Genomic DNA, 72089 nt, shown 5'->3' on the forward strand with positions numbered 1-72089 from the left:
AAAAAACCTATTCTTCCCTATCATACTGTTCATCAATTTGCCAAAGTTGTCTATGTCCAAATGTTGAGATTACCTAATCTGGATTACTAGAACTCTTCCTGTATAAGTGATTTCTATGGTGGGAATAACAGAGAAGATTTTTAAGGGTTTTAAACCTAGAGGGTAATGCACTAGAATATGACAAAGAACTTCAATCAGAAGCTTCTTGAGAGTAAGGACTATGATTTGTTTTGGTTTTGCTGTCTTTTCATATTTCCAACCCCTAGCTTAGGTCCTGGTACATAATGAGTCATTTTAATATTGATATGTTGGGGGAAAGTAGAGGAGCTTCGTGGTAATTTGAACTTTCTAAATGTAGAATGAGCTAAATAATTATAATACTGAAAACAAATTAAATTCATTTTTAAAAAGTAATGAGGTTGAGGAGGAAATATCCTTACTAACTGGGGGCTTGTAGATGTCTAACACATTATCCTGTGATATTTACATTTTGGGAAATTATATGTCTAAAACATACACATTTTATACTGTTATATTTCTATAATATCATCTTCTAATGAGCACTATTTCTGTCCTTTTTCATCTGTGAAATTAACATAAGTTGTTAATATGCTTGCAAGCTTTTGACATCTTACATGACACTTTCAGATGATTTTTATCCTAGTATATTTGCAATAAAATATCCCATACAATTGCCTTCTCACCACTAGGCTGACAACATATTATCTATACAACTAAAGTCATATATGAGCCATATATATAACATCAATGATAAGTCAAGACTTGCAGCAACATAATAGGTCTTAATAGGAGAAACCAAGAAGAGGACTCAGGTAAACATGACTGGACAAATTGAATGAGGCAGAAAAAAGTGGGATGGAAGAAAGTTCAGAAGGAAGGAAGGAAGGAAGGAAAGAAGGAAGGAAGAAAGAAAGGAAGGAAGGAAGGAAGGAAAAAAGGAAGGAAAGGGAAGGGAAAGGAAGGAGGGAAAGGAAGGAAGGAAGGAAGGAAGGAAGAAAGGAAGGAAGGAAGGAGAAGGAAGGGAAGGGAAGGGAAGGAAGGAAGGAAAGGGAGGGAAGGAAGGAAAGGGAAGGGAAGGAAGGAAGGAAAGGGAGGGAAGGAAGGAAAGGGAAGGGAAGGGAAGGAAGGAAGGAAAGGGAGGGAGGGAGGAGCATTTAGCAAGGATTTACTATGTATCCCACATTTTGCTTAGTCCTGGGAACAAATATAAAGGGGAGGTAGTTTTTGCTCTCGAGGAGTTCATATTTGTATGAGGGAGGACGACATTAATAGGAAAGTGGTAACCAGGGAGAGACAGAAAGGGATTGGAGTGGGAAATGAGTAGATATACATGTTGGAAGCAGAAAAGATGATCTGGAGTAGGGAGATGGACAGTTAGATGACTAGTCCATACTCATTATGTCAAAACAAAGAGAGAAAAAAATTACAATTTTTTGAGCTTAGGCTAAGAATGAAAATTTTCTGAATCAAAATTGCACTCAATTATCAAACATTGAATTGTTTTGAAAATTAACTCCTGTGCAGACTTGATATTTTTTAATCACCTCAAGAGACCCATGTTCCCTGAATTCAAATATCATCTCAGACATTCAATTTCTAGCTATGTTACCTTGGGAAAATCATTTAACCTTATTTGCCTCAGTTTCTTCATCTGTCAGATAAGGTAGAGAAGGAAATTACAAACTGCTCCAGTATGTTTGCCAAAACAACCCCAAATGGGTCATGAAGAGTCGATCACAGCTGAAATGACTGAACAACAATGAATTAAACATAAAACTACAAGGAAAAACAGCAATTATTTGTGAAATTTATACTGTAAAAATTTATACTGTGTAATTTATATTGCAGTAAAGTCTGTTTGGTGACAAGTAACGCTGTGTGAATCACAATCAATGTCTAGCTGCTTTATACATTTCCATTGCTGTCAAAAGTTAAAACAAGTAAGATTAAACTTTAAAGTATGTGTGCATACATTTTTTCCCCTGGAGAATCTAATTGTGACTATTTACTGGCAAACTCCTTTAAACATTGCTTGAGCTCAGAGATATTCCAATAGAAGAAGGCTCAGGGAATAAAATCAAACTTAAACCTGGTAATTTTAGGCAAATTAGGCAAATAATAATGATGATGATGTTTACTAATATATAAGTATACACACATCACATAGACACACAGACACATAAACATGCAGAGAGAGGTAGCGTGGTAGAGCACTTCAAGTTTTACAAAGTATTTTATATATCCATTATCTCATTTAGGCCTTGCCCTTTTTCTTTATGTGTGCATGTTTGTTTGTGTGTATATATACACTGTATGTAAAAACTATATATATAACATATATTTTATTTGTGTATTCATGTTCCAATGCATGACACAGTACAATTCAAAAAAAGGTAAAATTATTAAAGGGGAAATAATAAATGAAAATTTCTTATAATAAATGACCCCAAAGGATATTATTTAAGCTAAAATATAGGCTGGGATGCTGGAGTAGAAAGATAAAATTTCAATAACACATTTATCTGGTTGAAAAAAGGTTAAAGATCTGGAGAAGTATTGAAAAAGAAAGAGAAATCAACAATTTAAATAAATTTAAACAACTTTGAGGAGATGATGATCAGAATAAGGAAAGCTTGTAGAAATTCACAAATATCAAAATTACCATAAGCAAAATTAATCTCAGGAACAAAATATTAACTAGAAAGGAGATAAAAATCAGGAAAAATAAATAAATAGATAGAAATTCAATAATTATGACCATAAACAAATATGAATTTTTAAATCCATTAAAAAGAAGATGGGAGAATGGATAAAAAAACAAGACCCAGCAATTTGTTGCATATAAATAACATCTAAAAAATAAAGCCATACACAGAATGTAAATAAGAGAATGGAACTAAATTTACTTTGAATCAGTTGATTCTAAAACACATTAGTTCTCATCAAAAAAGCCATAAAAAAAATTGACAATGTCAAGAGGAATGACCAAAAAAATTATGCTTAAAAGATTCATAAACTAATGTTATCATTAATGGTATTTACACAAAATAGTATACAGCATCTAAATCCACAAATGTGAAGAGAAATACAAACAAACTATAAAAATTGTGCAATATTTTAATGTGTCTTAAGGAGAAGGAAAAATCTAACAGAAAGAAGAAAAATGCCATCTTCTGAATGGGAACACTAAAGAAAATACATATTCTGAATATTTTTGGTACTTTTACAAAAGTAAGAAGCAAGAAAAATTATTAATAAATATAAAAAGCAAAAATAGGAAACATATCCTTTTAGACCATAATGCAATAAAAAGCAATAAATAATACAGGAAACAAAAGTCAGACACTGAGATATAATAATGATGTATTGAATGAATGGGTGCTAGTTATTATTATCATTTTTGTGGTTAGGTCTGTTCCAAATGTCCTGACTCTTCATTGCTATTTAAAATTTGCTCTAGTTACTGATAACCTTTTCTTCTTAGACCTCAAATAGCACTTTGTTTTACTACACCTCTCTAATATAGATTAATACTACAGGAAATGGATTGTCCTGTGACAATCACAAGATCTCTCTCTTAGTCATTGCTGGCAAGATTCTTGCCAGAAAACTTAATAGGCAGATTGTTCCCTTACAAGATGATCATCTACCTGAGAGTCAGTATGGCTGCAGAAGGGATTAAGGACTTGTTGATATGGAGTTTGCTGCTTAACAATTTCAGGAAAAACGCCAGGAGCAGAACAAAGGTCTGTACACAATGTTTTTCAATCTGGCAAAAACCTTAGATACTATTGGTCATGAGAACTTATGGAAAATTATGTCAAAATTTGGTTCTCTGGAGTAGTTCATCAATATTATACATAACTTCCATGACAGCATGGCTGCCCAGATTTTGAGTAATGGACAATGCTTTTACATCATGCCAGTCCCTCTGGTTACCTGCGAGAGAGTCTTCTGTTGTTTGTTTGGGCAGAATCACTGGTCATTTATTCTGATGTGCTGTTGAATTATATAGTCTTTACTTTGAATTAATATTTCTTTTGATTATTTGGTAAAAGAAACATAATGAGAAAGGATCACAAACTCTGATTTTGAGTGAATGTTGACCCATATTCATGATATGCTTCCAACCTGAGAGCCTTGGGGGTTCACAGGCAAAGGAGAGCCCCAGGTGGTATATGTATTCATACTAACTAGATTATAAGCTCCATGAGGGCAGGGACCTCGATCAATATATAGTTTGATGCAGTAGAGACCCCAGCTTCTTAAACTGCAAGTCACTACCTGATATGGCATTTTATAACTCAATGTGAGGTTTGAGAAATTATGATTTATTATTAGTAAATGCTTGGTATATATATATATATATATATATATGTATATATATATATATGCACACACACCCATATATATGTAATATTTATATACTCAGGATCACATAAAAATTCTTGGGGGGAAAAGAGTCATGAGTGGAAAATATTTTAAAATATTTTGGTAGACACTTAATAAATCTTTTGTAAAAGGCCTCATTTCTAAAATATATAGAGAATTGACTCTAATTTATAAGAAATCAAGCCATTCTCCGATTGATAAATGGTCAAAGGATATGAACAGACAATTTTCAGATGAAGAAATTGAAAGCATTTCTAGTCATATGAAAGGGTGTTCCAAATCACTATTGATCAGAGAAATGCAAATTAAGACAACTCTGAGATATCATTACACACCTGTCAGATTGGCTAGGATGACAGGAAAAGATAATGGTGAATGTTGGAGGGGATGTGGGAAAACTGGGACACTGATACATTGTTGGTGGAGTTGTGAACGGATCCAGGCATTCTGGAGAGCAATTTGGAACTATGCTCAAAAGTTATTAAACTGTGCATACCCTTTGACCCAGCAGTGTTACTACTGGGATTATATCCCAAAGAGATCATAAAGAAAGGAAAGGGACCTGTATGTGCAGAAATGTTTGTGGCAGCCCTATTTGTAGTGTCCAGAAACTGGAAATTGAATGAATGGATGCCCATCAATTGGAGAATGGCTGAATAAATTGTGGTATATGAATGTTATGGAATATTATTGTTCTGTAAGAAACAACCAGCAGAATGGTTTCAGAAAGGCCTGGAGAGACTTACATGAACTGATGCTGAATGAAATGAGCAGGACCAGGAGATCATTATACACTTCAACAACAATACTATATGATGATTAATTCTGATGGATGTGGCCCTCTTCAACAATGAGATGAACTAAATCAGTTCCATTCGTTCAATAATGAATAGAACCTATATCCAGCGAAAGAACTCTGGGAAATGAGTGTGACCCACTACATAGCATTTCCAATCCCTCTGTTTTTGTTCGCTTGCATTTTTGATTTCCTTCTCAGGTTAACTGTACATTATTTCAAAGTCCTATTCTTCTTGTGCAACAAAATAACTGTATGGATATGTATACATATGTTGTATTTAACATATACTTTAACATATATTGGTCTACCTGTCATCTGGGGGAGGGGGTGAGGGGAAGGAAGGGAAAAGTTGGAACAGAAGGTTTTGCAAGGGTTATTGCTGAAAAATTACCTATGCATATATCTTGTAAGTAAAAAGCTATAATAAAAATAAATAAATAAATGAATTGAAGTTTAAAATGTAAGAATTATATAGCGAAGGAATATCAGAAATGCTCACAAGAAAGCAAGTTCAAAAAGGCTTCAAAGAGATAATTTTCTGGTTTTCTTTGCAATTAAAAATCCTACCATGACCCTCAGGGAAAAGTAAAGCCTCTTTGTTTGAGGCACTGGAGAGGAGCTAGTCCAGACCCTCAATAAAAGAACCTCAGGGATTAAAGCCTACACAGGCCTCTAGGGATTGACCAGTTTAATAGGAAATAACCTGGTTTATAACTTGGAACTCTTCAAACTCATATCCCTATGTCACACCCATTCAAGCCCTGAGGTAAAGTTAGAGCAGCTAGCAGAGGACCTCAAAGTCCAAATCACCTTATTGTAGTCACTGGTGCAGGGCTTATTGCTAGGTGCTGATTCTACCTCTCTTCTCAAGACTAAGGCAGGAGCTTTTTAGTGTTATGCTCATGAAATTAATTTTCTTCCCATTCAAGAAATCACATCTCCTTTATATTTGTTTTATACCTAGTTTCATTCACCTATTTTTTTTTTAAAGGATAAAATTCCAGAGCAAAAGAGGTCATATTTCTTTCATGGAAATGAAACTTGTTAATTTTTTCCTGAGTTTTCTAAAAATTTAATTCTTTATCTTAGGGAATCTGATCAAAAAAGAATATTCCCACCACAAGTGAAACCCAAGAGTAATGAGGCCATCGAATTTATTTTCAGCCGGACTTAGGTAAGATAAAAACATTTGGTCAATTTAATTGAAAAAAAAATCAGTAAATTCAGCAAAATATTGTTGAATTGCCATTGTAGATGGATGAGTACAAAGATGGTATCAATAGAGAGATTGGGATGGAAGCCCGACATTAGGCATTGAGGAAAAGTATGGTTTGTGAAAAAATGGAAGCATTTGGCGATAACCTTCATAAGAAGCTTAACAATAAGAAGAGAGTAAATTAAGCTTGAAATTAAGCAAACTTGTTCTTTTTTATTTTTTAATTTGTTTTTAAGTTTAGAATTGGGAATCCCTGAGCATGTCTACACACAGAGGGAAAAAGAAAGATTGATGGTGCATGAAAGAAAATTGTTGCTGTAGGAAGATCCTGAATGAAGACATAAAGAATGGGTTCAAAGGTACAGGGAGAAGAATTAGACTTTGGAGAAGGTATATTTTTTATTCTGAGAGGAGGGAAGTAGGAAATGAGTGGGTACTTAGAAGTGTTAAGGAAAGAAAAAATATAGCTGTCTGAAGGGTAAGTTGATGTCTGATGTCCTCAATATGTCCTCAATATTCTTAGTGAAGAAGGACATAGAATTGAAGAATTGAGAGAAGAGATCTCAATAGCGATTTTGGACATACCTTAGATTAAAAAAGTCCTACTAGAACATACCCTAGAAGTGACAAAATCAACTCTAGATTGTAATAAGGGCAAAGAATAGATTCAATGTGAGTGTCAGAGGAAATAAAAAGATAAAGGAAGGTTGTTACGGTGGAATTTTAAAATTCCAGATGTTACATGAAGAACAGTTCCAGAGTTGTTGAGGTCTTACATGTGAATCTACAGGTCTAATGTTTTTTTTTTTTTTAAATAACTTTTTATTGACAGAACCCATGCCAGGGTAATTTTTTACAACATTATCTCTTGGACTCACTTCTGTTCTGATTTTTCCCCTACTTCCTTCCACCCCCTCCCCCAGATGGCAACAGTCTTATACATGTTAAATAGGTTACAGTATATCCTAGATACAATATATGTGTGCAGAACTGAACAGTTCTCTTGTTGCACAGGGAGAATTGAATCAGAAGGTATAAATAACCCGGGAAGAAAAACAAAAATGCAAGCAGTTTACATTCATTTCTCAGTGTTCTTTCTTTGGGTGTAGCTGCTTCTGTCCATCCTTGATCAATTGAAACTGAGTTAGATCTCTTTGTCGAAGAAATCCACTTCCATCAGAATACGTCCTCATACAGTATCGTTGAGATATATAATGATCTCCTGGTTCTGTTCATTTCACTTAGCATCAGTTCATGTAAGTCTCACCAATCCTCTCTGTATTCATCCTGCTGGTCATTTCTTACAGAACAATAATATTCCATAACATTCATATACCACAGTTTATTCAACCATTCTCCAGTTGATGGGCACCCATTCATTTTTCAGCTTCTAGCCACTACAAACAGGGCTGCCACAAACATTTTGGCACATACAGGTTCTTTTCCCTTCTTTAGTATCTCTTTGGGGTAAAAGTCCAGCAGAAACACTGCTGGATCAAAGGATATACACTGTTTGATAACTTTTTGAACATAGTTCCAAATTGCTTTCCAGAATGGCTGGATGTGTTCACAATTCCACCAACAATGTATCAGTGTCCCTCTACAGGTCTAATGTTAAAGAAAGGGTGAGTTTCTTAGAGAAGTCATGAATAAATCTCTGAGATTGATGGAAGGTAAGAGGAAGGAGAGAAAGATTCTGATAAAATCACTGAGGAACTTGAGATTGTGCCTTGAAAGTGGCAGATGCCAGCAAAAAGAATAGGGAGAATGTGAGAATCTAAAAGTTTTGTGATTCAATAGATTTGAGAGTTTCTCCCAGAGTACAGATTGCAATGGATTCTTGCCTGTTCATCTTGGGCTACTCTTATACTGGTCATCCTGAAAGTCTGAGTTCATCCAATGTGCTAGAAGCATCCTTTTCTCCTGACATCTGAGTAGTACAATTACCTTTGGGGCACTCTGACTGTCTACCTCTCATCTCTCACTCTTCCCATGTACCCAGTCCATCTTTTCTTTCTGTTAAACAGTTCTTTGATGATGCTGTTCACACCTATTCTTTTTCAGAGTCCTGCATTAGTGTCATGTTTTAGTCAACTTACCAATCACTTCTCCATTGTCCCTAGGAAATGCTTATCTTGAGTTTTATTCTTTCTCAATTCATCTCAAGATCCATCTGCATTCAGGACCAGGAGATCATTATATACTTCAACAACAGTACTAGATGATGACCAGTTCTGATGGATCAGGCCATCCTCAGCAACGAGATCAACCAAATCATTTCTAATGGAGCAGTAATGAACTGAACTAGCTATACCCAGAAAAAGAACTCTGGAAGATGACTAAAAACCATTACATTGAATTCCCAATCCCTATATTTATGCACACCTGCATTTTTGATTTCCTTCACAAGCTAATTGTACAATAATTCAGAGTCTGATTCTTTTTGTACAGCAAAATAATGTTTTGGTCATGTATACTTATTGTGTATCTAAGTTATATTTTAATATATTTAACATCTACTGGTCATCCTGCCATTTAGGGGAGGGGGTGGGGGGGGTAAGAGGTGAAAAATTGGAACAAGAGGTTTGGCAATTGTTAATGCTGTAAAGTTACCCATGTATATATCCTGTAAATAAAAGGCTATTAAATAAAAAAAAAAAAAAAAGATCCATCTGCATTCCTGCCCTAGATTTATGTATTACTGAAAAATTCTATATCCAGTCATATTTATATTGTATCTTGGGCAATAGATAGTCTTCAGCCTTTTGGTCTTTTCTGTGCAAATAACAATAGATGACATTGATATATAGGACTTTGTATGTATTGATCCTGGAGGATCCTCACAGTAACCCTGTGAGGTCCATGTTACCAACATTATTATCCCAATTTTGTAAATGAGAAAGTTGAGACTCAGAGAAGTTGAATGACTTTTCCAGGTCAGACCAGGTCAAATAGGTTACATCACTTTTCAGCCCAAGGGGGAGATTCAGGATTTGAACTCAGGTCTTCTGTTTACAATTCACAAACTCAGGCTAGCTCTAGTTCTTTCCATGTTTCTTACTTTCTAACTTCTACTTCCATCAAGACATGAGTAACCACTTATAATCCATTTCCTTCACTAACCTCTTTTCCATTCTAGCTCTTTGCTTCAATTCTCCAGAAATATTGGGATCTATGGCCAAATTTCATCATGTCACTTCCTTGCCCTCTCGGCCATGACACTGAACATAATATTGTCTCCTTATTCTCTTTCCACTAAACAAGGTGACTGTGTGGTTACAAACCATAATTACAAGGATCAGAATTTGGATAACCACATGCCCTATTGTTGCCAGCTCAATGGGATTGAGGGAAAAGATCCAGCAATAGAAATACTGCTTCTCAAAAAATCCTTCAGAGCGGGTGGTGGAAATGAAGATCTCTGTCCCTGAAGAAGAGGCATGTGGTAAAGAGCACATACAAAATTAGTGATGGAATATACAGGATGAGAAGCAGAATAAGGACTATTCTATCCTATCCTAAGGATTGTCAACATTTTCTTTCCTTTATATTTGTATGTATATCTCTTGATGGCTTGCAAGATTTGTTGCTTATTATTGGATTGTGAAATTTAATCACTACATGACTTGGAGTTTGAAGCCTAGAATTGCTGTTGTTGTTCCAGAGATGATCTATGACTTTTTTCAATTGGCGCTTTTGTGTTCAAAAGTTCTGGGAATATTGATTGTTTCATAGTGATGGTCAGGTTTTTTAATTGTCTTGTTTTTTAGAATGGCCTATGCTCTTTAAGTTGTCTCTTCAAATCTTGTTTTCAAGATCAATGTGTTTTACTTATGTGCAATTCTTGTACCATATCTAAAGATCTCTTAATGTTATTAGTTTTTGCTTCTTTTTCCAAATTGTCTTTTCCCTCAGGTATATTTGCTTTCCTAATCTATTGTTTCCTATTTTGCTTTTTTGGAGAGACTCATCTCTGTAGATTCAGGATCCAGATAAAGGTTTCAGAGTCACTAGTATAAAAATAATTGAAGTTGAAGAATTGAAGGAGATTTTCAAAGGATAGAGAGTACAGAAAGAAGAGAAATGGAACAAAGCCAGACCTTTGAGAGCATCAGAAGTCTGTAAAGGATACAGAAGGAGTGGTTAGAAAAGGAGAACTAAGAGAATGTGATAGCTCTGAATCCAACTCTTGCAGAAGCAGCATGGAATTTTGGAAAAAGGGAAAGGTCCCAACTTCCTCCTCCATAAAATGAAGGAATTACACTAGCAGATTTCCAGCTCTCCTCAGTTTGAAATATAGCTAAATTGGTATATAAAAATTGCTAAAAGGAAATGTCCTGTACCCAATGCAATCAGGACTATTAATTCTCTTTCCAGGAGAACTAGATGAATCTGGCCCATATTTAACTACCAACCCTTAAATGGAAATCAAAGTGGATAAAATACTCTCCTATAGTACTTTCATTTAGAGTGTCTGTTGGCAACACTAGTTGGGCTGAATACGCCATTAGTTGGACCTAGTGTGGTTCATTCATATGTTCTTAGATTCTCTTGAAGTACAAAAAAGTCAGTGGCTTAAAAAGCATTAGAACCAACTTTATAATCACAGCACAGTTTCTGTCCTGCCTCATCTATGAGCTAACCTGCCCTCCTAAGCATCTTTGCTTGATCTTTGTCTGTCATTTCAGATCCAGATGGGATGAAGACAAATTTGTTTCCAGCAGTAGATGATTCACTCTGAACAATGGACAAAGGTCAGCCCTCTCTAACAGTTTTGATAGATCTGTCTAAAATCTGGTTGCTCTCAAATGGTGTCAATGAGATAAGCAGTGAGCTAGCATTTGCATTTTATTTTCTATATCCTCCAGGATATCATCTAATTACATTCTTTTTTTAATAAAAAAAGTACAAGTACAATCTCCTGACATTCAATTATTCACTCCAGTGAAGGGAGATCATGGGGATAGAACACTGGACCAGTAGAAGGACACAGAAATGTATCCACATCCATAGTCAGGGAGATCTGAGGGATAGTTGGCCCTTTGGTTCAAAAGGATATTTGTTGTCTTTTTTCTTCAAGACCAGCTCATGAGCTACACAAGAAAATCAATCTTATTCTTTGATGACCAACAAAATCACCTACAAGTTATGAATGATTTTTGGTTGTTCCCCCAAACTAAACTCACTGTCAAATAATAAAGATATGATAGCATCAAAGATGTTTCAAAGCAATCCTGGAGACTCAGGAGGAAATTCCTAAAGAGAAGTTTCCTAGAAATTTTAAATAATGGTTTCATCCTTGGAATAAGGAAGGAAGTGAGTTTTTATGTGCTTTTTTTGGAATGAGTTTTTATTGTCTACTTTGTGCCAGCCATGGGGCAAAGAGCTTTACAAATTTTATTGCATTGGATGTTCACAACAACCCTGCCAGATGAATTCCCATTTTGATAACTGAACAAACTTATTTAAAGAAAGTTTAAGTGACTTGCCCTGTGTCATATAGTTAGAAAATTTTTGAACCCCAGTTGGAATTCAGGTCTGCCTGATGCCAGCCCCAGCATTCTACCCATTGTACCACCTAGATGCCTTGAAATATGAATAATATAAAAAGTATAATTCTATTATTCTCAATGTGAATACTTTGAAGGGATGAACTTCATTTTATATGCTTGTTGAAAAACTAGCCCCACTGAAATATGACCTTATACATGGTGAAAGAGCCAATTCTGGGCAAAACTTGACAAGGAGGCAAAGTTTGTAATTCACTCTTTGCTCTCTACTTCAATTTTCTGCTCTGGTGACTCTTCCACCCTAGATTACCTTTCCTCAGACTTTTGCCTCCCCTTTCCCCATCCCCTAGAGTGTTTATCACACTTCATACTATGAAAACGAGTTTTCAAGAGATTGCAATTGTTTTGCCTTGAGAAGAGATTTTTTGGGGGACATGATAATGTAATGACAAATATATCACATACTCTCATAATATCTACCCAAGTATCCATGTCACATTGGAGCCCTATCCAGTGATGCTTGGGAGTTTGTGATCTGTCTAAGGTGGTCTAGTGCTGGCCTGGAGTCAGGCTGATTTAGTCTACCTGGACTCTGAGCTCAGATACTTACAAGGTATGTGACCTTGGGTTCTCTAAGAGGGATCAGCAAAGAAAGGAGCATGACTGAACTGTCTTTTTCAGTATTTATGTCCTCAGTGCTTAGCACAGCGCTTGGCACATAGTAGGCATTTAATAAATGTTTATTGACTGAATGACTGGATGTCCCACTACAAAGCCTTTGTATAAAATAATAGCCCATCCCTGAAGAGAAGCTGGTGAATATCAAAGAAGTAATTGAGGAAGAAAGAACTCCAAATCTATGAGTTGAGTGAAGGTTTTAGTTGAAATCAAGGTTCCTCCTTTTTGTGGCTGTCCTTCAATATTCACCTGAGTTTGTTCACTCTTAAGGTCTCTCTGAAGAACTTTGCAATCCATTGCTTGACATAGTAGATGCTGGTAAAGACTGCCTATAGTTATGCTCTCTAAGCAAAGCAGAATGGCAGCAGCTCAAAATAAATATGAGATGCAAACACTTAGAGAATCCAAATTTTCACACCAATTTTTGGTGCTTGATCTGTGGAAGAGCATTCCAAGCTCATCTTGGTCTGACTGGGCAGAGTCAGATACACTGTAACTTGGATCTAACATGGTAGGGTCATTTCGATCTTATGGACAAAAACCATTCATATGAGTATGTGTTTATCTATTTTTGTCCTTTCTGTGATGTGTTTTGGACTAAGTACTTCCCATTGATTCCTGTAGCCAATAATGTAGTGAGGATGGATGAGATAGAGGAAGAGGTTAATTCTTTCCTAAAAACAGTGATATTTTCTATTTTCATTTCAGCTCTGCAGGACATTAAAGAAAGGGGAAACCAAACAGTTGTCACTGAATTCATCTTCCTGGGGTTTTCCAACCACCCAGAATTGCAAGGATTGTTCTTCCTGATATTTTTAGTTGTGTATCTGGTAACTCTTCTGGGTAACTTTCTCATATTAACAGCAATCAGAATCAATCCTGTTCTTCATACCCCTATGTACTATTTCCTCAGCAACTTGTCCTTCCTGGACATCTGCTACACCTCCACTACTGTCCCCATCATGCTGGTGAATTTTTTCCGAGAGAAGAAGACCATTACCTATGAAGGTTGTCTGTCTCAACTCTTCTTCCTTGTTGCTTTTGCAGGCTCTGAGTGTGTCTTGTTGGCTGCTATGGCTTATGACAGGTTTGTAGCCATTTGCCATCCATTACGCTACCCGGTTCTCATGAGCAAGAGGGTCTGTGGCTACTTAGCAACTGGGTCCTGGTTGTGTGGGTTAGTGAACTCTCTGACCCACACAGGGCTGACAGCAACTCTCACTTTGTGTGGTCCCAACCAGATCAACCATTTTCTCTGTGATATCCCCCTACTCCTGAAGCTCTCCTGCTCAGACACTTCAATCAATGAGGTGGCTATCTATGTGGCCAGTGCCACCATTGGTCTGAGCCCCTGCCTCTTCACTGCTGTCTCCTATATCCTCATTATCTCTGCCATTTTGAAAATCCACTCTGCTCAAGGGCGTCAAAAAGCCTTCTCCACCTGTGCCTCTCACCTCACTGTGGTGGTCATATACTATGGAACTGCCAATATCAATTATGATCAGCCCAGCTCAGGTTACTCCCTGGATGTGGACATCTTGGTCTCTGTGCTCTTCTGTATTGTTACCCCCATGTTAAATCCTATCATCTACAGCCTAAGAAACAAAGAAGTTAAATTTGCCTTGCGGAAACTATGTGAAAGGCATATTTTACCCAGTGATTCCAGTGTTTAAATCAGATATTAAGGTGGGATTCATGAATTTTATTTAAAAATATTTATTTGTTAATTACATTTTCAGTAGAATTGATTTCTTCTGTAATCATTGTATCTTATGCCTCCAAAAACACTATTCTCCCCTATCACACTGTCCATTCTATTCTCTCCATTCTCTCATTTTTACCTTTAAACTTTAACTATCTAGTGGTTGCTTCTTTGCTTGCCTTTATTCCCCATCTCTGCTCATCTGCAAAAAAACCCTTTATCACCCAATAGCTATATCTCATGTTTCCTCCTTTGTTGCTAAACTACTTTAGAAGCCATTTTATTTCCTTTCACTCTCTCTAAATTCTCTAGAATCTGCTTTGTGATCTCATCATTCACCTGAAACTGCTCTCTCCACAGCTATCCATTATCCCCTAATTGCTGAATCTAATGGTCTTTTCTCAGCCTTCATCTGCAGCCCTTGCCACTGTTGATTACCCTCTTCTTAAGACTTCTTTCCAGCTTTTCTGACACTATCTTTTCCCAATACTATGCTCTCTTAGTATTTCTCCCGTCTATGTAATCATTCTTTCTCAATCTCCTTACCTGGATAGTTATTTAGCTCATACATGGGGTGCCCCATAGAACCACAGGGTCTGGATCCTGTTCCCTTTCCTCTTTACACTATTTCACTTAGTGATTTCATCAGCTTCCATGAATTCAATTATTCTCTCTCTGCTGATAATGCTCAAATCTATTTTTCTCATACTACACCTCTCTGCTGACCTCCAGTCTCATATCTCCAAATACTTGTAGGACATCATGAACTGGATGTCTCGTAGACATCTTAAACTCAACTTGTCTAAAGCTGAACTAGCTATATAAGTCTTCTATCCTCTCTTCTCCCTAATTTCTCTTTACTATTGAGGGTACCCCCCATCTTCCTCATTACCAGGGATCATAGCATGTTATCTATGACTCCTCACCCTTACTCCCTATACTCTGTTGCCAAATCTGGAGATGTTCTCATCATAACACCTTTTCTATATGTTCATTTTCTCCTCTGACACTGCCACCATATTGACACCAGACCATTACAGTTTTTTGTCTGGACATAGTCTGCTGATTGGTCTCTCCCTACTCCAGTTTAACCTTCACTCAAATGTCAAGTGATCTTCCTAAAGTCCAAGTCCTGACCATTTCATCCTGCTGTTCAATATACTATGGCCCGTGGGCCAGATGCGGCAGCTGAGGACGTTTTTCCCCCACACCCAGGGCTGTGAAGTTTCTTTATTTAAAGGCCCACAAAACAAAGTTTTTGTTTTTACTATAGTCTGGCCCTCCAACAGTCTGAGAGACAGTGAACTGGCCCCCTATTTAAAAAGTTTGAGGACCCCTGCTTTAGTGGCTCTATATCATCTTAAGGATCACATATTGCTCTGTTATTCAAAGCCCTTTATAATCTGCTTCTGCTCCCCTGTAGTTTTCAAAGTTAGATTATTAAAATAGACTTCTTATACTATATTATTTACTCTGTGATCCAGTGACATGGAATTTATTATTGTTCCTTGAGAAAGACTATCTTGGAACATGAGAAATTTTCATTTGTCATAAATATCTCATACCTGGAATCCTTTCCCACTTTGTTTCCACTCCCTGGTTTCCCTACATCTTTTCATGGGTCACCTTAAATCTAACATTCTGCCAGAATCATTTCCCAATTTTCCTTAACTCTAGTGCTTTTCCTGTTATTTTTTTTATTAGCAAATTATCCTGTTTTATAGCTTCTTACTGAATAGTTGTTTTCATGTTGCATCCCTCATTAGATTAGAAGGTTCCTGAGAGCAGATAATGTCCTTCTTTGTATCCTTGATAAAACTTTCTTTATATTCTCAGCACCTAGCAGAGGGCACATTCTAAGTACTTAATCAAATGTTTATTGAGAAAGAAATGGGATACTTACTTCAGCAGCACATATAATAAAATTGGAGAAAGAAGAGGATCTATGAGCTTTGCCAAAGCAGTCCATGTCACATAAAAAGGTTAAGAACACCTAGACTATATAACTATATAGACTCTTCCTTTATCAATTGATTGGGAAAAATAGGTAGGAATTGGTGGGAAAAATAGAAAAGCTTTTAAAGAATTCAAACCTAAAAGGTAATGCAACAGTATATGACTATGGGCTTCAATTAGAAGCTTCTTGAGAGCAAGGGTTTTGATTTGTTTTGCTTTGCCTGTCTTGATATTTCCAGCCCCTAGCTTAGTTCCTGGTATATAGAAATATTGATGTACTGGGAGGAAAGTAGAGGAGCCTTTTGATAATTTGAACTTTCTAAAAGTGGAATGGGCTAAATAATTATAACACAGAAAACACAAGATAAATGCAATTTTTAAAAGTACAGGTTGAGGGGGAAAATTCTTACTAATTGGGGGCTTATAGATGCCTAACACATTGTCCTGTAATATTTACATTTGGGGGGATTATATGTTTAAAACATTACACATTTTACTCTGTTATATTTCTACAATGTTTATATTGATGTCTTCTAATAAGTACCATTTCTGTCCTCTTTCATCTGTGAAATTAACATAAGTTGTTAATATGCTTGCAAGCTTTTGACTTCTTACCTGACACTTTCAGATGATTTTTATCCTAGTATATTTGCAAGAAAATAAGTCATACGATCGCCTTCCTACCACTTGGCTGACAATACGTCATCTATCCAACTAAGATCTCTCCATCAACCATATACTGGCACCCGTGATAGATCAAGACTCGTAACAATGTAAAAGATCTAAATAGGAGAAGCCAGCAATAGGTCCCAGGTAAACATGATTGGACAAATTAAATGAGGCAGAAAAAGTGGAAAGGAAGAAAGGAGGGAAGGAACAAAAGAAGAAAAGACAGAAAGAAGGAATAGAAGAATGAAAAAGCATTTAGCAAGGATTTACTATGTGTCCCATATTTTACTTAGTCCTGGGAACAAATATAAAAGAGAAACAGTTCCTGCACTCAAGAAGTTGACATTGTTACAAGGGAAGACAACATTTATGGGCAAGTGATAGCCAGGAAGAGGAGAAAAGAGATTGAGGTGGGAAATCAGTAGATATGCATACAGCAGGCAGATAAGATGATCTGGAGTAGGTAATTGAATGACTAAATAACTAGTCCATACCCATCATGACAAAACAAAAACAGAAGGGAAAAAATTATGATTTTTTTGAGCTAAGAGCTAAGAATGAAAATTTTCTGAATCAGAACCTCCCTCAACCATTATTATCAAACAATGAATTGTTTGAAAATTAGTTGCTATGCAGTTGATGTTTCTTAATGCATTCATGTGCAGCTAGGTGGCTCAGTGTTCAAATATGGTCTTAGACACTTAATTTCTATTTATGTAACCTTGGGAAAGGCACTTAACCTTGTTTGCCTCAGTTTCCTCATCTGTCAAATGAACTAGAGAAGAAAATTGCAACCTGCTCCAGTATCTTTGCTAGAACAACCCCAAATGGGTCATGAAGAGTCAATCACAACTGCAATGACTGAATAACAATGAATTAAACATAAAACTACAAGAAAAAACAGCAATCATTTATGAAATTTATACTGTAGTAAAGTGTGTTTGGTGACAAGAAGCACTGTTTGAATCACAAGCAATATCTAATTGCTTTATACATTTCTATTGCTGTCAAAAGTTAAAACAAGCAAGATTAAACTTTAAAGTGTGTGTACACACATTTTCCCCCCTGGAGAATCCAATTGTGACTATTTACTGGCAAACTCCTTTAAACATTGCTTGAGCTCAGGGGGATTCCAATAGAAGAAGGCTCAAAGAATAAAATCATCACCAGACATAACCCTGGCAATAATAATGATAATAATAATAGGCTAATAAAAATAATGATAGCCTTTACTAGTATATAAGCACACACGCACACACACACATACACACATACACATAAATGGGCAGAGACCTAGTGCGAGCACTTTAAAATTCACAAAGTGTTTTGTATCCATTAAACCTTGTATCCTTAAGCTCACTTAAGCCTTGCCCTTGTGTATATTCATGTCCCATATTTGACATAATACAATTCAGAAAAGGATAGGAATATTGAAGAGGATATAATAATGAAAACTTCTTAGAACAAAGCACCACCAAGAATATCACTTAAGTTAAAATGTTGGCTGGGTTCTGATGAATGGGAAGGCAAGGTTTCAAGGTCAAAGATATGGGACGTTATAGACTAAGAACAATTTAAGTAAATTCAAGGAACTTTGAGGAGATGGTAATCAGGAGTGAGAGGAAAAGTTTATGAAAATTGATAAGGACCAAATTGCTATAAGCAAAATTAATCTCAGGGCAAATATTAATATGAAAGGATATAAAAATCAAGACAAAATAAATAAATAGAAGGAGATATAAATACAACAGTTATAATCACAAATGTACCTGGACTTTAAAATCCAATAAAAAGAAAGGAATAGGAGAATGGATAAGAAATAAGAGCCAGCAATTTGTTGCATATAAATAACACACCTAAAAAATAAAGCCATTCACCGAATGAAAATGGAAGACTAGAACAAAATTTAATATGCTCCTGATGAAACTATTGTAACCCATCATTGTTTTGCACAAAATGGTAGATGGCAAAATGGTATGATGCCATAAAAGTGAACAGAATAGAAAACAAATAAAAAAGTAATTTAATAGTTACAGAAGATGAATATGTCTCACAGAGCAAGAAAAATCTAGCAGAAAAAGAAATTAAAAGGAAAATGTAAAACTGATAAATTTGAAAGATTAATGCTGATTATAGTAATTTTATATTTGATAAATGTAAAAATTTAAGCTTTTGAAATAAGAATTTACTATTTGGTTAGACTTGATGGGAAACCTGGAAAGCAATCTGGCAGAAACAAGATATAGATCAATACCTTAAAATACAAGGTCAAAATGTATACATAGCTTAGAGATAAAAAGAGATATCATAAATAAATTTTAAAGAATATAAAATAAATTTTTTGCTGTTCAGTCATTTCAGTTATGCCTGACTCTTTGAGACCACATTTAAGGATTTTCTTGGCAAATACTGGAGTGATCTATCATTTCTTTCTCCAGCTCATTTTTACAGATGAGGGAACTGAAGCAAACAGTGACTTGCCTAAGGTCACACAGTTGGTGAAAATTCGAACTCACAAAGATGAATCTTCCCAATTCCAAGGCCAGGACTCTATTCACTTTGCCACTTAACTGCCCATGGAACATATTGCCTATCTGATTTATGGATAGAACAATTTATGGATAAACAATGGAGAGCTTTGTGAGATGTAAAATGATTAATTTTCATTACATTAAATTAAAATGGTAACCAAGATTTAGAAAGAAAGCAGAAAAGTAGAAAAAATTTATAGATAGTTTCTCAGATAAAGGCCTCATATCAAATATGTGGAGAACATTGTCAAATTTATAAGAATATGAGTCATTCCCCAATAAATGGTCAAAGATTATGAACAGGCAGTTTTTGAAAGAAGAAGTGAAAACTATACGAAAAAATGCTCTAAATCACTATTGATTAGAGAAATGCAAATTTAAACAACTTTGAGATATTATTTCAAACATAACAGATTAGCTAAAATGAAATGGAAAATGACAAATATTGGAAGGGGTGTGAATAAACTGTGAAAAATACTGTTGGTATATTGCTCTCCATTTTGCAAAGCATTCTGGAATTATGCCCAAAGAATTATAAAACTGTGTATACCCTTTGATCCTATAATACCACTATTAGATCTGTTTCCTAAGGTGACTGGGGGGGAGGGGAGAAAAGAACTTATATATTAAGTTGAAATTCACAGAAGGTCCATCATTTGCTAAATGGCTAAATAAATTTTAGCATAAGATCATGATGAAATACTACTGTACTGTAAAAAAATGATAAACTGATTTTTGGAAAAACATTGAATGACTGATAAAATAATAAAGAGTAAAACAAAACCAAGAGACTGTTGTATTTTAAAATAGCAATACTTTTTCAAAGAATAACTGTGAATGACTAAGCTATTCTGAGTTATATGAATGTTCATATCAACATAAAGGAAGATGCTATCCACCTCAAGAAAAAGAATGAATATATGAAAGTATATATTGTGTTACTACATATATATATATATATGTATATATGTGTGTGTGTGTGTGTCAAATGATGGCTTTACAGACTGCAGGGCTGAAAACAAGGGAGGAAGACAGCTCTAAATTCAAAATGTAATAAGTTAAAATTTTTAAAAGAAGAAAGATGAATGACACTTTTTGAATGGAAGACTAAAAAAAATAAATATTCTCTTTTTTTGTTAGAATTAATATAAATCTGTTTTTTTTTGTTTGTTTTTAATAGCCTTTTATTTACAGGTTATATGTATGGGTAACTTTATAGCATTGACAATTGCCAAACCTCTTGTTCCAATTTTTCACCTCTTACCCCCCACCCCCTCCCCCAGATGGCAGGATGACCAGTAGATGTTAAATATATTAAAATATAAATTAGATACACAATAAGTATTCATGACCAAACCATTATTTTGCTGTACAAATAGAATCAGACTCTGAAATATTGTACAATTAGCTTGTGAGGGAAATCAAAAATGCAGGTAGGCAAAAATATAGGGATTGGGAATTCAATGTAATGGTTTTTAGTCATCTCCCAGAGTTCTTTCTCTGGGCGTAGCTGGTTCAGTTCATTACTGCTCCATTGGAAATGATTTGGTTGATCTCATTGCTGAGGATGGCCTGGTCCATCAGAACTGGTCATCATATAGTATTGTTGTTGAAGTATATAATGATCTCTTGGCCCTGCTCGTTTCACTCAGCATCAGTTCATGTAAGTCTCTCCAGGCCTTTCTGAAATCATCCTGTTGGTCATTTCTAACAGAACAATAATATTCCATAATATTCATATACCACAATTTATTCAGCCATTCTCCAACTGATGGGCATCCACTCAGTTTCCAGTTTCTAGCCACTACAAAAAGGGCTGCCACAAACATTCGTGCACATACAGGTCCCTTTCCCTTCTTCATGATCTCTTTGGGATATAAGCCCAGTAGTAACACTGCTGGATCAAAGGGTATGCACAGTTTGATAACTTTTTGAGCATAGTTCCAAATTGCTCTCTAGAATGGTTGGATGTATTCACAATTCCACCAACAATGTATTAGTGCCCCTGTTTTCCCACATCCCCTCCAACATTCCGCATTATCTTTCCCTGTCATTCTAGCCAATCTGACAGGTGTGTAGTGGTAGAGTTGTCTTAATTTGCATTTCTCTAATTAATAATGACTTGGAGCATCTTTTCATAAGGTTAGAAATAGTTTCAATTTCTTCATCTGAGAATTATCTGTTCATATCCTTTGACCATTTATCAATTGGAGAATGGCTTGAAAAAATAGATATTCTCAATATTTCTTGGTATCTTTGCAAAAGTAGACAACGGACACAGAAAAATTATAAATAACCATTAAAAAGCAGAAATATCAAGCACATCCTTTTAGACCATAATGCAATAAAAAGTGATACTTAATAGGGAGAACAAAAACTAAACACAGATTTAATATGATATCCTAAACAAATAAAACAAAGCACAAATCATAGAAACAATTAACAATTGTGTTAAAGAGAACAATAATAATTATACAATATAAGATTAAGTTTTAGGATGCACTAAAAATACATCAAGAAACTTTAAAAGGATAGAATTAATAAATGGAGCATGTCAACATATATGTATATACATACATACATATATATATGTATATATATATATATATATATACATATATATATATATATATATACCACCTAGGGCATCAACAAACTCAAACTAAATACAAAAGAAGTCACAGAGAAAAAAAGGGATAAAATGGAAAATAAAATGCTATAAAAATGACCAAAAAAGCTGAGAACTGATTCTTTGAGAAGTCCGATAAAATTAACAAACTTTTAGCCGAGCTGATATTTTTTTAAAAATCAATTTACCAAAATTAAAGATAATAATGAATCTGTAAAAGGAAATGAAGTTATCTAACAAGCTATTTGCTTTTCTTTCTCTCTCTCTTTCTATGTTTATGATAACAAAAGACTTTTTCTCGCAAGAAGCAGAGAAACTATTTATAGAATAACATATTGTAGCTCACTTGAGAAGAGTTTTTTTTCTTTTATCTTCATTTACAAGGTGGCCAAGAGATCTTGCTAAGCCCCATAGTCAAGTGGACCTAGGTCCACCCTAATTGGATGGTTCCCATTCCAGGAGTGCCAGTTTCTCACGTGGTCTGTGGTTTCTGTTTAAGGTACTGATGTAGTGCAGACTTTAGGAATGATATAGTAAAAACCCCAAGGTTACCTAGCCTTGAGAATGAAGTAGTTAGGGATGTTCTATTTCTTCCCTAAGGCTATGGGAATTTGACTTAATTTACCTTATATAACCAGGATAGAGTCCAAAAGATTGCTAGCTGGCTGATACCAGCTTGCTGGTCAATGTTAAAGGGGCTTCTGAAACTAGTGAGCATCAATAATGAGGTGCCTAAAGGTAAGTAGTGCAAAATTGGATGTTCTCCACTTGACCTAGTGATATTTTAGGGCCAAAAACACACTTCTAGAGCTCTGCCAAGAGTTCTCCACTTGACCTAGTGATATTTTAGTGCCAAAAACACACTTCTAGAGCTCTACCTAACTATGGTTAGGGTGCCTGCCAACCAAGTAAACTGACCACTCCTCAGCTCTATCTCAAAGTCAAAAAATTAGCCTATCATGACATGAAACATCTGGTTTCTCTCACTTTTCCCTATAAATTTACCGGCTTCTTTGCTCCTTGCTAATTTCTTTTCAAATTTAGCCACTTTAGCTGACTTTATAATTGGAGATGGGTCTGATCCTGCAAATTCTCTTTCCATTAAAAAAAATCCATAGTGCTTTAACTTTTTTATTTTTTTATTTTTTAATAATAGCTTTTAATTTTCAAAAAGCATGCAAAGATAGCTTTCAACATTCTCTTACAAAACCCTGTATTTCAAGTTTTCTTCATCCTTTCTCTCATCCCCTTCCCCTAGACAGTAAGCATATATGTTAAACATGTGCAGTTCTTCTATACATATTTCCACATTTATCACCTGTAAATTCTTTTGAGACACTTCAAAGGTTGGAAGCCCAACATTTTAGGGATTCCTTTCAAACCCCAACAGTACCTCTGCTTCTACTACCAACCTGTTCTCCCTTCAAATGAGTTTCTGAGCTTACATTTCTCTCCAGATCATTCTCTTCTCCTTGTTCCTTCCTGCTGCTGCTGCTGCTCGACCTCTGACCAATGGCCAGCTTCTTGGTCCCTCTTTGGACACCTCTGGGCAGAATTGCCTTGACCTAGCAGGGACAAAGATGACCCAGGAAGGATGGGGCCTCCTTCCAGCACTGAACCAGATAGCCCGTCTCCAGGCCCACCCAGGTGTACTTCCCAATTGCCAATAGCCAATGGTTTGGGGTCTCAGCCATTTTGGGGGAAGGAGGAGAAAGGAAGAGGGAAGAGGAAGAGGAGGGAAAGGAGGAAGAAAGGAGGAAGAGGAGAAGGAGGAAGGTACCTTCTGCTTTTCCATCCCCATCCTAACATCCTAGCCATCCTTTATCCTTCTTCCTCTTCTCTCCTTTCCCCTCCTTCTAATGTTTTGATCTGGCCCTTTCAATTGGCCATGTGTTCTAGGACTTTGGGATAGGGATTCTGGACTCCAGCCAGCTGTGGGGTAATGTGGTCCAGAACCTTTTCCCTCCTTGAGGTGATGTACATTCAAAGGGTCTCCCTTAGGTCTGGATACCTAGCCTTACCCCCAGCCTCAATGTTCTCTGTGATTTGTGGAAGCCAAAGTGAGAGTCCCAAGTCCTGCTGTAATCTTATCTATATTCAGTCCCTATATTCCTCTTTCTGGATGCAGATGGTTCTCTCTATCACAAAGACATGGGAATTGGCATTTGCTTACAAAATTGGTTATTGCAATGCAATATCCTTTTAGGGAAGTGGACAGAACTGAGATGTTGCAAACCGATGTTCCAAACCGAAGTTCCCCATGTTATCTTCTACTTCTACAGCATTTCCATAGATTTTATAACATCTCAGTAATCAATAAATGTAGAAGTATGTATAGAAGAATTGTACGTGTTTAACATATATTGGATTACTTGCACTCTATGGGAAGGGGTGGGGAAGGGGTGGGAGGATTTGGAACACAAGGTTTTGCAAGGGTGAATGTTGAAAATTATCTTTGTACATGTTTTGAAAATAAAAGACTATTATTTTTTTTAATCCCATCAGATATCTTAATCTCTAAATATCCATTTCTGCCTAAGAATCTAACACCCCTCTAGAGCCAAGTGGAAGATAGAATTTTAAGTGAATCTTGAAGGAAGCCAGGGAAGCCAGGAGGTGGAGATGAAAGCATGAAGTAGTCATTGAAAAGTCAAGGAGATAGGAAAGGGAGTATGTTTCTGGATCCTAAAGTGTGTTGAAGTATGTAAAATTGTAAAAAGATTGAAAAGAGAGAAAAAACGGGATTTTAACATGTAGGGGAAATAGCATAAAATTTGTTACAATGATGTTATAGTCCATAGAGTCTCTATGCAGAAAAGAAAAATTGGGTTAACACTTGCACAACAAATGAGATAACTCAAAGGGTTATCATAAGTTTGGGGAGTAAATTTTAAAATTAAATAGAAAATGAGAAAAGAAAAAAATGTCATATACACAGCAGAATATAAGGGAAGATTCAATATAAATCAATAAATATCTAATTCAAGAAAACATATAACAAATATTACATTGTTTTCAAAGCTACCCAGATTTTCTTTGCTTCCTTTGTTTTCTTTTGTTCTCTGCTGTGCACTTTTTACTTTATTTTACTCTCTTCTTCCCCCCAACCAAAAGAAGGCTACAATTAAACATGGAGATAGATAAACAGACAAATAGACAGACATAGATATTTATAAACATATATACATATATATGTTTATACACACAGATGCACTCAAACATATATATGTAAGCGTGGCCTATCCTTATTTCCTCCTATTACCTGTTTCTCTGAAGATGGATAGCATAAATCCAAGTCTTTCCATGTTTTTCTAAATCAACCAGTTTATCATTTCTAGCACAATACAGTAATATTCCATCCTAATCACATCCTAACTGAGAGACTGTTTATGAAATTTCCCCCCCACACACACACACACACATACACTTTTTTTCCTGTATTCCTTCTATTCTTGGCTACATAGGTTATATTTACACAAGAAAATTTTCATTTAAAATAATTAAAATTATCTTTCTACAATTCAATAATGCTCTCACCTCATAATATAGCTTAAGGTATGATACTGCTAAATCTACTTTACATCTTTTTGCCCTGGTTTCTTTGAAGTTCATAACTTTTTGTTGTTCTAAATTAACTTTGTGGTTATTTTCTTTAACTCAGTTAAATAATTTCTTAGTAATTTAATCATGATGACTTTGAATTAATAGATTAATTAGGTAAAATTGTCATTTAAAAATTATATTAATTTTACCTACCCATGAACAATAAGTATTACTTCAGTCATTTAGATCTGAGTTTATTTTGTAAAAAGTGGCTTATGCTTATGCTCATATAATGCCTGTGTCTGTTTTGGCAGGTATACAGGTATTTTATACTATCTAGTTATTTCAAATTGCCTAAAAACAATATTGAATAATGTTGCTGACACATAGTATAGTTTCTCTATTTTTCATTTTTGATTAAATTTATTTTAACTTTAACTTTGTCTGAGATCACTAGTATCCCTGCTTTTTATATAATAAATTCTATCTCTGACTTTTATTTTATATTTGTGTATCTCTCATTTCTATGTTTCCTGAAAGCAACATATTGTTTAATTCAAATTTTTAATCCACTATCCATTTCTGCTTTGTAGTTTTATTCATCCCATTCACATTCTAAGCTACAATTACTTGTGTTTTCCCCCTTTCTATTTTTCCTCACAATCCTACTAGTTAGCCTATCCCTCCTCACTCCTCTTTTTACTTCTACTTCTTTATCCTCCTATTCCTCATCCAACCCATTCCTCAAAAATTCCTCTCTTATCTTCTTCCCCTGTTCTACCTGTTTGTCCTCTTGTTTCTTTCTGAATTTAGAAGACTTTTATATCCTTCTAGATAGAGATATATAGATACACATATATGTATAGACACACACACACACACACACAGACACACACACATATATATAATATATTTTTCCTCTTTAACCCATTCCTGATAATAGTAAGGTTCTAGCATTACCTACCTTCTACCCACTAGTTTCTTCTGTATCAAATTTTCCTTATATGCCTCATTCATGAGATAATTACTTCTTTTTATACAGTTTTATATTTTTAGAAAATAACTCCATCACACTCACAGCTCAGCCCAAACCTTTCTTTAAAACTATCAAAATAATGCTGATTATCATAAAAGTACAACTAATATTTTCACATATAAGAAGTAAATAATTTGACTTTATTGAGCCTCTTATAATTAATCATTAATGTTTACTTTAAATTTTCCCTGGTTGTCACATGTCAAATTTTCCCTTAAGTTGTCACAAAATCCTGAAAGTCTTTTAGTTTGTCAAATTTTTATTTTTTTTTTCCATTCAGGATTATATTTAACTTTGCTGGGGTAAATTACACTTGGTTATAACTCCAGCTCTTTTGCTCTATGGAATATGTTAAAGACATAGAATTAATATATTCTTTGTTATGTTAACAGTCCTTCAATTAAGTAGCTAAATCATATGTAATTCTTATTGTAGCTCTGTGATATTTATAATTGATATTTTTTGTTGCTTCTAATATTTCCTCCTTAACTTAGGAGCTTTGAACCTTGGCTATAATACTCCTATAAGTTTTCCTTCTGAGATCTCTTTCAGGTAGTGTTAGGTGGATTTTCTCTGTTTCTGCTTGGCCTTCTTGTTCTAGAACTTCAAGGCAATTAATTTTGATAATTTCTTGTATTATTATATAAAAATTCTTTTTATCATAATTTTCAGATAGTCCAAGCTATTCATATGTTATATCTGTTCAATTTGTTCTCCAAAAAAAGATGTTTTCGAGATGCTTTAACTTTCTCTTCTATTTTTTCATTCTTTTGACTTTGTTTTATGATTTCTTGAAGATTTAGAGTGCTATTAACTTCCCCTTTCCCAGTTCTAATTTTCAAGAATGATTTCAAGATGATTCTCCCCAAAAAAAGCTTTTGAAAAATTCATTAATGAACCCCATAGAGAATTTTTTTTAGATCTGTGTGGTATTATATAGGGCTACATTTTGTCTTATATCATATTTGATCAGGATGCCTCAAAACTAGAATATAGCTTAAAGAATAAGAGAACAAAAAATAAATACATACAAACACAAAGAAGAGAGATAAAGCAATTGCAACTTATATAGCTTCCCAAAAGTAGGAAGGAAAGAAAGTAAAATTCACAAATGGGGAATGACAGTGTTAAAAGCTATCCTGACCTTGATTTCACAAATGAGACTAAACAATGAAGTTAAAAGACCAACAATCTCAGCCTGAGGGTGTCTGCTGGCTCCTTGTTGACTCTAGCCTATGGAGCTATGAACTTTCTCCCAGCAAGAAGGGGCAGCATAGTCCCTCCAAAAGGCCACAAAATTAACAGAGAGCAGCAGAGGCCTCCTAAAACCAAGCAGATGAGTCCCCCAGCTCAGGGAATAAAGCAGCCTTTCCAGAGACATCATCACAGGGTATCAGGGACATTTCATAGCAGCGTCAGATGCTCCATTTGTCCTTGCCATGTCTTTTTCACCCATGAATACTCCCTTTGTGTCTTCTCTAAATGCATGTGCTTTACCTATCTGCCCTTCCAGTCACGCCTTCTTTCCCACTTATGAGAGAGATTTTGCTGTGCTGTTGAGTTTGCTTTGAACTAGTATTTCCTCTGATTAGCTCATAAAACAAACATATCAGTAAAAGATCATGAACTCTGATTTTGAGTGAATGTTGTTTCACATTCATGCTACGGCTCCAACCTCAAAGTTTTGGGTGTTCATAGGCAAAGGAGAGCCCAAGGTGCTATGTGTACATATACTGACTAGACTATAAGCTCCATGAAGGCTTATAGGCCCCTCTGTCAGTGTCTAATACAGTATAATGTAGATAGTAGACAATAAATATTTAGTGAATTGAAGTTTAATATGCTGGATAACAAAGTAAAGAAAGATCAGAAATGTTGATAAGAAGATAAGTCCAGAAATGCTTCAAAGACATAATTTTCAGGGTCCCATTGTGCTCAAACATTCTATGAGCCTACAACCCTCAGGGAAAAAGTAAAGCCTTGTTTCTTAAGGCACTCAGGAGGAGCTAGTTCAGAGCTTCAGGAAAATAACTTCAGGGACTAAAGCCTGTTCTGGTCTCTAGGGATTGACCAGGTTAATAGGAAATAACCTGGTTTATAACTTGGAATTCATCAAACTCATGTCCCTCATCTCACACACATACAATCCCGGAGATGAAGTTAGAACAGTTAACAGAGGACCTCAAAATCCAATCAAAGTTCACTGCCAGGTGCTGATTCCATTTCTGTTCTCAAGATTAAAACAGAAGCCTTTCAGTGTTATGCTCATGAAATTAATTTTCTTCCCATTCAAGAAACCCCAGTCTCTCCTTTGTGTTTTACATCTAATTTCCTTCATTTATTTTCTTCCATTTTTTTAAAGGAGAAAATTCCAAAGCAAAAGAGGTAAGTCATCTTTTCATAAAACTTCTTAATTTTTTCTGAGTTTTCTAAAATAATTTAATTCTTTAGCCTAAAGAATCTGATTACAAAGAATATTCTCACACATAGTTGAAACTCAAGAGTAATGAGGTCATCAAATTTATTTTCAGCAGGGATTATGTAAGGTAAAAACATCTGGTTAATTTAATTGAAAAAAAAAATCAGTCAATTCAACAAAATACTCTTGTATTGCTATTATAGATGGCAGAGCAGAGTGATGGTATCACTAGATCGATGCATTAAAAAGATGAGACTGAACCAGCAGGAAGACTGCTTTGGAGAGATCCTGGAACAAGGGGAGACCTGCTTTAAGGCTTCTAGAATAACCAACGTACTTGGTGATGAGGGCCAGTAGGAGCAGTGGAAATAGGGGGAACAATAGGGAGAATGAAAAGGGGAAAATGTGAGAGATATTTTAGAGGAGGAATATACAGGATTTGGTTCCAAAAAAAAAAAAAGTAGGAAAGAATACAATTATTTTATATATGTTATCCAGAGACAGTTCAGTTGCCACCAGATAATGCTTTTTGGATGTGGGACTACCTTGGTCTCCTTCTCTAACCATGCTTGCACACTAATTTTAATATCCTAGATCTCATCAGGAGAACTTCCATAGTCTGGTGGCAACTGAACCATTTCTGGTGACAATTTGAGATACCGGAATATAGAAAAGAGAATGTGTCCCTTAACAAGAGAATGCCAAAGAACCAAAGAAATGTTTGGATTGGCATGAACCATCCAATCTCCCCTTTATTTTATATAAGGAAATCCAGACCCAAAGGGATGAAAATTATGTGCAAGGTCACTTGGTCCTTAAGTGGAAGACTGGAACCCAAATGTTCATTCTCAAGGTCAAGTGCTCCTCCCACTCCTGCCTGCATCCATCCTAAAACATCTTATCCACAGCATGTTGTTCTGATCAGGAATCAAACTACTGGGGCTTGAAATTGAGCTAGTCGATTACTACCTTTGTGATCTGGGGCAGAGCACTCAGTCAGCCTGTTTCCTCATCTGAAAAAGGTAGGGGTTGAGTTAGGTGATTTCTAAGGTCTCTTTCAGTTCTAAATCAGATCCTATAATTTATGAGGAACCTGACCATTCCTTTATAATCTGAAGAATGATCAATAGATACAAAAAGCTGAAAAGCCCTTCTGCAGAGTATCATTTCCTCCTCAACAGTTTAGAAGGTATCTCTTAAAAAAGTCAGTGGTACAGTGATAGTACCAGGTCCGGAGTCACCAAGACCTGAGTCCAAATTTGGACTCAGACATTTACTAGTTGTGTGACTCCTATTTTCTCAAAATTGTTGGGAGGATCAAATGAAATAATAACTTTAAGGTACTTAGCCCAATACCTAGCATGTAGTAAATGTTCTATAAATGTTAGCTATTATTACTAACAAGCGAATAGGAGCGCTGCAAATAGGAAAAAGTGTTTTTTTTAAATGGGGAGAGAAAGAGGGAAAAAACAAGAGAAATAGGGATGAGAAAAAGGGTGGGGGAGAGAGCGAAAGATAGAGGGGGGAGAGAGGGAAGGGGAAAAAGTGAGGGAAAGAGAGAGGGAAGAGAGAAGAGAGAAAGAGAGAGGGAGGAAAGAAGAGAGAGAAAGAGGGGGGGGGGAGAGAGAGATGGAGCATTTTCTTGGTTTGGGATGTGTTGTATTTGAAGTGTGAGGGTGACATACACTTATCTTAGAAAAATCTAGAAATGGAAGCATGGGCATAAGTAACTTTTCTAAGAAATTTAGGAGAGGAGACAGATGAGATGGTAGTCAGAGAGACTAGAATCATCAAAAGAAGATGTTTTTAGAATTATGTCTCAACGTTAGATAGGAGGTCAAGTCTACATATAAAAGGTTCAGAGAACAAATCCTTTAGGAATACTTTTCTTCAGAGATCTATAGAGGACACAATAGAAGTGGTTAGAAAGAAAAGAGAACTACAAGAATGTGAGAGCTATAGTAATAATAATAATAATAATAAATAGCTAATGTTTCTGTAGTTCCTGCTGTGTGCCAAGCACTGTGCTAAACATTTTACAAACATTATCTCATTTCATCCTTAAAGCCACTCTCCAAGGGTAAGTGCTATTATTATCCCCATATTACAGTTGAAAAACCTGAGGAAATAAAGAGAATCAACTTGACCAAGTTCATATAGCAAATAAGTGTCTGAGGTTGGATTTGAACTCCAATCTTCCTGACTCTCCTTTGTGACACCTAGTTGCCTTGTCTATAAAACCAAAGACAATATATCCAATAAACAAATATATATATATATATATATATATATATATATATATATATCCAATTAGAAAGATTGAATTAAAAGTGGTGGAAAATTCAGAGGACAAAGAGTGAAAAAAAAGGCCAGATTACCTGAAAACAAGACTCCTTGATAAGGGAAAGTATCAAGCAACAGAAGTTCTGTTAGAAAGGATAGCTTTTCTAAAATCCTTCAGAAGAGAACATGGGAATGGAGGTCTGTGTCCTCTAAGAAGGAACATGAAGTAAAGAGTACATACAACATCAGTGATGGGGTATACAGGATGAACCAGAGTAAGGTTCTACCCTAAGGTAGGTATTTTTCTTGGTAGATTTCAGAATTTGTTGCTTGTCATTGGAATTATGAATTTTTCCCATCATATATCTTAAGAGTTTGAAGCCTAGGATTTTTGTTATTGTTTTCTGCAGGTGATTTAGGGATTCCTGCAATTAGTGCTTTGTTTTCTGTATTCAAAAGTTATGGGGGCATTATTCGTTGCATAATAATGTTCCAGGTTTTTTGGGTAGTCATATTTTTCAGGGTGGCCTATGATCCTTAAGTTGTCTCTTCAATCTTGTCTTTTAGATCAGTGTGTTTTACTTACATGCAACTCGTATACCTTGCCAACATATCTCTTAATGTTATTGGTTTTTGCTTCTTTTTCAAGATTGTCATTCCCTCCAGCATATTTGCATCCTAGTCTATTGTTCCCTCTTTCACTTCTTTGGAGGAACTTATTCCTTTAGATTCAGGATTCCAGATATAGGTTTCAGGGTCACTTGCATAGACATAGTTGAAGTCAAAGGATTAAATGAGATTTTCAAGATAAAGAGAGTAAAGAGAGAAGAGAAGTGAATCAAAGCCAGATCTTTAAGGGATATCTTCCTTCAGAAGACTATAAAGGACACAGAAAGAGTGGTTTAAAAAGGAAAACTAAGACAATGTGATAGCTCTGAAGCCAAAGCTTGAAGAAGCAGCATGGAGTTTTGGAAAAGGGACTGATTTTGGAGTCAGAGGGTTCATGCTGCATTGCATGACATCTCTGAATCCCAATTTCCTCTTTCATAAAATGAGGGAATTAGACTTGAAGGTCTCCAGGTCTCTTCAGGTTCTAAATGTAGGCTTCTAGAAACCTCACTAAAAGGAAATGTCCTGAACCATTCTCCATATGTAGTGTGATTAGGACTATAACTTCCCTTTTTAGGAGAACCAGATGAAGCTAATGATCAATTCTTAAACTGAAATTAGAGTAGACAAAATGTTCTCCTATAATACTTTCATTTAGGGTGTCTATTGTCAACAGGATTTGGGCTAAATGGGTCATTAGTTGGACCCAGTGTAGACTATTCCTATGTTCTTAGATTCTCTAGAAGTACAAAGAGGTCACTAGTTTAAAAAGCTTTAGAACCACCTTTATAATCACAGCACAGCTTCTGTCCTGCCTCATCTGTGAGCTAACCTGGCTTTGGCTTCTTTCAGATCCAGGTGGGATGAAGATAAATTTGTTTCCAGCAGTGGATGATCCACTCTGAACAATGGACAAAGGTCAGTCCTCTCTAACAATTCTGATAGATCTAAAGTTTGAGTTCATTTCAGATGAGGTAAATGGAATATTGCACTGATCAGGGCTGCATTACCTTGACAATTGCATTTTATTTGTCATAAAACAATTTCCTTTCTACAGGATAAAATCTCGTGAAGTCCATTGAAGAAGCACAAGTATAAAACTCATGATATTCCATTACTCACTCTGGTGAAAGGAGATCATGAGCATAGAACACTAAAGTCACCTGGACTGGTGCAAGGACACAGGAATGTGTACACATCCCCAATCAGGGATGTCTGAGGATTCTTGGCACTGTGGTTCAAAGGGATACCTGGTTTCATTCCCTTCAAAGCCATTTATGAGCCATGCAAGAAAATCAATCTCATTCTTTTGTAATTCAACCTAATCACTTATGAATGATCTTTGCTTTTTCCCAGACTTATCCAGGGTCACATAGTTAGAAAGTTTCCAAATCCAAATTTGAATTCAGACCCTCCTGATTTTAGCCCCAGCATTTTATCCATTGCATCATAAAGATACCTCAAAATATAAAGAATATATAAATTATAATATATTATACTATACCATACCATACCATACCATACTATACTATAATATACCATTCTATACTACACCATACACTATGTAAACCTAAAGATTCTTAAGATGACTATTTTTTTAACTTGCTTTTTTTTAATTATAGCTTTTTATTTAGAAGATATATGCATGGGTAATTTTTCAGCATTGACCCTTGCAAAACCTTTTGTTCCAAATTTTCCCTTCCTTCCCCCCACCCCTTCCCCCAGATGGCAGGTTGACTAATACATGTTATATATGTTAAAGTATATATTAAATACAATATATGTATACATATCCATACAATTATTTTAATGCGCAAGAAGAATCGGACTTTAAAATAATGAATAATTAACCTGTGAAGGAAATCATAAATGCAAGTGGACAAAAACAGAGGGATTGGAAATGCTATGTAGTGGTTCACATTCATTTCCCAGAGTTCTTTTGCTGGGTATAGCTGGTTCTATTCATTATTGAACAAATGGAACTGGTTTGGCTCATTCATCTCATTGTTGAAGAGAGCCACATCCATTAGAATTGATTGTCATATAGTATTGTTGTTGAAGTATATAATAATCTCCTGGTCCTGCTCATTTTACTCAGCATCAGTTCATGTAAGTCTCTCCAAGCCTCTCTGTATTCACCCTGCTGGTCATTTTTTACAGAACAATAATATTCCATAACATTCATATACCACAATTTATTCAGCCATTCTCCAATTGATGGGCATCCATTCACTTTCCAGTTTCTAGCCACTACAAACAGGGCTGCCACAAACATTCTTGCACATACAGGTCCCTGTCCCTTCTTTAAGCTCTCTTTGGGATATAAGCCCAGTAATAACACTGCTGAATCAAAAGGTATGCACAGTTTGATAACTTTTTGAGCATAATTCCAGATTGCTCTCCAGTATGGTTGGATCTGTTCACAACTCCACCAACAATGCATCAGTGTCCCAGTTTTCCCACATCCCCTCCAACATTCACCATTATCTTTTCCTGTCATCCTAGCCCATCTGAGAGGTGTGTAATAATATCTCAGAGTTTTCTTCATTTGTATTTCTCTGATCAATAGTGATTTAGAGCACATTTTTATATGACTAGAAATAGTTTTAATTTCTTCATCTGAAAATTGTTCATATCCTTTGACCATTTATCAATTGGAGAATGGCTTGATTTCTTATAAATTAGAGTCAATTCTCTATATATTTTGGAAATGAGGCCTTTGTCAGAACTCAAGGTGATTATTTTGAAGGGTTTTATTTTGATTTCATTTGATATGCTGGTTAAAAAAATTAGCCCTGATGCAGTTTGACTTAATACATATAGACAGCCAATTCTGGGCAAAAGTTGCCAAGGAGGTAAAGTTTATAATTCACTTCCTTAATTTCTCACTTTGCTTCCCTCTCCTACTTTCTGTTCTAATGTCTCTTCCACCTCAGATCATCTTTTCTTAGTCTTATGACTAACCCTACCCCGTCCCTCAGAGCTGTGGTTCTCAAAATATGGTCCAGAGAATCCCGAGAGTCTCTGAAATCCTTTCAGAGGATATAAAAATTCACAGTTAGTTTTTATTTCTAACATGGTAAATATCTATAAATATATAACTATATAAACAAAAACTCTTTGGACAGATCTCAATAATTTTTAACAGTATAAAGATATTGAGGAGAACCACTGCCAAAGTGCTTCCCCAATGAAAATGAGTTTTGAAAAGACTGGCCTTGAGAAGAGATTTATGGGGAATGTGATAATGTAATGGGAAATGTGTGTGTTGGCTCTGATTTCTCATGCTCCCATAATGCAAACCACATATTCATGTGACATTGGGGCTTTACTCAGGCAGGCCTGGAAGGCTGTGACCTGCCTAAAACAGTTAGATAACCTACAGGTTAGAGTGGTAGCTTGGAGTCAGGTAGACCTGCCCTGAAATTTGACCTAGCTCTTTATCCTTGGGTCAAGAAAGAAAGCAGTATGATTTGACTTACTGTTTTTTTTTATATATATTTGTATCCTCAGTGCTTCGCACAGTATCTAGCACATAGTAGGCATTTAGTAAATATTTATTGACTAAATGAATGAATGTCAAACATACAGGGTTTTTGTAAAAAATAGCAGTTAATTTTAGCTTACTACAGAGAGGTAAAAGAATAGCAGTGAAGCAATCTAGTGAAAGAGAATGCTAAATTCATGAACTGAAAGTTCCAGTCAAGGTAAGGTTCCTCCCTTGGGTGGCAGTCCTTTGGTATTCATATGAATATGTGTTTGTCCATCTTTGTCCTTCCTATGCTCTCTCTGTCCTGGGTTAAGTACTTCCCATTGATTCCTGAGCCAATAATGTAAGAAAGGAGGATGAAATAGGGGAAGAGGTTAACTCTCTCCTCCTACAAACAGTGATAGCTTCTATTTTCATTGCAGCTCTGAAGGACATTGAAGAAAAGGGAAACCAAACAGTTGTCACTGAATTCATCTTCCTGGGGTTTTCCAACCACCCAGAACTGCATGGATTGTTCTTCCTGATATTTTTAGTTGTGTATCTGGTAACTCTTCTGGGTAACCTTCTCATATTAGCAGCAATCAGAATCAATCCTGTTCTTCACACCCCTATGTACTATTTCCTCAGCAACTTGTCCTTCCTGGATATCTGTTATACCTCTACCACTATCCCTAATATGCTGGTGAATTTTTTCCGAGAGAAGAAGACCATTTCCTATGAAGGTTGCCTGGCCCAAATCTTTTTCCTTATCATTTTTGCAGGCTCTGAGTGTGTCTTGTTGGCTGCTATGGCTTATGACAGGTTTATAGCCATTTGCCATCCATTACGCTACCCGGTTCTCATGAGCAAGAGGGTCTGTGGCTACTTAGTAGCTGGGTCCTGGTTGTGTGGGTTAGTGGACTCTCTGACCCACACAGTGCTGACAGCAACTCTCACTTTGTGTGGTCCCAACCAGATCAACCATTTTCTCTGTGATATCCCCCTACTCCTGAAGCTCTCCTGCTCAGACACTTCAATCAATGAAGTGGCTGTCTATGTGGCCAGTGCCATCATTGGTCTGAGCCCCTGCATCTTCACTGCTGTCTCCTATATCCTCATTATCTCTGCCATTTTGAAAATCCACTCTGCTCAAGGGCGTCAAAAAGCCTTCTCCACCTGTGCCTCTCACCTCACTGTGGTGGTCATATACTATGGAACTGCCAATATCAATTATGATCAGCCCAGCTCAGGTTACTCCCTGGATGTGGATATCTTGGTCTCTGTGCTCTTCTGTATTGTTACCCCCATGTTAAATCCTATCATCTACAGTCTGAGAAACAAGGAAGTCAAAGTTGCCTTAAAAAAATTATGTGAAGGGTTTATTTTACCCCGTGGTTCCAGTGTTCAAATCATTCCTTAACCTGGGGTCCATGAAATTGCTTTTTAAAAATTTATTAACTGTATTTTCAATATAATTGGTTTCCTTTGTAATCCTATGTATTTTATGCATTTAAAAATTTATTCTTTGCCATCACACTCTCCCTTTTGTTCCCTCATTTTAATTTTAATTTAATTTTATTTTGTCATTTTTATTTTCAAGCTTTACTTATCTAGTTGTTCTTAGAAACATATGCCATTTCTTTTTGTCTGCAAAAACCCTCTATAATCTATGTATCATATTTCTCCTTTTGGGGGGACTAAATTGCTTGAGAAAAGCCATTTAAAATCAATGCCTCCATTTCCTTTCCTTTCACTCTTTCTAAATTCTCTAGAATCTACCTTGTGACTTCATCATTCAACTGAAACTGAATGATCCCCTAATTGTGGAATCCTCTGCCCTCATCTACAGCTTTTGCCACTGTCAATCACCCTTTTCGCCCTTTAATGCTTTCATCTTTCCAGTATTTCCTGACATTATCTTCTCCTAGTACTCCCCCCACCTATGTGATCATTCCTTCTCCTTTAATAAATCATTTTTTAGTTCATGTCCTACCCTTGGATGCTCCCCCAGGGTTCTGCTCTGGATCCTCTTTTTCCTCTCTACACTATTTCACTTGGTAATTTTGTCAGCTTCTATAGATTCAACTATCCTCTCTCTGATCATGATATTCAAATCTATTTTTCTCACACTAAATTTCTCTGTTGACTTCCAGTCTAAAATCTCCAAGTATCCATTGGACAGCATGAACTGGATGTCCCATAGCCATCTTAAACTCAATATGTCTAAAACTGAATTCAGCTTCCCCCATATCATTCTTTCTCCCTAACTTCTCTTTATTATTGAGGATCCTCCTGGTTATGCAGGATCACAATTTGGATGTTACCTATGACTCCTTATGTCCAATCTGTTGCCATGGCTGGAGATGTTCTCATCATATTATCTTTTTAATACATTCATTCTCTCCTCTGATACCAGTTCTGGTGTTGGCACCAGATACCAACATACTGATACCAGACCTTTATCGTCTTATGTGTGGACTGCTATTGATCTCTTACTACTCGAGTTCATCTTTCATGCAGATGTCAAAGTGATTTTCCTAAAGACCATGTCATCCCCCTACTCAAAATGATACAGTGGCTCTGTGTTATCTCAAGGATCACATATAAAATATTCTATTATTCAGAGCCCTTCAAAAGCTGCTCCTGCTTACCTTTAACAGTTTTGTTTTGTTTTCTTTTTAATTTGTGGATTAAAACCAGTATTTCCATAACACATTATAATAGAAAAAGATGATTTCACATGAAACTGCAGATATACATAACTTTCTATTCCTTTTAAATGGTCATGTAAAATTTTCCCCTCCTCCACACCTGATGCCAGTGACCCAGTAATACTTCTTATTGTCCCTTGAGAAAGACACTCTATCTTCCAAGTCATTTTCAGTAGCCATAGATCACTCATGCCTGAATTCCTTTACCACCTTATTTCCACTTCCTAGCCTCTCTAGATCCTTTCATGAGCCACCTAAAATCCTACTTTCTAGAAGAACCCTGTCCCAATATTCCTTAATTTCTTTATTTTTTTTTTTACCATTTCCAATTTATCCTGTATATAGTTTGTGCATAACTGTTTTCATTAGACCATAAGGTTTCTGAGAACAGGGACTGTTTTGTTTTGCATCCTTGGTAAATCTTTATGTTCTCAGCATCTAGGAGAAGGCACATTCTTAGTGCTTAATGAAATGTTTATTAACTGACTAAGAAAGGGGTCCAAAGGCTTTACTGTGAGAGGGGTCCATGGCCCATAAAGAGGTTAAGAATATTTAGTCTAAATCAATATAACTTTTTCTATATAAATGATTCTTATGGTGGAAATAACAGAGAAAATTTCAAGATTGTGAGCTTCAATTAGAGCAAGGATTGAGATTTGTTTTGCCTTTCTTTTGATGTCTTCTGCCTTAGCATAGTTCATAGTAAGTCATTAATGAAGAAGCACTTTAATCTTGATGTGTTGGTAGAAAGAGAGAATCTTCATAATATTTAGAATTTTTGAAAAGTAGAATGGGTTAAATAATTATAATATAGAGCACCAGCCCTGAAGTCAGTTCAAATCTGGTCTCAGACACTTAACACTTCCTAACTATGTGACCTTGGGCAAGTCACTTAACCCCAATTACCTCAGCAAAAAGAAAAAAATAAATAAATAAAAGTACAAAGTTGAAGGTGAAAGACCCTTACTAGTTTGCAGATGCTTAACACAGTGTCCTGTGATATTTATATTTGGGAGGAATATATGTCTAAAACATCACACATTTCATACATCACACATTATATTTCTATAATATCAAGTTTTCTAATAAGCAGTGTATCTATACTTCTCTTTCATCTGTGAAATTAACATAAGTTCTTAATATGCTTGCAAACTTTTGACTTTTTGCATTACATTTTCAGACCATTTTTATCCTAGTATATTTGCAATAAAATATCATTTAAAATCTGCCATATGATTGCCTTCCTACCACTTGACAGACTTTATGATGTAAACAATTAAGGATTCTCCATGAGCCATATACTATCTTATGGCATCGATGATGAGTCAAGACTGGCAACAAGATAATAGGTCAAAACAGGAGAAGCCAGGAACAGGGCCCACGTGAATATAATTAAATAAGTTGAGTGGGAATAATAATAAGTTAAATAAGAAAAAGTGGGAAGGAAAGAAGGAAAAAGGAAGAGAAGGAGAGAAAAGAGGAGACAGGAGAGAAAATGGAGGAAGAAATGCATGAGGAAAGAAAGGAGAGAAAGAGGTCAGAAAGGAAATGAAATTAATAAAAAGTAAGAAAGTTTTTTTTTAATAATCCATTCTTAGAAAATGAAAATGAACAAACTTTCAAACAATGTGCAAAGGGACATGAAACTACTAAAAAAGAAATCCAGATGATTTATGGTTTCATTCTATCAAAGTTTTAAGATCATTTGATAATTAAAATAACAAATTATTTTCAAGAATGAAGAAAGAAAAAATGGAATGGGGAGGGTAACCCGGAGAATCTTGTATCAATGATGATTTTTCTTAATTCAACTTAATAGTCACACCTCTTCCCTCACAACAAAATTAATGAAGTAGCCCACAGCTACATTGCTGATAGAAAACTAGAATCTAATCAAGTCAACCAGGATCTTACCATTTGCCAGATTCCATTACAAGCTTTTTTGGGTGAATCAAAATTTATTTGAGAATCTAAATAAATGAAAATAGAAAATTTGAATGTTTTATATCAGTGGTTCTCAAAGTATGGTCTAGAGCAGTGGTTCTCAAACTTTTGTTTTCAGTATCTTTATCCTATGGTCTAGAGAATCCTGGGACTCTCTGAAACCTTTTTAGAGGGTCTACAAATTCAAAAATAGTTTTTATTTCCAATATGGTAAATGTCTATAAATATAATCCAGATAAACAAAAACGCTTCGGATGGATCCTCAATAATTTTTGATAGGATAAAGATAATGAAAACAAAAGTTTGAGAGCTACTGTTTTATATATTGTTGATGGGGGGTGGTTTGCTTTTTGTATTTTTTTTTTTTAGGTTCCAATAGGTCCTTTGCATCATTTACATTTAATATGGCATTAAATAAAGACCTGCCTATTTGATGTGTACTTAGTATTTTGAGGATTTGTATGAGAGCAAAAACATCAGCAAAAGTGATCCATATTTTAAAAAGTCTAAAAATGTATGCAATGCTCCATACTCTTGGACCTTCTACTTTGACCAAGAGAATGGCTGGGTACATTTCTTCATAGCTCTTCTTTGGGACCATGCTCATTCTTTGTAATTTTGCCACACTCATTTTTAATGGTTTCAGGGTTACTCTATACATTTACATTGTTGTACTAATTGTGTGTTGTTTCTTGACTTTATTTCACTCTGTAACAGATTTTGTAAATATTTCCATTTCTCTGTATTTGTCATATTTGTCAGTTCTTACAGGAATTTGTCATTTCTTACTTTCCTACCTCCCTACAGGAGATTTTCAAGCAACTTAAAGTAAAATTAATGGACCAAATAATAAAGATGAAGAAACTCTAGAATGTTTTCCCATAAAAAAATACATAAAATGAGAATGCTTCCTTTCCTTACTAATATTTGACATAAACATCAATATGGAATAGACTTGTGGGTGATAGCTAGATCAAGAATGTGATCGTTTCTCTATGAATCTGAAATGGAATTAATGAATAGATCATAGAAATGGAGAAGACTGAGGAACTAGGAAATTAGGGTATTTGAAGCAACTTCAACACATAAGTTGAAGTTCCATATCATGAAGTTAAAAGTTGGGGTCAAAAGGGAGACTATGACCCAGGCACTGAACTTATTTTTTTAAAAGGGGAAATGTTCTAAGAATCAGTATATAATAACCACAAGGCTGTGGAGTGGGAGGAAAGTTGCTGGGTAATGATGGTAAATGAAGAGTCTGACAAGAGTATTCTGACTTCATTATGGTCTGGGGGTCAGGAAGTATTAGAGAAAGTAAAACCAGTATTAGAAAGGAAGGTCAGGGATATATATATATAGTGTCATTCAAGGGGCATCAGATCCTGGTGATTACCAAAATATGAAAGGAATAAGAGAAGAGGAGGTCTAAAACAAAAGGAATTTTGTTAATTATAGACTGAGAGTTTCAGAAAGCATAGCAGAATGGATGAATAGTCTTGGAATGGGATGTTGGGTAGTTGGGATTGAGTCAAATAGGAATCACTGGATGAGAGGAACTTTGTTGATGAAGACAGGTGATTACAAGCTATCTGCATGGTTCTAGACTTGGAAAGTCTTAGCACAGCTCTTCATTGCCCAGACTTATGCCAGGTGCTACCACTGTGTCTCAGGAATATCTAAAAATAATTGGAGAGGGAATTTTCTGAAATTTTGAAACTACAGCAGTTGTGAGTGATAATGAGGTTCAAGTTGTGGCCATAAGGGAGGAAAGATGCTGGCAGGCAGACTTAAGGGACACGTTAATGATAAGTTGCAGTAGGTTGGAAGGAGTAAATAATGAATTCACAAAATAACAGACTTTATTTGGAAAAGTCCTTAGCCATTTTTTAATCCATTTGTATTTGAATAAATATCTTTTCTCACCTGTTCTCCCTCTCTCCTTTCTCCCTTCTTTCTTTTTGAAAATACATCCAACAAGCAGCTATTCAGCTTTTGCTCTGACATCCACTGATGGGGAATCTACTACCTCCTGCAGAAATCCCATCCCATTTTGGGGTAACTTTACTATGTTTAGGAAAATGTTTCTAGGTCTAAGTCTTTACAATTTCTATTCATAACTTTCATTTCTTTCCTTTGAAAGTAAATAGACCATGTCTTATACTCCTTCCACATGACAACCCATCCACTCCCAAAGACATACAAACCTTTTTAGCCCCTGTCCCCAATCCCAGTCACCAGACTGCACTAAACCCTGAGTCATGGGGATGGTAGAGATCAGCATCTGTTCATGACCATCCCAATTCTATAAAACTTTATGGAGAGATGTGATTAAATCATAGGTGGTTATTAGTGCTAAAGAAACTTGAGATGTTTCTCTTGGTTGCAGGGGCATTGATGAATGAACTATCACTGTCACCATAGGTCTGGGTATCCTTGCTTTGAATCAGTTTTCTACTTACTGCTCTCTTGGATCTTGCCACAGTGGTTTAGTTGTTGCCTTCTATAAAAGTCCCTTAAAAGTAAAATAAATAAAATAAAATAATGGGCTAATGCTCATCTATTATTTCTTCCTTAATCTTTGAAATTAAACACTGAAGTCTGAGTCAATAAACTCTAGTAGCTAACTATTACTTCCAGGATTAAATTAAAATCTTCTACTTGTCATTTAAAGCCTTTTATTAACTAGACTCTTCCTACATATCCAGGTTCTTTGTACTCCACATACTGTGACACTGCCTTCTTGCAGTTCCTCCTATAAATCACTTTAACAATAATAGTAACAACTGACATTTGTATAACATATTATTTGCCAGGCACTGGGTTAATCACTTTACAATTATCTCATATGATCCTCACGATAACCCCAGGAGTTAGGTATTATTATTTTCTCCATTTTATAGATTAGGAAACTGAGATCAGCATTTGTTTATATTTATTTTTCCCCAATTACATGTTAAGACAATTTATAACATTTATTTTTATAAGATTTTTAGTTCCAATTTTTTTCTTCCTTCCCTCTTCCTAAAATCATTGGTAATTTTAGATAGGTTATATATGTAAAACATATTTCCATATTAGTCACAGTTGTGAAAGAAGAAACAGATCAAGAGGATAAAAAACACAAAAATGAACAAAGTAAGTGAAAAAGTATGCTTCAATCTATATTCAGTGTCCATCAGTACTTTCTCTGGATGTAAGTCCTTTGTCTTGGATCATTGTGCTAATGAGAAGAGTTGAGTCATTCATGGCTGATCATTACCTAATGGTACTAATACTGTATAAAATGTTTTTCTGATTCTGCTCATTTCATTTTGCATCAGTTTTTACAAGTCTTTTCAGGTTTTTCTGAAATCTGCCTGTTCATCATTTCTTATTGCATATATTAATTGCAAATACTAATTGGATACTTATTGCAAATGCTGATAATTTATGTGGGTTTATCTTATAACCTGCAACTTTGTTAAAGTTGTTAATTATTTTGTTAATGAGTTTTGTTAGTTGATTCTTTAGGGTTCTCTAAATATACTACCACATCATCTGCAAAGAATGATAGTTTTGTTTCTTCACTGCCTATTCTATGTCCTTCTATTTCTCTTTCTTTTCATTGCCATAGCTAACATTTCTAATACTATATTGAATAAAAATGGTGATAATAGGCATGCCTATTTCATCCTTAATCTTTATTGAGAAAGCTTCTACTTTCCCCCATTACAGATAATGCTTGCTAATGGCTTTTGATTTATTACGCATATAATTTTAAAGAATGCTCCCTTTAATCCTATGCTCTCTAGTGTTTTTAACAGGAATAAGTGCTGTATTTTGTCAAAAGCCTTTTCAGCATCTTTTGAGATATCATATGGTTTTCCTTGGTTCTGTTATTTGATATAGTCAATTATATTCATAGTTTTCCTAATATTGAACCAACTCTGCATTCCTGTTATAAATCCCTGATGGTAGTATATAGTCTTTGTGATATATTGCTGTAACCTTTGCTGGTAATTTGTTCAAATTTTTTTCATTAATATTCATTAGAGAAATTGGTCTACATTTTTCTTTTTCTGTTTTATCTCTTCCTGGTTTAGGTATCAGCATCATGTGTGTATAATAACAGAAGTGTGGTAGAATTCCTTCTTTGCCCTATTTTTCCAAATATTTTATATTTTTATTCTTTAAATATTTGGCAGAATTCACTCATAAATTCATCTGGTCCTGGGGATTTTTTCCTAGGGAGTTCATTAATGGCTGCTCAATTCCTGCCCCCCTCCCCAATGGGATTATTTAGACATTCTATTTCTTGATCTGTTAATCTAGGAAATTTATATTTTTGTAAATATTCATAAATTTTGCTCAAATTATCAAATTTATTGGCATGTAACTGGGCAAAATATTTTCTAATGATTGCTTTAACATCTTCAGTGGTGGTGATTTCACTTTGCATTTTTGACTCTGAATATTTGCTTTTCTTCTTTTTAAATCGAATTTATCAATGGCTTATGTATTTAGATATATATCATAGATCTATTTATTAGCTCAATAGTTTTTTTTTAGACTTTTTTAAAGACTTAAATTGTATTTGTAATCTTACCTTTGAGTTTCTTCTTTTTCTAGTTTTTTTTTTTAGTTGCATGCCCAAATCACTGACCTGTATTTTTTTCCATTTTGTTGATGTAAGAATTTAGAGAAATAAATTTTGGTGTGTTTTGTCATTGTTGTCATTCTCTTTAATGAAATTACTGATTGCTTCTATGATTTGTTCTTTGACTCACTTATTCTTTAGGATTAGATTATTTAACTTCCAATTCACTTTTAATCTTTCCACTGCCCTTTGATGAATGCAATTTTTATTGTATTATGATCCAAAAAGAATATATTTAATATTTCTGCCTTTCTACATTTGATTTTGAAATTTTTATGCCCCATTATATAGTCACTTTTTGTGTAGGTGACATATGCTACTGAGAAAAAGGTATATTCCTTTCTGTTCCCATTCAGTTTTCCCCAAAGATCTGAAAGATCTGTCATATTTAACTTTTCTCATATTCTGTTTACTTCTAGTTTCTTTCATCCTTATGTTTTGGTTGACTTAAGATAGTTTTCTATATTCAACTGATTGTATATCTTATTCTCATTTTGAGCCAATATTGAAGAGAGTAAGTTTCAAGCAAAGCCCATCGCCTAGCCTCCCATCTTTCACTCCATTGTCTGGAGTGCTTCATGTGAAATAATTTTCCTCAGTCTATCTCTTTCTTCCTTTTGTATCCAAATTCCTCAAATTTATCTTATACCTATACTCTCTGTCTATGTATGTGACTTTTAGTGATAGATAGGTAGAGAGACATGTATGTATTTATTTTAGCAAGGCAACTGGAGATAAGTGACTTGCCTGGCGTCACATATCTAAGAAGCGTTAAGTGTCTGAATTGAGATTTGAACTCAGATCCTCCTGATTCCAGGGTCAGTGCTCTGTCCACTGCACTATCTAGCTGCCTTTAGTGATATATGTTTAAGAATTGTAAGTATCATCTTCCCATGGGAGGATGTAAACAGTTTTAAAACTCCCTTGAATTCCTTATGTTTTCTTTTCTCTTTTTTCCTATTTATACTTTGCTTGGGTCTTGATATAGGAGATTGAAATTTTTACTGAATTCTGGTCTTCTTGTATGAAGGCTTAAAATCCTTCTATTTCATTAAATGACCATTCTCATACCACCACTATGGCCTCTGCCCCACCAATGATGAATTATGCTTAATTTTGCTAGGTAAGTGATTCTTGATTATAATCCTAGGTTCTTTGCCCTCTGGAATATCATGTTCCATGACTTTTAATCTTTAAATGTTGCAATTGTAATCCTGATTGTGGCTCCCCAATATTTGAATTGTTTCTTTTTGCCACTTGTAGCATTTTTTCTTTGACCCAATAGTTCTGCAATTTGGATTTAATGTTCCTTGAAAGTTTTATCTTGGAATCTCTTTCCTGAGATGATCAGTGAATTCTTTCAATGCCTATTTGGCCTTCTGGTTCCAACACATCAGGACAGTTTCCCCAGACATTTTATTGAAAGATGCTGTGCAGATTTTTCTTTTAATTCTGACATTATTTATCCTGGATCTATTTTCTAGGTCAGTTGTTTTTCCCATGAGGGATTTTACATTTTCTTTCATTTTAAAATATCTTTTGAATTATTTGATTGATTCTTGATATCTCACAGAGTCATTAGCTTCCACATGTCCAATTTAAATTTTTAAGGTGTTGTTTCTTTGATTAGCTTTTGTACTTTTTTTTCCATTTGGCCAATTGTACTCTTAAAAGAGTTATTTTCTTTTTTCCAAGCTGTTGCCTCCTTTTTCATAATTCTCTTGCATCACTTCCATTTCTTTTCCCAGTTTTTCTTCTCCCTCTCTTATATAATTTTAAAGCTTCTTTTTGAGCTCTTCTAACAAGTGCTTTCTGTCTTAAAACCACTCACTTCCTGTTTTTCTTTAGGATTTTGCTCATAGATGTTTAACATTGTTATCCTCTTCTGAGTTTGTGTCTTGTTCTTCCTTGTCACCTTAATAACTTTCAATGGTCAGATCCTTTTGTTGTGTTTTTATTCATCTTTTTTGCTCTATTTTTGTTTCACAAATTTTAGCTCTGCTCCTGAAATAGAAGGGGAACTTTGCATCTCAGGCTTCTTGTGTCAGGGACTGCAGGCACTGGCTACTAACCTTGTTTCTAGAGGTATGCTGGGGTGGAGGGAGGTGATTGATGCTGCTGGAGACCATAGGAGTCTGAAAGCTTACTCTGTGCTGAGCTGGGGCCCTCATTGTTGTATCCCACATGTGTTGAGGAATTGGGATATTTCTGCATTTCCAGGGCTACACTGAGGTACAAGGCAGTCTGGTTGTTGGTTGCTGCCTATTTACTGGGCACCTTCCGGTTGGAATTTATCTGTTTGTCCTGGCCTATGCTAAAGCATATGGAATTTGCATGTAGAAGTTCTCAGAGTCTGGCCATTCTCCTGGCTATGCTGAGGTACATGGTAAGTGGAGGGGGAACTTCTACTGTTGGCATTTACTTGACTGGATATCAGGATCTACCATTGGTTTGCTAAAGTACTGGCTTGCTGAAATGCTTCCTATCCTGCACTGCACTTTTTATCTGAGTGAGACAAACTTTTCTTGCTGATCTTCCAAATTTCTTAGGCTCAAAGATTGCTCCCTTATGTTTTTGTTGGTTTTGCTTTTCCACAATTTGTTTTTTTTTTTTTTTTAAATAGCTGTCTTGATGGAATATAGCTTCTAGGGGAGACAGCAGTAGGGAGGTTCCCTGATATTGTAGTGCTTCTGTTCTAATGATCTGTCAATGATTTTAAAGACTTTTGGCTTTAGAATCAGTGATCCCAAGGTTCCCCCCATCTCCATCAATGATTATAAAAGTCTTCTGGCTTAGGAATATAATAATATTTCTTCCCTTAGACTTTACGGAATATATATTAGTGATCCTGAGATTCTCTAATCTTAGAGTGCTATTTTTCTAATAATCTTGCCTGTCAATGATTCTAAAGTCTTCTAGCTTTAGGATAGTCCTAGATCTGCTGGTCAGTGATAACCAAATTCCTGAGACCACTTCTCAGTTCTACCTCAGGCCATAAAATTAGCATATCAATAACATGAAGAACTGAATAAACATGTCTCCTTGCTCCTGATGCTTTGCTAAATTCTATAGGAACTTAGCCCACTTCAATTGGAATTACAATTACAATAAACTTTGCCCCTTGACTTGGCTATGGATTCAAGCCTGCAAATTTTTTTGAGACACCTCACAACACAGGTCTTCAACTCCCAACCCTTCTGAACCTCAACAGTCTGAAAATGAGTATGGGAGAGTTATGGCAATTTATTGCTTACTCTGCCATTTTGACTCATCCAAATCCTGTCTCCTTTAGCATTTGTTAAGTGACTTGCTCAGGGTCATGTAGGTAGTAAGTGTCTGAGGTCAAATTTGAACTTGGTTTTTCCCAACTCCAGGTGTATTTACTGGACTTACCCATATTTACTCTGACACTGAGGCTATTCCATCTATCAACCAATTTGGGAATTTTCACAGGATATCCCCCTATCTGAAATTCTCTTCCTCCTCTCTATCTCCTATCTTCTCTGGCTTCCTTAGAGTCTCAGAGAAAATCTGCTGTTCCTCAAGAAGCATTTCATAGTACTTAATCTTATTATCTCCCCTCTGAAATTAGCTCTAAATTATTCTGTATATATCATTGGTTCATGGTTGTTTGCATGTTGTCTCTCCATTAGCTGATGAGCTCCTGGAGGATAGAGACTATTTTTATATCTTTGATTGTATACCTTTCTTTGTATCTCCTGCATTTAGCAAAGTGCATACAGTAGGCATAAATGTTTATTGACAAATGTTTTGATCAGGAAAAAATAAAATGAGATTGTATCCCTGAAATCCTGAATACTGTTAACTCATCTAAAAAATACTTTAACTTTAATTCTGCCATATCTTATTGTTAAATCCTATTGAGAATATAATGGGGTGGCTAGGTGGTAAAGTGGATGGAGTGCCAGGTCTGGACTTGAGTTCAAATATGTCACTTACCTGTGACACTGGGCAAGTCATTTAACCTCTGTTTGCCTCAATTCCTCATCTGTAAAATAAACTGAAGAAGGAATGGCAAAGCACTTCAACAAGATTCCAAGTGAGATCATGGGTAGTTAAACAAATGACTAAATTATAACACTGAGAATGTAATCCACTAAATCCCCAGATCTTCTTCAAATAATCTACTATTTGACTAACTCATTTTACTGGAAGTTTTTTAAAACTAATCATCCCTAAAGTTCCAACTGGAAAGTTGGTGAGGGTGCAGCAAATTTGCCTTCCTAAATGCTGAGGTTTAGGTAACTGATAGAAGGAGTAGGTGCTCTGCTAGGGCACCTATGTCCTAAGGAGAAAAACATTAATCTCCATTGTTTAGGTTGGAATGTTTCTCTGGAGTCTACATCTTAATCATTTATCAAATTTATACACCAAAGTGCTGCCTTTGAGATATATCTGTAAATAGCTCAGGTCTCTGAGCTTCTCCTTAAAGATATAAACTTCTTTTCTCAGTAAATAAATCCAGAAGAGTTTATAAAGATGGTCTTAATAGAAAGTATGGTACATCTGATGCAAAACGGGACAGTTATTATGCTATCGCTCAGTGTTTGATAGCTATGGTCTGTACTTCATTCCTGGTATTACGGTATTATCCATAGATTATCTATCTATACTTGCTCACTAGTAACACTGGAAGTCATGACGTCACTATCAACACCTTGGAAAGCTCCCTGGATTCATTGAGGTAAGTATTATTTTTCATTTACTTGCCATTTCAATTCAAGAAAAATCTACCTAGGAATTAGCTAATTTCACTTATAAATACCACATTAATAGGAAGGGAAGAGAGTGGTTTCCTCTCACTATGAATTTCTAAACAAAGAGTTTCTAAACTATGAGTTTCTAAGCAAAGACCACTGGTGGAATATGCTATTACAGCTTCATTTCAGTGGTCTTGGAGGTATCTTCAAACTTTCAGATTCTGTTTGGGATGCAGGGCTGAAAGTTCTTTTAGGTAAAAAGAAAACCTGTTACTGCAAAGCTGTTGTGCCTAGAGTTTCCCTTGACCACACCATATGTTGTAATGTGTCATGACCTCGGGTTCAAGTCCCATCTAGCTGGGCGCTCAATGAAAAAAGAGCCCAGGGAAACCTTGAAGCTCCGACACCTTTACACACTATTGTGTCAGGTGCATTAACTCAATCCTTACTAGGATAATTCATCTCGCTGTCTCCTGCCCGCCACCTTCTTATCCTGTCAGGATTAAGTTATGATCCTTTCATGGAATTATGACTTGTCCATCCTCCCAATGTCTTTGTTCCCTTATCTGTCTTTGTTTCCCCTATAAAATAATATACTCAGATTATGTATTCTGTTTGCAAACCCTAGTTAGCTAAAACCCTATATAAGTTTCCTGCCTCAGTTTATTTACATCAAATGCTTTGAAAAAGAGTCCCATCCAGTCAGCTAGCTTAAACTACACATTAAAGATAAAAAACCAATCTCTGCTTGCCTCAGTTTCTCTGGTATTACAACCTATGACTTAAAGTAAGCTGTTACTCTGTGCAAGTCACTTAACCTATTGGTGCCCAGGACAATTCATTAAGACTGTAAATATATGCTGATTTATATCCATAAAGAGAGTTTCCTCACTAGCAATTCCTTATACCAATAAAATTACAGAACAGGCCTTGCTTCATTGTTGTGCTAGAGGTGATCTGGCACAAAAGGGACATTAACATGCATCCACAGATTGAATCCTACATATATCATTAAGGAAAAATAAAGTCTCCTAGACAAGAGAAGTAAAGACTCTTTACCTCCTAGTCTAATAGACATGTTGGTATAGTATAATGCATTAGAACACTCGTTGGCCAAGTAGTTATTAGATGTCAGTTCAAGTCCTAAATCCAGGCTTCTTTTTTCTCATTATAAAATTAAAGGGCTTAATAAAATGATTTTAAAGGTCCCTTCTACCTCCAAGTTACTCTGGACTGAAAGTCTAACAAGGTCAGAATTTTTCAAGATAATTTTATCATCATAGACCTTTAAAGTCAGAAGAGACTTTAGAGACCAACTAATCCATATCCTTATGTTTGCCAAGGAGGAATCAATCAATCAATCAACCAATATTTGCTAAGCACCTACTCTGTGAAAGAAGATGGAGGCAGGGAGAAAAGTTTTCAGATGAAAGATTGTTATCGATGTAGCAAGCATTCCAGAGAGCCCAGTGGAAAATGTGGGTAGTTAGTGGAAAGTTAGAGGAATTAGAGTGAGGAGGATGGGAATAACAACAGGGAGTTAAGGAATGGGGTTTGTACAAGGGCAGCCAGAGGTTTGATTTGGAATCACTGGAATGATGTAGGTAGAACAGAGTGACATGATTAGAGAAATTCAAGAATTTCCAACTAGCTGCAATAGTGAATCTCTGCATATTAATGAGGATTGGAGGGAGAGGTATGGAAAGTAGAGGTAGATTGACTATTTTGTCTTCCCTCTTCTTCTATTTTCTTCTTTGGGCTTGTAGTATAAAAGAAATGAATGCTAGACCACATCTGGCTATTCTATAGGGAAGAATGACATCCACATACACGTGAAAGCCACATATGAACTGAATTATTAAAAATGCCTTGGAATTTGACCTTTGTATATAGTCAAACCCTGATATGCTGCTTATAGAATATGTTCTCAGTACATGTCTACACACACGTACTCTATATTTATGTCTCAGCTAGGTTCTATAGTTCCATCCTGTTATTGAGTTTACATTAAGAATTGTGTCAAGAAAAAAAATCAAACAAGCCCCCCCCAAATAAAACCCTTCTTATCTACGTAATCATACTACATTAACTTTATCATAATAACCTTATCTCTGAGAATTTCTTTCAACTATTTACCTATAGTTTTAGTTGGAAGAGTTCTTTTTTAAAACACAGTAACAATAATGGTAACATCTTAGCAAGAAGCATAGCAGATGTTAAGAAGACTTGGGTTCAAATCTCAGCTCTGGAATTCATTAGTTGTGTTGCCTGAGACAAATCACATGGCCTCTCTAAACCTCATACAGCTCTCTAAGACTATATTTTATGATATGGAAAGGATGCTGTCTACCTCTCTAAAGGATAAAGGCATAGATCAATGATAAAATAAAATGAAAGTATAATTTAAAAAATTTAGCCCCCTAAACAAAAGGAATCAATAAAACTTAAAAAAAAAACCCTAACTAGTTCATATTTGATTTTTTGCATAATGTTATTGAAATCATAAAGAAAGAGATTTTTCTCATCAATGCTTCAAGGATTTAATAGTCACTCCAATTACATTGATTTATTCCCATTTTGTTGTTGCCTTTGAGGAAAGAAACTCCTTAAGGTTAGTCAACAGAAGACTCTCTGCTTTGCAATGCAAATTATTCTTGTCTTTCTTAAGACCTTTAGGCTGTTGACTCCCCACAGTTTATATTTACTTTTAAAATTATTTCAGCACTAACTTTACTTCTGAAGTTCAACAGAATTTGAAATGCCTTAAATTCCTAAAAGCTTCAAGATCTGCAATTTTGAATGAAAATTGAACAAGAGATGTAGCTTTCTATAGCTAATTATATGTTTCATTCAACAATTCATTCAATAAAACATGAACTAAACTTTTATGATCTCAAAACCAATTGGAAAAACATTGGTTTGAATTCAGGTCAACAATATTGTCAGTTACCTTTAAGTATTTGTTTTTGTTTTGTTTTTTTAAAAACCCAAACAAAATCTTCCAGGAAAAAAAAAACTTATTAAATTTAATTTCAACAAGGTGGATTTTTGCTTCAGTGAGTACAACTCAAGAAGACTAACCTTTTCTTTCTTTTCCATTTATCCCTACTTGATTGCAAAAGAAAATGAACATTCCTCCAAAATGGAGAATATAAGAATAAGTATAGGTTTATAGGCATAATGGATTCTAAATTTCTAGGTTTGGGTGTAATGCTGGAGAAATTGAGGCAAAATAGAGATTAGAAAGGTTTTAATATTTTATTTGGATTTCTGAGAGGGAGAAATTGTACTGGGGTATGTTGCCTCCAGGGCTGATGTCCAAAGCATCCAGCAGCTGTGCGTTCTCAGTGACATATATATGACTCTAAGCTTGGATACACAAAGTGGAGTGGAGTCCAAACTCTGGTGAGCAGGAATCTCCAGGCAGAGACCATCAATCCGGTTCTGACAGGCTGGAGAGTAGGACCATCAATTCTTACAAATTAGGAGGACTTAGGAAGCGTCCAGCTAGAGCTAGGAAGTTTGAAACTTAGAGATACCCATTAGGTATCTGAGATAGGACATTTGGAGTTTTATCTTTTGGAATGCCAGATCTTCACAATACTAATTATTTCAGTTCTAATGAGCAGAAAAGGGGTTTGCAACCAGGGAAACTGAGGTAGGACAATTTAGGGAAACTGAGTCGGGACAATTAGGGAACCTGAGTTAGGAAACTGTGGCACAACCTTGATTTGGTTTTTTGCTTTTGTTTCGTTTTGTTTTTAAGAAAATGTTTTCAGAGTTAATATGGATTTGACAACAAAGAGACCTGAAATGAGTCCCGAGTTTGCTACTTTCTGCCTAGTGACCCTGGGCAAGTCATTTTATTTTGGCTTCCCATTTTTTGGCTCAGAGTATATAAGTTATGAACATCTCATATGAGGCTTTTCTATATGGATTTTTTTTTTCTTAATAAGGGCTGTCTCTCTTCTCTATACAACAATAGCCAGATGTGGTCTACATTCATATCTTTTATAAGTCAAAAGAAGAGAATAGAAGATGAAGAGGGAAGGAAAAAGACCTTGCCCAGAAATACTTATATAGAGTTCAATGAAATTCTTTACTGAGAGAAGCTATCTGAAGGATTTGCAAAGTTATCACTTGAAAAAAATGATTAAAATTATTTTGCTTGGCTCCTGAAGGCAGAACTATGAATTATGAAAAGGTGGGGGGGTGGGGAATGTGTAAACAAGCACATCCCAAAGTAAAATGTCGTTTCTCTGGAGAGTAGTGGGTTTCTCCTCATTGGCATTCTTCAAGCAGAGGGTAGATGAGAATATATTAGACGGAACATCATAAGGGATATCCTAGATTTAAAGCCAGAAGAGATCCCAGCAGCCGTCCCCCTTTCCATTTTAGAGATATAGATACTGAAGTCTAGAGATTTCAAATGACTTTTCCACGCATTAAGTGTCAGAGATGAGATTTGAACTCAGATACTTTAACTCCAGATCCTGGGAGTCTTTCCACCAGAGTGGAAAATATGGATATTCTTTTTGTGGGTGCATCAAACTACTGGTTACTGGGATCCCTTCCAATTCTATGATTCTCTAAGAAATCAAGAAGATGCAAAATCAGCTGACATTTGTGTAAAATGCTTTGTAAACCATATAATTCATTAAAAAAATGTCAGCTATTGCTCTGATTATCACTGTTACTGATAAGATAGCACTTACAACTTGTAAGATAGGTAATATGAGAGCAGCCTCTCTCTTGGCATCTTATTTTAGTAAAGTTATATTCATTCATAAAGAAATTGAGTCACGGAGAGCTTAAGCCATTTGTCCATAGTACCCATTGCTAGTATTCTTCAGAACAGGATATGTGTAGAGTCATCTTCAAGCAAGGCCTGGGGTAGCTAGGTGGCAGTGTATAGAGTACCAGCCCTAAGTCAGGAAGACCTGAGTTCAATTCTGGTCTCAGATACTTAACACCACCTACCTGCGTGACCTTGAGAAAATCACTTAACCCCAATTATCTCAGAAAAAAAAAAGCAAGGCCTAGGAAACTAGTGTATACATTGATACACTTAAGCAGTACTGTCCTCCACCCTTAAATGATGACCACTGCTGATGGTAAATGGTACTGCTGCTTTATTTCAGCTGTAAAATCACATGCGCATCAATGTCCTGAAAATATTCATCCAAAAGCACACTACTATGATAATAACCAATAGAAAAATGGCCCAGTTGATTAAGCCAACCATATTTTGTGGCTATTCAGTTGTATCCAATTTTTATCACCCCATTTAGGGGCTTCTTGGCAAAGATACAGGGGTGGTTTGCCATTTCCTTCTCCAATTCATTTTACAGATGAGAAAACTTACGCAAACATGGTTACATGACTTGCCCAGTTTTTTTCTTTCTATGCACAAATAGAAAATAAACATTCCTTTCCCCACTGCAAATTCTTAAGGCTAGTTTTGAACTCATGTTCCTGACTCTAGGCCCAATGCTCTATTCCCTAAGTAGTTGCCTCTATTTTGGTGGGAATAGGGCATTGGAAGGAAGGAAGGAAGAAAGGAAGGAAGGAAGGAAGGAAGGAAGGAAGGAAGGAAGGAAGGAAGGAAGGAAGGAACGGAGGGAGGAGGACAGAGGTCAGACAACACAACTGCCTTTCAGTCTCCTTGTATCATCATCATCCTCTCACATGAAGAGATCCATTCTACCGCTCTGAGTTAGAGCTCCAGCAGCCACTAGCGGGTGGCTCCCATATCACAACAGGAAGGAAAAAAGGAAGGAAGGAAAGAAAGATAGTGGGAGGAAGGGAGGCAGGGAAAGAAGGAAAGAAGAAAAGGGGGGGAGAAAAGGAGTAGAAAATTTTGTTTGTGGGTTTGGGTATTGCCAGAAGACATCTGGCATAGGGGAGTAATATACATGAAATAGAACCCAAACAAAGATGCTTATGGGAAATGAAGGTTAGTTGGATAAGCCTGAATTTTAATCAGAGGGGAAGGATAATAGAGGGTGCTGGGATGGTGTTGAGTTTCAGATTCTGAATCAGTTTTCAGGATGATGACATTTCAGGTGATGAGTTTATTCTGTAGCAAGACATATTGTTCCTGGATTCAAAACTAAATAGAGACACTAATGGAAAGAATCTATTAATTTCAATCCAGTCTAGCAAGTCCAACAACAAGGAATTGCTGGGCATATAATAAATGTAGGCAGGTTTCTTAAGGGCAATTTCCAGTATTTGTGCTTAGCTTTATTCACTATATTGTTCTGCCTTTCAGGTCTGGGAACAATTGCCAGATATACTTTAAGATTCTAAATAATAGTAATAATGGCACTTTAAGGTTTGCAAAGCACTTTGCAAATAATGATATCTGTTCTAGAGTGGGAAAAAGATTTTCTGCATTAGGCAGGAAGTCCCTAAGATAATTTGTTTCATTGTTGTGATATACTGCATGAAGAAAGCCTGTTAATTAGGTACCTGTTCCAAGTTATTTAATCGACCAAACATTAATTATAACTTTGAATATCATTCCTTTATTTTATGAAATCAGACATGAGCTTTGGGGCACAATTTTTAAAAAGTCAAACAAATAAATAAAAGACATCGAATCAGCTACAATAATCCAACTGGAATACTGTGTACTGTGCTAGTCACTTTCTCCATGGGATTGAGGAGTGGGGTGGATAGAACCACAATTAATGGTTAATAGTCTGAAACAATTTAGATGGTCAGGTTTGGAAGTAAAAATCATAGCAAGTAAAGAGACACCTGACAGTTACTTCTAAATTTAAGATGCATTACAAGGTTATTTTTATATAATTAGATCAAATGGTAAATAATTTGCTTAAAATTTCTCACAGGAAGATGTGTTGGATTTCTGGAATCTTTTCTGAAAAGTGGATGAATGAATGGCTTCTTAAGGTGTTTCAAAACAGATTAAGCAAAGACTCAAATCACAGAAGCATTCAAAGGTTAGAATGACTGATTTAACAGAATGGGATATGTTAAGATTTATGATTATATTAATTATTCCTTCCAGGAAGTAGATAGTGTTTGATGGAAGATAAGCATTAATCTATAAACAGTTTACTTTGATGAGGTAGCATTACTATGAAACTTATTCACAGATGAATAAAATGGCTTCTAGCTTATAAATTCTGAGAAATGATCCCATTAAGGAAAATAAAATTTAGCAAAGGACCAAACCACAAAAATTTCTAGAGAAACTAGTTTAAAAACAGCAACATTAACAATACCAGAGGAGCCTGAGAATATTGGAAAAGAAGGGAGTTAAGTGTGTACATGAAGAGTCTCTTACTAGGGCAGGGTGACCTGGCTGCATCCCAGAGTGCCATTTTTAAGGGTGTTTACAGCACAATTTGTAGCAATTTAGAAACAGCAGGATTTAGTAGCTAGTTAGTAAGAATAATGATTTAAAATAGGAAGTTACCTAATGGTAGGACGGAATGAGTTGTGTTTCTATTCTGCTCTCCTTCCTTTTCCCACAGTGTCCCAGGTTCTTGGTTTCCTCCATGGAAAGAAGATATCCCATCCATGCTATTTCACTAAGGGAGGGAGCTCTGTACTGTTTGTCCCATATGCATTTGTGATTTTTGCCCCAGGTGCAAAAATTCCCAGGTATGGTTCTGTGTATGAGAAAGGCATGGGAGGGTTGGGGTCATTTTCATGTAAAAGTCAATGATCTTTCCAAAATTATGCGTCAAATCTTTACTCTTCTTGAAAGAATTGGATGGAATGGTGGTGGCCACTCAAATCCAGAGGGAGATTGCCCATCTAAGCTGGTCAAGTTAGTCAACAACGTTTAGAAAGCTGTGGCAAGCTGCCTTGGGTTAACCCCAGATGTGCATAACAGAGTACTGCTGTGTGTGTAGCTCCTATCACTGCTCTTGCTCAATTATACTTATGTTTTTAATCCTTCTTTCCCACTCATCTTTCTTTCGGATATGATCCCAAAAAATCGAACAATTAATGAATTCATCTTCCTGTGGTTTTCCAACCACCCTGAACTGCAGGGATTGTTCTTCCTGATATTTTTAGTTGTGTATCTGGTAACTCTTCTGGGAACCTTCTGATACTAACAGCAATCAGAATCAATCCTGTTCTTCACACCCCTATGTACTATTTCCTCAGCAACTTGTCCTTCCTGGACATCTGCTATACCTCTACCACTGTCCCCGTCATGCTGGTGAATTTCTTCCGAGAGAAGAAGACTATTAGTTATGAAGGCTGCCTGTCCCAGCTCTTCTTCCTTGTTCCCTGTGCTGGTACTGAGGGTATCCTATTGGCCACTATGGCTTATGATAGGTTTGTAGCCATTTGCTACCCATTACACTACCCGGTCTTTATGAGCAGGAGGGTATGTGCATACCTAGCAGCTGGGTCCTGGTTGTGTGGTTTGGGGAACTCTCTGATACACACGGGGCTCACAGTAACTCTCTCTGTGTGCAGTTCCAATGAGGTCAGTCATTTTCTCTGGGACATCCCCCTGCTCCTGAAGCTCTCCTGCTCAGACACTTCAGTGAATGAGGTCAGCCTCTATGTGGCCAGTGTCACGGTTGGTCTGAGCCCCTGCCTCTTCACTGCTGTCTCCTATATCCTCATTCTCTCTGCCATCTTGAAGATCCAGTCTGCTCAAGGACGGAGAAAAGCCTTCTCCACCTGTGCCTCTCACCTCACTGTGGAGGACATCTTCTTTGGAACTGCCATCTTCAATTATGAACGGCCCAGCTCAGGCTACTCCCTGGATGTGGACATACTGGTCTCTGTGCTCTTCTGTATTGTTACCCCCATGCTAAACCCCATCATCTACAGCCTGAGAAACAAGGAAGTCAAGGGGGCTATAAGGAAATTGGCTGGAGAATGTCAGTCAAAGAGATCTTAAAAGGTCAATCGTGTGTTGTATAGAACAAAATGACCAACATAGACTGGCCATTCATTTCACTTTGACAGACTAACTTGTAGCAGTTTAGTGTGAGAGCACAATATAGATCAAATGAGGGATTGTTAAGTCATCTGAGAGTTCTGATTACATATGTTGATATATAGATATATAATGTAACTTCAAGAACATAGCACCTTTCAATAAGAGTAGCAACGTTCCTATTTGTACATAAGCAAGGATACATATATAATGTATCACTTTTGCTACCTAATAAAATGTTTAAGTAGTGGACATGTATCTACATGCACATTTATGAATATTTCCATTGTATCACTTTTGCTTGCTTTCTTCCTGAACTTTTTAAGGGACTTCATGTCAAATCTCCACCTGACAAAATTATAGGTCAGAGATAAGTCATCATTTTTGACTCAGATTAAATGTAAATAGCAGGAATTTCTGCTTTGGTCAGAAATCCTGAGCATCTTCCCCTCCCAAATTAATTTATTTAGATTTTTTTTTTTTTTTTTGGTGGGAGAGACTAGGTGAAAGAGGAGATTTTTTTTTGCCTCAATTGCTACCTAGCCTTAATCACTGAATGGGTGCTGCCTCAGTCAAACTGTGACCTGTTGAAGACCTTAGCTCAAAGAAGACCACGGTTTTCCTCTTCATCCAGGGCCACCTCTATTTGTCCTGATCTCTATCTGGCCATTGGACCCAGATGGCTCTGGGGGGGGGGGGGGTAAATGAGGCAGATTACGTTGCACAGCCCTCCCTCACTTAAATCCAATTCACTTCATCACCTCCCTGATGTCATGGTCTTCTTCCAGAACAAAGGACAAACAATAGCAACAACCTCTATGAGAAGAAAAGGCATACCTTTTATATTTGCTATGGATAATTAAAAAAAAAAACTTTTATTCAGTCATGTCTGGCTCTTTGTGAACCCATTTGGGGTATTCTTGGCAAAGATATTGGAGTACTTTGCCCTTCCTTCTCTAGCTCATTTTACAGATGAGGAAACTGAGTCAGAGTTAAGTGACTTGCCCAGGTAAATATTTGAGGTCCAATTTTAACTCAGTAAGATGATTCTTCCTGACTCCAGGTGTAGCCCTGTATTATCTACTGTGCTACGTAGCTATTCAATAAATTTATAAGTTTGACTAAAAGTAAAACCAATCCCCTTCCAATGCCCTCACTCAATTGTAATGTTCAAAGATCTTGAGACAAAGATTTGGAAACAGAGGTCAAAGATAGACATTTGTCTCCTAACCGCTAGAGAGCCCAAAGTAGAAAAACAATGAATCAAAGAGAGGCTTCTAAAGATAGGCTATCTGAGGTATTGGGGAATTGTCACATAAATTGTCTTTTCCAGTTACAGCTTCTGCTTTGTATGGACATAGGACCACACAGGCTCAGAGAAACTTTGCACCCAAGAGAATAAAATAGAAAAAAGGGAGGGAGGGGGTGCAAAGATATACCTTATCTTAATTAAGAATTAATTGGCTGTGAGCATGGATCCTTATTGTGCCACTTAATTAAAGAGATCCAAGGACATGGAGGTATGCATGTTATTGAAGCAGATAGTGTTGAACTTGTAGTCAGAAAGAGCTGAATTTGAATTGAATTTGAATTCAACACTAGGTGTGTGATCTGAGACAAGTCACTTCACCTGCCTAATTCTCTATTTCCTCACCTGTAAAATGGGTATAATATTATCCATTTCATAAGGTTGTTGTGATGATCAAATGAAATGTAAAGCATTTTATATACCTTAAAGCACTGTATAAATGCTAGCTAATGGTCTTCTTCTTATTAGCTTTACTGCTGTACTGGAAGGAAATGCATTGTGGGTTGAGTTTTGTTTTTTAATAAAAAATGTCACCTGTGCCCACTTAGCTCGGCTTTCCTATTTATTTAGTAGAACGAGGCATTCTGAATCCAATAGAAGTAGCCACTGGTGCTTATTATCCTCATTGCTGCCAGCAAGTGTGATCTATCAAGATGATTAGGAGGAGAAAACGTCATCCCTGAACATCCTGGTGTACAGGGCACCTCTATCCTATCCCACTTAACTGTTATGTTGTGAGCTACATGTTTACTGAAACCATCTGTGAAGAGGGATATACAACTACAGTCTCTGCAGCCAGGATCATCAGAATCTATTTTCGTGTGTGCGCACATGGGCTTCCTAATCACCATCACCCCAAACCAAAGAAGAAAATGATAAAACATGTGGGCAGAGATTAAATTTTATTTGTACGCTTTTTTGCATTATTTGCATAATCATCACTTTTCAAAGATGATAATTACCTCTTCCAAATGACCTCTCCCTTTTCCAAAACAGAATTCTCCAACAAAGAAATCCTCCATCACAACAAAGAAGTACAACTAAGAAAAACAAATCAATACTTTGGTCTTCTCTGACAAAATCTATTCCCTCCCACCCCCAACTTCTCTGCAGAGAGGAGGGAAGCCTGCTTCACTATTGGGCCAGCGAAATCATGATTAAATATAAGCCTTTACATAGCCTATTTCAGAATGGTTTTTTTTTTTTTTTTACTCTGTATCAGTTCATACAGTTCTCACTAATTTTTCCATGAGTCTTTAATATTTTCCTATTTCTTACAAAAGTATTTTGTTTTTCATTAAAGTAACATATTCAGAAATGAGAAAAAATTGATCACCCTCTAGATGCTCTCTCACCTCTAGGTCTAGCCTTTTCCCCTGTGCTGCCTCCCTTCTTAATAAACTCCAGTGGTTTCAAATTGATATAATGGGACTTTCTGTCTCCCTGATCTTTGGTGGGGAGGTGAACCTGGGTTAGAATCTCAACCCCTCCCGGCTTTTGGGAGGAGCCCCACCCTCCTATTTTTAGGGACAATTCTCAAATGGTAATCTCCACAACAATTCAAGTGGAGGTCTTGGCCTGGGGCATAATCATAACCCTTTATTGAGTTAAAAATTAGTCCCTCACATTGCTCCCTAGCTCCAGGCCACAAAAACCCAATATAACCAAAAGCCTGTAAACCCATCTCTGCTAAAGATCCTAACAGGATCTTGCCCACTGATGAATGTAATGTTCTCTTTGGTTTCCTGGTGGTTTCTGGGGCAGCCTTCGTTTCAGTTCAGTAATCACCACAAGAACAGCCAGGTGTTAAAGTCCAAATCTTTTATTATCTCCTTGCTGGGAAGCTTTCTGGAGAGTCTTTCAGTGTTGCCTTGGTCTCAGTGGAGAAATGCAGGGGGAGAGCCTGCCACCAGGAGCCTGACTGAAGATGGAAGTGAAATTCTCTCTCCTCCTCTCTGAGAGCTTAAGTTCTTGCCTCCAGTTCTCTTGTCTTTTCTGCCTCTGAATCTGGCTGAATTGGTCCAAGCTTATATGCTCTCTTATCATAGGGGTGAATCTTGTGGAACTATATTAAGTACTAAGTACATGTACTGAACTAGAGAACTATTAAGCACCATGCTAAACTAGATAACCATTGTCTTATCAATTCCACTGACTTAACACCTTATAAGAATCTTTGTTTCAAGTTCAGAGTTCTGGCCCATAATAGATGAAGAAATTTCTTCCCAATGCAATAAACCCATTTTTGCACAAACCTCACCTTTCGAGATTGCAAATTCTTTTGCAAAATCTGTGGCACTGACCAGGGGATCTCTTGCCCTCATTTCTCACACCTCAATATTTAGTGGCCCAGATGGGGATCCAACCTGGCAATCTTGGCGTGCCTCCAGGATCAAATGCAAAATCCTCTATTTGGTACACAAAGTCCTTCATAATGTACCTCTCACCTCCTCCAGTCTTCTCACACCTCAGTAATATGAATATCCTTCTCTACCTCTAACCTCCATGGAGCCCTCCCTGATCTCCTCAGCTGCTAGTGAACTCCCCACCTATGTATATATTTTATATATTTCTATACATGTACATGCCATGTACTTAAAGGAATTTAAGTTACTTGAGAAAGGGGGCTGTTTGATTTTCATCTACATATTTCCAATGCCTAGCATATAAAAAAATACTTAATAAGTACTTATTGATTGATTAATTGATTCCTCCTTCAATAATTGAGGAAATGAAGAGAGAGGAATGATGTTACTAAAAAAAATTTAAGGAATGGAGGGAAAGAAATAAGTAAGCTGTCGGTTTCACTGAGGTCATTTGATTTAAGTGAAAGGAGTAGGATTTGGGAGTGAAGTTGGTGATGGGGGAAATAAAAAAAATTTGGAGCAATTATGTAAAAAACAAATTATAAATAAACGAATAAAGAAATGCCTTTTGAATGCAGTGAATTTTTCTGACAAATCAGATTTAAGATCTGAATCAGCTAATTTCACAGGACCAAATTTTCCTTCTTTAAAACCAAATAAAAGATTTCATATTTGATCCTAATTTAAAATTTTAAAATTGTCCTAGTGTCAAAAGCCTTTGGATTAATCTATAAAATAAATCTTATCAGTTTTTCTCTAATTACAATCCACAAAATGTCCTGCACTGGAATATCTCTAGTCATTTTTATCAAAAGCCTAACTAGTTTCCAATCCACCCTTAGGATCCTCTTTCCTGATGGAACTCAGAAGGACTCTTCCCAGACGTAATTAGGGTAAGTTATCAGACTAAGAGAAAGAAGAACTCTTTGTTTACTTCATTTAGTGGAAATGATAAGGTATTGGAGGTTGAACCCCCCCCCAAAATTGGGATTTAGGGCCCATGTCACTAGATGTCTCAAAAGAATTTGTAAACTTAGACTATCCCCAGAATCAAGAGGCAAACATTGGCAGTAGATTAAGCTCCAAAAGGGAATTTAGTGATTAACCTGGAGAAAGGTGAGAGCTAAGTTTCATTTGTCATTAACAATTGTGAAGACCTAAAGAACTTGCCAATGTGACTCTTAGTAAGGAGAGTTCCTAAAAGGAGTCATTGAAAAAGTATGTTCTTTTATAAGAGAAAAATAACCTCAGGAGCTGATATATGTATATAGCTTGGCTTCTAATTGGATGCAGTGACTGTGGGATCATAATTTTTTTTTCAATGCAAGGGATTCAATGAGAGTAGAGTGCAACAAAGGCCCACTTAAGGACAAAAAAGGGGCCCACTTAAGAATAAAATAATCCTGTCAATGCCTCAGTCTGCTTGTTTCAGAGAATAGTTTGACTTCCCAACTATATTTAGTAATTCAGACCCTCTCCTGGTAATGTCTTTCTCAATGGGCTACATAACTACCAAGGACCTGGGATCTTTTTGCTAGGGTCTTATTTGCCTCATCAGAAACATTTACCTTTGATCACCTGGAAAGAAAAAAATATTTAAAGAGAATAATTTAGGTGGACTGAATAGTTTTAGGACTATGATTTTCCAGGGGTATGCTGGAAGTTGTTATTTAATCTGTTTCCTTCAGTTCCTTCAACAATAACATGGGAATAATAATAGCATCCATTTTTCTATGACTGTTGTAAAGACAAAATGAGATAATGTTTGTAAAAATGCTTAATTTAGTGACTTCCAAATAGGTCCTTAGTTAAATTATTTTTTTTGTAGGTATCAAGTTCTCTGGTATTCAGAGAAGCCAGTCTTAATTCTGCCTGAGGCAACATCCATTCCTTGATTAAGGTTAGGTTAGAAATGAGGCAGAGAATGGCCTTTTTGACCTAGTCAAAAAAAATGAATCTGAAGAAGACCCCCATGGTTTCTGGTCAAGACAGAAACATTCTGAACCATCAGAGCCCAAGCAATTAATAAAAAAGTCTTAAGATGGGGCCTGTTGTTAGCCAATCAATGAAAGCCATAGTGATATGGATTTAAAGCATGACACTTAAAAAAGAAATTTAGCCCCCAAACCCCAAGACCTGGAAAATTCTTTAGCTTAGAAAGGCAAAAGTCTCCCACCATATTTAGGGCCATCTTTCAGATCCATATCTTACCACTGGAGCCAGATAGCTCTAGAGGAGAAGGTGAAGTTGATGACTTTGCACAGTTCTGATTTTCTTAAAAGCTTGCAAGTCCTGACATCACCTTCTCAAAATTATGCTCCCCTTAGAGAAGGAAGGACAAACAATAGCTAGCCAGTGTCTTTAGGCTGAATTTTTTTTTTGAATCATATTTCTCAGTCACTGAAGTCTATGTCCTTGTGAGATGTCTCTCCCCCTCCCAGGAATTTCCCATGCTTCAAATTGAAAAATCCCTATTAAATTCTCAGTTGGGAATATGACGCTCTCAAACTCATTTCAAAAGAACTCTGTTGCAGAAACTCCATGAAGATATGTTGGTCTGATCCCTTACTCTGTTTTAGAGAACCCAACATGCTTTATGTCTGTTACACAAATGAATATAAGCAAACACAAAAGCTAAGCCTGAGGCTAGACCATGATCTACCTTCTCACTAACCACATTTTCAGGCTTTCATATGTATATGTGCCTGAAAAGCCTTCTCAGGCTTAGAACCCACTCTAGTCATTTTTAACATACATAATAAACATTACTGGACCTGGTGGTCACCTCAGCCCACTCTCTTTTATCTAGGACTTGTATGTTGATGGATTGATCGATTGTGGTGGGGAATTTGGAATCCCTTTCTCACATAATGTTTTCTCAGAGTTGATTAAGGATGTTAGATGAGTATAAAGTGAATTTCAAGATTTTCATTTGCTCCCCCAATTCCTGTTACTTCCACTTCACTCCTTCATTCATTAAAATTGTTATTAAGCCTAAATCTGTAGTTCTCTTGCTTCCTACACTTTTTTGGCAGGCTCTTATCACCTCCTGCCCAGACTATTGCCAGTAGTTTTCTGATTGGTCTCCCAATCTAAGTTCTCTTCCTACACCAGTCCATTGTCCACTCAGATGTCAAAATGATCTTCCTAAAGTACATGTCTGACCATGCCATCTCCTTATTCAATAAACTTGTGACTCCCAATAAACTTGTGTCACCTCTAGAATCAAATATAAAATCCAAAAAAAAATAAAAAAACAAATATAAAATCCATTGTTTGACATTCCAAGCCTGTCTCAGCCTGCTTCCCTCCTATTTTTCCAGACTTGTTTTGTTTTTCTTTTTATATTTATTTTATTTTATTTTTTGTTACATTTTTAGTTCTGAATTGTCTCCTTTCCTCCTTTTCTCCCTCCCAGTCTCAAACTAGAGAAGACCAATATGTGACATATATATATATATATATGTCATACTTCCACATATCAGTTCTTTCTCTGGAGCTTTAGAGCATTTCTTCATAAATCATTTAGAGTTGATTTGAATATTCATATAACTCAGAATAGCTTAGTCATTCACAGTTACTGTTGGAACAATATTGCTGTTACTGTATTCAACATTTTCTTGCTTTGATTCATTTCACTCTTCATTATTTCAAGTAAATCATTTTTTTCCCCTAAAATCAACCTGCTTATCATTTCTTACAGAACAGTAGTTTTGTATCACAATCACAGACCACAACTTATCCAGCCATTCCCCAAATGATGAACATCCTTTAAATTTCTAGTTCTTTGCCACTCCAAAGAGAATTGATAAAAAATATTTTAGAACATATAGGTCCATTTTGGTTTTCTCCAATCATTTTGGGAAATAGATCCAGTAGTGATATTGCTGGTTCAAAGGCTATAGATGGTTTAATAACTCTTTTAATAATGCATCATTTTATAGTAATTTGGACATATTTCTAGATTATTCTCCAAAATGGTTAGATCAGTTCACAGTTCCATCAACAATGTATTAGTGTGCCATTTTTCTACATCCCCTCCAATATTTTACATTTTCTCTTTTTATAATTTTAGCCAGTCTAATGGTTGTGAGATAATACCTGAAAGTTGCTTTAATTTGCATTTCTCTAATTCATAATGATTTAGATAATTTTTTCATGTGACTACAGATGATTTTGATTTTTTCTTCCCATTCTGCCCATTCATATTATTTGACCATTTATCAAGGGCAATGAATCATATTCTTTTAAATTTTACTCAGTTATCTGCATATTTGAGATATGAGGCTTTTATCTGAGAAACTTTCTGTAAAATTCCACCCCCTCCCATTTTTTGCTTTTCTTTTAATCTTGGTTACATTGGTTTTATTTGTATAAGAACTTTTAAATTTAATATAATCAAAATCCATTTAAATTTAATGTAATCCAAAATCCATCAATAATTCATTTTATACATAATACTTTGCTCTTTTTCTTGTTCATTCATACATTTTTTATCTATAAACCTGCTAAGTAATATTTTCCAGGTTTTTCTAATTTACTTATGATATCTTCCTTTATGTTTTCATTTTGTATTCATTTATGTATGTTTACATATTCCTTTTGACCTTATTTTGGTAAATAGTATAAGATATTGGTCTATAACTAGTTTCTGCCATACTACTTTCTAGTTTTTCTAACAATTTTTACCAAATAATGTTTTATCCCCAAAGCTTAAATCTTCACATTTGTCAAACACAAAGGTATAATCATTTACTACTGCATATTGTATGTTCATTCTATTCCCCAGATTTATCTTTCTATTTTTAGCCAGTACCAGATAAATTTTGATACCACTTTATAATATAATTTCAAATCTAGTCCTGTTAAACCTGAGCCATGACTCTTGAAGAGAACCAAAAATGACATCATTATATGAGGGTCAAATTACAGTGTGTCCAACTGTGACTGATCAGACCAATACTAGCTTGGAATGTTTTGCCACAGGTTCAAATACTCCCTATGAACATTTGGGGTACCAACTTTGTGCATCTTGTGTTTCTTCTGAGTTAGATCAGTTCTGCTTTGTTCATACAGTACCTTCCCTGATTAGGTCACACCATGCTGGGCAGTTCTGTGCCAATGTCTCCCATGTCATGCAATCAATTCTAAAGTACAGCCATTGTGCTGACCTCATGGTTGTATGCCTGTGACATCTGGACAGTATACCAGACAAGCTGGAAAACTGAATCACTTCCATTTGCACTGTCTTGGGAAGATGGTGAAGATCACATCACAGGACAAGATATCAGACCCTGAGGTCCTTTCTTGTACTAAACTGCCAAGTATTCAAACTCTACTGCAGAGAGCACAACTCCATTGGGCTGGCCACATTGTTCCAATGCCAAATGTATACTCATCAAAAAGATTATTTTATGGAGAACTCACACAGGGCAAGCCCTCATAGGGTGATCAGAAAAAAGTGATACAAGGATAAAAAATTATGTACACACATCTGGATTTCTATGCATATACATAGATGAATATTATCATAAATTTCAGTATAGGGCTATGTGTGTATATATATATATATATATATATATACACACACCTATATCTAAATATAGATGTTTGTATATATATATATATATATATATACATGTATAGACATATATGTATGGATAGCTATATATCCATATGTATATATGTGTGTATATATATATATGTATATATATATATATATTTGTGTATATGTATATATATTTTTCATGTGGGTGGTATACTGGACTTCAAGTCAAATTTGGGCCTCATTTATTTACTTGTGTGAACCTGAGCAAATTTCTTACTGAATCTAATGCAGTTTACTTGTTCACCTCAAACATACAATTTTGTGTAAACTGTAATTTCTGTTTTCTATTCCTCTTTGTATTTTTTTGTTTATCACATTCATTTCAGTCAATGACTACCTGGAGGAGCTGAAAGCTGCACTGATTAGCTGATATCTTACCTTATGGATATCAAAAGTCATATTAAAATGGAAGGCTGACCAATCCATCACACTCCCAAGAAGTCTTTGTGTACTGTTGGCCTTCCTGGAAACTGGCAGACACAATAACGTACCCCTTCCCCAACACACCTGTATTGTGCTCTATAGTCTACCAACTGGCAGGTCTATCAGCTAAAATGGACTTTTTTGTTTCACATCCATCCTGTGTTCTACTTCTCCTTATTGGGATAAATCTGCCTAAGAACTGAAGGGCATCTGCCCAATCTGACTAATTGTGCTCAGACAAGACTACATTCCAGGAAACCCTAAACTCTTAGAAGTGATAGTGCTAACTTGGAGTACAACCCAAAGAGATAATATAGAAAAAACTTGCACTTTTGTGGCTGCCTCAAAGTCAATGTTATCTCATTAATCCACAGGCTTGAGTCCTAGAAAGTCATTCTAGGGGGAAGAATAGTGAGTTATTGAACCCACAAGGTGTCTATACACCTGACTGAGAAATAGGTGGAGTTAGTTCATCACAACTCTGAGACAACCTGGCTTATGTGGAAACTTTGTGTGAAACAAGTTGTAACTGATCAACACTCAGTGTTATTCCCTACCTGACTTGAGACCTGATTCTTCTCTGTTCATCACAACTCTGAGACAACCTGGCTTATGTGGAAACTTTGTGTGAAACAAGTTGTAACTGACCAACACTCAGTGTTATTCCCTACCTGACTTGAGACCTGATTCTTCTCTTTACCCATATCTGCTATAACTTTAACTGGGTTCAGAATTTTTTTCAATTAATTTGTTGAGCTTGTTCATGCCTTTAATCACCACCAGAGGAACTGATAATTCTTTACTTCTCTTCCTTTTGTTCCTTCCTTTTCCTTTTTTTTTTTTTTTCTGTTTTTTTGTTGCATGTTTCTTCTTCCTACCTTCTTTCCATCCATCTTTCCTGTATCTTTTTATTATGCAATATTTATATGATTATGTGCATATCTTTTAACTCTCTGGCTTCATCAGCATTTTTCTTAGACCAAGTTTGAGGATGATCCTTGGTAATTCCCATTATATATGTCTTAGAACAGGGCCAAGCACAAGTGGTCATTCACTTAATAATAATTGCTAATGACTAATGTGGAAGGACCCTTCAGTCTAGACTGCCTAATCCATCTATAAAGGGCAAGACCTTTTTTCAAAGACCTTGTCTCATTCTACATTTTGTATGCTTGCTAATTCTTGACTAGAAGAGATTAGTTTAAATTTCAAGGAAAAACAACATTATACCACTACAGCCATTGCCATCTAATGTTTTGCTTAGATAGAGTAAGAAATCATTTATAATACTAAAATATAACACACTTCACTTGTCTACACCAAACATACCCTTTTATTAAAGTTTTGGTTTATATCTTCTGTTCTTCTTTTTAGTCACATTGTGTATTACTACTTTCTCCCCTCTTCCCATTTACACACATGTTTAGCCTCCCCTTTACCCTTACTTGCTCAGTGAGAGAATGTCAAAATGGAGCATGGGGAAATTGTGCTCTGGTTATAATAACTTTATGATCTGCATGTTGATGGTACTGAATACTTAGGTTAGACCATATTGGTAATGAAGCTAAAATTCATTTGAATGTGACAGCTTACAAGGTATTAGAAGAAGCTCCATCGTTTTCACAAGGACCAAGGAGATTTACATATGTGTTCCACATGTGAATCATGACTGAAACCCTAACTCAGAAATGAATGCTTTTATTTGCTTTTATCAGAGGATTAGTAAGGCAAGAAGAATAGATTACCATATACTGAAAATAGATTGCAAAACTTAAAGCATGGACTTTATGATCATCATGAATAGATATCAGAGCTAGAAGAGATCTTTAGAGTCATCTGGACCAGGATTTCTTAAACTTTTCCATCTTGCAACTTTTTTTCACTGGAGAAATGTCTACATGACCCTGGGTATATATGTATACAAATGATACATTTACTGATAGTAAATCATAATTTTACAACTACCACATTCAATGACAAGATCCCATATGGAGGCATGAACCATAACTAACTTAAGAAGCTGGGACCTAAACCAACTTTCTGGTTTTAAAGATGAGGAATCTTCAAACCAGAAAAAATTAAGAGATTTGCCTAAGATCACCCAACTGAGCAGTGAGAGATTCAGAAAAGGAACAAAAGTAACCAGTTCAATGTTCTTTCTTTTTAACCAGGATGAACATGGCACATAATTATTTGGGGTGGATGGGATTTGGGCAGTAGTCTCAGTGATTAAGCATTCCTGGGTTTTCCTATTTAATGAATATGTGTTTATAACCCTTCCCACACATATTCTACTTTCATTTATGATTTTTGAATTAGAAACATGGAATCGTATGGTTTCAGATATGGAAGGGAACTTGGAAATCAACTAGTTTGACCTGTATGTAAAGGATGAATTCCCTTTTCATAAGTACTAACAACGTTTTTCCCCCCCTGGCTTTTGTTTGAACACTTCCAGAGAGGAAGAAAGCACTTAGCAGCTTATTCCACATTTGAAAAGCTCAGATTTTTCAGAAATATTTTTTTATTGCATCAGTTGTCTAACCATATCTTTCCAATGCAATACTTGAGAAGGTGATTTAAAAATTAAGTGTAGTAATAATATCTAATGTTTATGGAGTGTTTGGGGGTTTAAAAAGTTATTTACAACTCTCTGATATAAAAGGTATTATTATCCCCATTTGATAGATGAGGAGACTGAGCATAAAAAAATGTTAAGTGACTTTCTCAAGATCATAAGATGATAGTATTTGAGGCAGGATTTAAATTTAGGCTCTCCTCACAAGCCAATACTTTATGCCATCAACTGATCCTATAGCACATATTGACGCTTGGAAATAAAGAGTCATTCATATTTTATTTTCTCACATAATTATAGCCTGTCAAGATTCTGGGGAAATCCAAATTCTGTCTTTTAACACATTAATTAATTCTTCAAGTTTTATGTCATCTCAATTTGATGATTGAGGATCTGTCCTTGGTCCTGCACTGTTCAACACAAGTCAAGTCAACTCGAATAACATTTACTAACCATCTGCTGCAGGCCAGGAACTGCGTTGGGCATAAATGATGCTAAAATGAAAGTGAGACAGTCTCTGTTCTTAAAGGACCTTACATTTGTAACTTGGGTGGAGGAATGGATAGTATGCTAATCAGTTCTGCTGGTGATAAAAAGCTTTTGGACTAAATATGGTATATTGAAAAATGCACCAGACTTGAAATCAGGAATTGGGTTCAAATTTTGGTTTTGCTTTAACTTTTGGCAACCCATTTCTCTAGTCTCAATTTTCTCATTAATCAAAGGAAGAGCTTGGATTAGAGTTCTACAGCTTCAAATTTTGTGCTTACTTATGGATAGCTAACAAACTGGAAGAGAGAATGTAAAAGAATCTCAATAGGCTAGAATGATAAGAGTGAGTACAAAAATAAAGATTTCTAATTTTTAAAACATTGTAATATGTATAGGAGACAATATGATAAAATGGGAAGAATACTGAGTTTGAAACAGAAGACAGGAGTTCTAATTCTATCGCTGTCATTTACTTACCATGGGACTTTAGGCAAATCATTTAAACTCTGGGTTTCCATTTCCCTATTTTTAAAATAAAGAAATTGGATTATATAACCTGTAAGGTCCCCTATAAGCCTTTGATCCTATTATGGGAAGAAAGAGACATGGCTAGACAATAATTTACATATAATATCTAAGGGTTAGTGAACTACAAGTGCAATATGTCAACAATGTGATGGGGGGTGGGGGCAAAGCATTTATATAGATACCACTACTATGTTCTAAGCAAAGGACAACTAATATAGACCAGGTGTTTTTTACTTTTTTATACCATGAGCCCCTTTGACAGTCTGGTGAAGTCTATGGAATCCTTATAGAAGAAAGTTTTGAATGTATAAAATGGAACATATAAGATTATAAAGGAAATTAATTATATTGAACTACAATAACCAAAATATTA

The 72089-nt window shown here is 35.8% G+C and overlaps 2 protein-coding genes and 1 pseudogene across 2 annotated transcripts; all 3 read left to right on the forward strand.

The window, feature by feature from the left end:
* Window positions 1-13257: 13257 nt before the first annotated feature.
* On the forward strand, window positions 13258-14289 carry LOC100922831 (olfactory receptor 5V1-like). The gene has a single exon (XM_031968716.1). The coding sequence runs from the start codon at window positions 13258-13260 to the stop codon at window positions 14287-14289; it is 1032 nt and encodes a 343-aa protein (XP_031824576.1).
* Window positions 14290-32901: 18612 nt separating this feature from the next.
* LOC116423648 (olfactory receptor 5V1-like) lies at window positions 32902-36882 on the forward strand. The gene is made up of 2 exons (XM_031968717.1): window positions 32902-32911; window positions 35906-36882. Exons 1-2 carry the CDS (start codon window positions 32902-32904, stop codon window positions 36880-36882), a joined length of 987 nt encoding a protein of 328 aa, XP_031824577.1.
* A 10182-nt stretch (window positions 36883-47064) lies between these two features.
* LOC100923355 lies at window positions 47065-58398 on the forward strand (annotated as a pseudogene).
* Window positions 58399-72089: the final 13691 nt, after the last annotated feature.

Source organism: Sarcophilus harrisii, chromosome 4, assembly GCF_902635505.1.
Source record: "Sarcophilus harrisii chromosome 4, mSarHar1.11, whole genome shotgun sequence".
Lineage (NCBI taxonomy): Eukaryota > Metazoa > Chordata > Mammalia > Dasyuromorphia > Dasyuridae > Sarcophilus > Sarcophilus harrisii.

Bases quoted from the DNA above. Each gene is read 5' to 3' on its own strand.
- LOC100922831 (XM_031968716.1), top strand. From the start codon at position 13,258: ATGGATGAGATAGAGGAAGAGGTTAATTCTTTCCTAAAAACAGTGATA.